General features: G+C 35.7%; 9 protein-coding genes and 1 long non-coding RNA gene across 11 annotated transcripts in view; 7 read left to right on the plus strand and 3 right to left on the minus strand.

Moving 5' to 3' along the window:
• LOC100254248 (probable serine/threonine-protein kinase At1g01540) overlaps window positions 1-1,631 on the plus strand; it is a 3,284-nt gene extending 1,653 nt beyond the window's left edge. Inside the window, exons 4-7 of one of the 2 annotated variants that reach the window (XM_059738686.1) lie at window positions 1-135; window positions 222-351; window positions 474-683; window positions 1,275-1,631. The exon at window positions 1-135 is cut by the window's left edge and continues 36 nt beyond it. In XM_059738686.1, the coding sequence (XP_059594669.1) occupies window positions 1-135; window positions 222-351; window positions 474-683; window positions 1,275-1,307 (508 nt within the window). In that variant the 3' untranslated portion in view covers window positions 1,308-1,631. Of the gene's footprint in view, window positions 136-221; window positions 352-473; window positions 684-1,266 lie in introns of both variants that reach the window. The other variant, XM_010654505.3, reaches the window with a different exon arrangement.
• Window positions 1,632-4,572: 2,941 nt separating this feature from the next.
• Window positions 4,573-7,846, minus strand: LOC100261036 (PI-PLC X domain-containing protein At5g67130). The gene is made up of 8 exons (XM_002277886.5): window positions 7,349-7,846; window positions 7,140-7,262; window positions 6,926-7,045; window positions 6,308-6,406; window positions 5,910-6,213; window positions 5,603-5,826; window positions 5,382-5,468; window positions 4,573-4,923 (listed from the first exon to the last, which is right to left on the minus strand). The coding sequence occupies exons 1-8, from the start codon at window positions 7,433-7,435 to the stop codon at window positions 4,735-4,737; spliced, it is 1,233 nt and encodes a 410-aa protein (XP_002277922.2). The 5' UTR covers window positions 7,436-7,846; the 3' UTR covers window positions 4,573-4,734.
• Window positions 7,847-11,770: 3,924 nt separating this feature from the next.
• Window positions 11,771-14,344, plus strand: LOC100266245 (subtilisin-like protease SBT1.9). Its single transcript, XM_002277863.5, has one exon. The coding sequence runs from the start codon at window positions 11,869-11,871 to the stop codon at window positions 14,176-14,178; it is 2,310 nt and encodes a 769-aa protein (XP_002277899.1). The 5' UTR covers window positions 11,771-11,868; the 3' UTR covers window positions 14,179-14,344.
• A 2,955-nt stretch (window positions 14,345-17,299) lies between these two features.
• LOC100249074 (uncharacterized) lies at window positions 17,300-18,716 on the plus strand. Its single transcript, XM_002277831.4, has 3 exons — window positions 17,300-17,879; window positions 17,979-18,164; window positions 18,267-18,716. Exons 1-3 carry the CDS (start codon window positions 17,430-17,432, stop codon window positions 18,558-18,560), a joined length of 930 nt encoding a protein of 309 aa, XP_002277867.1. The 5' UTR covers window positions 17,300-17,429; the 3' UTR covers window positions 18,561-18,716.
• Window positions 18,717-20,775: 2,059 nt separating this feature from the next.
• Window positions 20,776-22,128, minus strand: LOC100259363 (mitogen-activated protein kinase kinase kinase 20). Its single transcript, XM_002282650.5, has one exon. The coding sequence runs from the start codon at window positions 22,062-22,064 to the stop codon at window positions 21,003-21,005; it is 1,062 nt and encodes a 353-aa protein (XP_002282686.1). The 5' UTR covers window positions 22,065-22,128; the 3' UTR covers window positions 20,776-21,002.
• Window positions 22,129-29,901: 7,773 nt separating this feature from the next.
• Window positions 29,902-30,663, minus strand: LOC100264539 (protein RALF-like 34). The gene has a single exon (XM_002282632.3). It carries the CDS (start codon window positions 30,519-30,521, stop codon window positions 30,144-30,146), a length of 378 nt encoding a protein of 125 aa, XP_002282668.1. The 5' UTR covers window positions 30,522-30,663; the 3' UTR covers window positions 29,902-30,143.
• Window positions 30,664-35,895: 5,232 nt separating this feature from the next.
• Window positions 35,896-37,040, plus strand: LOC100254182 (transcription factor HEC2). Its single transcript, XM_002277814.4, has one exon. The coding sequence runs from the start codon at window positions 36,097-36,099 to the stop codon at window positions 36,853-36,855; it is 759 nt and encodes a 252-aa protein (XP_002277850.1). The 5' UTR covers window positions 35,896-36,096; the 3' UTR covers window positions 36,856-37,040.
• Window positions 37,041-43,809: 6,769 nt separating this feature from the next.
• On the plus strand, window positions 43,810-45,837 carry LOC100259298 (triacylglycerol lipase OBL1). The gene is made up of 4 exons (XM_002277787.4): window positions 43,810-44,122; window positions 44,497-44,690; window positions 44,853-44,886; window positions 44,972-45,837. The coding sequence occupies exons 1-4, from the start codon at window positions 43,810-43,812 to the stop codon at window positions 45,835-45,837; spliced, it is 1,407 nt and encodes a 468-aa protein (XP_002277823.3).
• Window positions 45,838-47,372: 1,535 nt separating this feature from the next.
• Window positions 47,373-49,209, plus strand: LOC132254105 (uncharacterized). Its single transcript, XR_009466256.1, has 3 exons — window positions 47,373-47,714; window positions 47,878-48,027; window positions 48,687-49,209. It is a non-coding gene; the product is annotated as an uncharacterized LOC132254105 (long non-coding RNA).
• A 128-nt stretch (window positions 49,210-49,337) lies between these two features.
• LOC132254104 (ubiquitin-like-specific protease ESD4) lies at window positions 49,338-53,012 on the plus strand. Its single transcript, XM_059738687.1, has 8 exons — window positions 49,338-49,599; window positions 49,695-49,934; window positions 50,996-51,115; window positions 51,217-51,734; window positions 51,823-51,907; window positions 52,004-52,099; window positions 52,203-52,597; window positions 52,683-53,012. Exons 2-8 carry the CDS (start codon window positions 49,785-49,787, stop codon window positions 52,825-52,827), a joined length of 1,509 nt encoding a protein of 502 aa, XP_059594670.1. The 5' UTR covers window positions 49,338-49,599; window positions 49,695-49,784; the 3' UTR covers window positions 52,828-53,012.
• Window positions 53,013-53,314: the final 302 nt, after the last annotated feature.

Here is a 53,314-nt window from a genome sequence, read left to right on the forward strand (position 1 = left end):
TGTTCACCGTGATATAAAATCGAGCAACATTTTACTTGATAAGCAGTGGAATCCCAAGGTTTCAGACTTTGGCCTTGCCAAGCTCCTTGGCTCAGAGCACAGCTATGTAACAACCCGAGTGATGGGAACATTTGGGTATGTATGATCTTTCTCCTTCCCTCTTCCCCTTCCCTTCTCTCCTGTGAAGAAGAGGTGGTGACTATTTGTTTCTGTTTTTGTAGCTATGTAGCTCCTGAATATGCAAGTACAGGCATGTTGAATGAAAGAAGTGATGTGTATAGTTTTGGGATTCTTATCATGGAAATAATTTCTGGGAGGAATCCAGTCGACTATAGCCGCCCTCCAGAAGAGGTATGCCCTAAACTACTTGGATCGTTTCTTGGTGATGATTTAGTTATGTAAAATGCTGAAGATTGTCCTTTTTTATGTTTGGTCTTCCCCATTGCTTTTACTCACAAATCAGGAATTTTCAGGTGAACTTAGTTGACTGGCTTAAGAGGATGGTTACCAGCAGGAATCCAGAGGGAGTTTTGGATCCAAAGATACCTGAGAAGCCGACTTCAAGGGCCTTGAAGCGGGCTCTTCTCGTAGCTCTGCGCTGTGTTGATCCAAACTCACAGAAGCGGCCAAAAATGGGTCATGTTATACATATGCTTGAAGCTGAAGAATCCCCCTTCAGAGATGTATGCATCCATTTCTACTTTAAATTTAAGTCAAATATGGCACTTAGGCACATGTGGACTACTAACAAATTACATTTAACCAACAAATGCTAACAAAATATTAGACAATAAGCTCCAGACAATTTGAGTTAGGAGTATGAAGATATGATTCATTGTTCTTTTTTTCAAAATGGGGAATGGGGTCCTAGTGCATTAACTTTGAACTTCCAATGGGAGAAAAAATTTCATAAAATTTGGAACTATTATTTTCTGAGAAAATTTCCAAAAGGTTATTGTTAGTTACATTACTACAAATCTACAACTAACCACTTTCCCGTTTTCCACTGGATGATGTTCATTTCTCCACAAAGTGAACTTGCTGGCATTACTCTCCTACTTGCTGCTTTGTTAATGAGCTTGGATAGGAAAATGTAGCAAGTTAGTGACTAGGTGCAAAGAACATCTCTCTCCATAATCAAGCCTTAGATGTGATCCACTGCATCCCTTCTGTTGCTAAAGAATACTAGAATTTTCCCCACATTACCCCTCTTTAATGCTATCGTTCTCTGTTTCATTAACTCGTGATGCTATGGTTTTATATTAGGATCGTAGAGCAGGGAGAGATTCAGTACGTGCACATCGTGACAGCCCAAGGAATGGATTGATGGAGAAGCGAGTCACAGAATCAGGGGATAGTAGTGGGTATGAAAGTGGGGCTCATGCCAATAGACAAAGGTGGAGACAAGAAGAAAGCCAAGCAGAAAAGCAGTGAAAATTTGCAGAGCTCGTTTACTAGGTGAATTGGATATCTTATATTGCTTGTCTCTCCATCTAGAAGCTGACTAAAGCAAGTACCATTTTAGTTTTACCGGTATATGTGGCTTTCACGAATGTTGATCTATATTATTTGTCGCTTCTGTATCTTGTAGTTCCACATTTTACATAATTTATCATAAATGATTTAGTTTACATCTCAAATGGTTTCCTCTCCAAGAGAGGTTTTGAGTATGAGGTTTACCTTGTATATTAAACAACTTATATTATTGCAAAACTCCAATATTGTTAAATGGAAGATCATCATATCTCTGTTGTAATCTACTTCTAGATATTGAGGTCTAAAAGGGCCCTTGGATGCTTCTTTTGGGGTCTAAAAGAGTCCTTGGATGCTTCTTTTTTGTTGTCTGAACATGCAAGCCTTTCCAATTACACTTTATTCACAACCAGATTCATGACTTCATGTTTGAAATGAGTGGTAAATCCAAACTGATCAATGGAAAAAAACAAAGCAAGTGGATGAGTAAGCCAACATATAAAACAAAGCTATAAAACAAAGCTAGTTAGCTTTTGGATGTTCTTCATTACAAACAATCTAGAGAACTACTCTATAAAATCATGAAAAGATAGGTAAAATTTTACCCCAATCTGATTGCATCCCACCTGAAACTCACATGTTTGAGTAGCCAAACTTAGAGAACAAACACCGTTTTATAAATAGGCAAAACTTGAAATTTTTTTCACTAATTAGGTGCAGTTGGATCATAAATGGGGGTCCCTCCAGTAACATGGGTCATTTGTCCATTCTCAATGGGAGTAGGGAGTCCCAATTGTTGACTCGAAAAGCTTGACAGCTGGGGATGTCTACTGGTTTGGAATCATCAAACCCTCCATTAATAAGTTAGTTGGGCCTTCCCTCGAGGGAAAGTCCGAAGCAGGTGTTTTTATCATCTGGGTTTTGGCTGTCCTCTTCTGAGGAGGAAAAGAGAAGGAAAGCTCACAACTGCCTTTATTGAAAGGCTTGGATTTTTTATGGATTTCAATTTGGCCTCTACCAAATACAACTAACCTTTTGTTTCAGCTGTTGACTGCATTCTTCCATTCAGGTCAGTTGGAGTTTAAGCAAACAACTCATCAATCAAATATAGCATTAAATCAGTGCTGCGCATATAGGGCATGATGGTGATGCTCACCTACATTTTTGGTAGAAATGGCTATCTGTTACTACTGTAGAAGGGTGAGTAATTTCTCTGATCCCAGTTCTTTTGGGGAAAGCTTCACATCAGTCCCATCATCCCTGAAGGCTAAGGTTTCGGCTGAATTTATCTTTACCTTCAACAAGGATCCATTGGTTCCTAAATTTGTAAAATGAGATGATATCAAAATTATATATATATAAAAAAAAAAAAAAGGAAAAGAAAAGGAAAGGGAAAAGAAAAGGAAGATGGGAAAGTAAAATAAACTTAAATATGAAACAAATAAATTTTCCTTTAATCTGGTATTCTCTTGTTCCATTTACCATGGAAAATTTAAAAGAAAGCAAAAATTATTAAAAAACTTCCTACATTTTTTAATTCTTCAAAAAATTAAATTAAAAGTTGATGAATCAAAAGTTTTCGGTGTAAAACTTTTTTATTTTTTTTCCTTCGTTTTTCTCTGCCATTCTCCTCAAACTTTTTATGATGTCATTAAAGCCTTAATCTTTCTCCATTTCCCGTATATTCAAAATGTGCAAAATATCCTAATGATTCTTCATTGTACTTTTTTCTCTCTCTTTTTTCCCTTGCTTCTACCATAGCTTAATTAAAAGAATTGATATTTCTTTCAAATGATTTTTTTTTTCCTCCATAATCATTGTCTTTTGTTATCCAAAACAGAGGCTATAACGCGGCTCTTCTTTTAAACTCCCGATTCTCTAAGGCGGCTAGACACCCCCCTCTTGAATTTGAGACAAATGATTGAATCCAAGCTCGAGAACAACCATTCATATTTTAGGTCAATAACCATCAAGATGAGACATTAGCTGGGAACCAAACTGCATCAATTATCATTTTTGGGCACATTTATGACAACCCACATGCATTTGAGAAAAGGAAAAGGGAATTGGCTCTAAGCAAAGGCACATGGAGATGAGCAATCGTTTTGATTGAGGTTGTTAGCCTACTTACATGGGGTCCCCTGCCTGCTCTGCCACCACAATAATGCACATGTCAGGACAGTTAGATTGGGTTTATCCTCTTTGCTTCCATTTCTGCAAGCACTTCACCCATCTCTTCTGCTGGTTTAGAGCCAAGCATCTGGGCATTGTGGAGCATGCCGTGTTGCTGATGATTGTGGAGTATTTGGCGAAAAAAAGCATCCTGGGTTTGTCATGGGAATATTTCTGCTATGATTGACATGGATAATAGGCATTCTATTCTTTCATCGCAAGTCATTGGGAAGGTGGGTCTTGGACTTGTGCCTAACTATGAAATACAGCTTACTGACAAAGATAGCTTCTTTATATGCAGATTTAATCCCTTTGTTATCTCTTTCTGCAGGCCGCAAGGCCCATTGTCGTTATTTTCAATTCATCAATGGAGTCCATTGTGCAATGGACACGGCAGCATAGAAATTTTTGTCTGTTTGCAGCACAGACATCAAGTTAAGTGTGCCGAAGGCAGTGGTTAAGTTCTAAATACAGCAGAATGAAAATCAGAGCTTAGATGCCTATGTGCAGCAGGGTGTCACACCCATATATGCAAATGTCTTGAACTTACATATATATATATAGCTCAGCATAAGGTTCTAGATCCTTGATGTTGTTTAAGTGTCACATTGGTGCATGGAAATTTATATGGTCAAAGACAAAATGGTGGCTTTTGGACCAAAATTACTTGAGAGCATAGCAACCAATTGAACTTGGGATGATGATAGCTTAAAAATATTGGCCAAGTTAGATAACTCCCTTATTGGGTATCTCCTTTCATTTGAACACTTTGAAAGTATTGGTTTCTTATGGGAAATGCAAAGTCCCAGCATTCCAATAGTATTTTTTTTTTCATTGAGAAGATTAGAAAAAGAAGCTAAAACTGGCATCTAATGGCCAAGAACAGACTGGAAATAAACCAAATCAAAATCCAATGAAATCAACAACTTTTGGCCGAATGTCAATCTATTTTTTATTATAACATTTCTCATCTTCTAAAATACAAGGCCCCAAAAAAACCAAATCCACATGAACAATCAATTTCACCTGAAGACATTTCCGTGTAGTTCAAAAATTGGAAGGAATGAAAACTAACCAAATTGGGAGCAATTATAACCACAGTAACAGAATTGCAGCCAGCATTGTCCCCAACATCCATCGGGCTTGGAGCAGATTGGCATCCAGATGAGAAGTGCTGGAATCGTTGGAGGTGTTGGGGACATCGGTACTAGGCGAAATCGATGCTGGGGGAGGTGGAGAAAGCACAGGAACATCACATGAACCAAATGTTGCATTTTCCTACACATAAGACATATGTTAGGTTAAAGCCTAACATCTTAATAATCTTTGAACTGCTCCTCATGTATCCTTTCAGATTAATCCACCCTTGTAATTGTAATGTTTAATAGCTAGAAAATGGTTTAGGTGTTACAATTTGTATTTCCTTTATGATAAAAGGTATAGGTGTTATGATTAAGCATTAGGTATTCTGCTGAGGTATGAACACTGCCTTAGTCAACTAACTGCCTCATGGTTTTTAATATTTAACTTGGCCCTGAATCCTTTTTGAAATGGTCAGTCAACAAACTACATCGTTTTTTAATTTGTCATTTGACCTACTCTCCAATCTAAAAATTGTACGCGTTCTTACCCATAGGAAACCAATATAGACTGATTCCAACCCCATTTAATCGATATATTGTTTGTTAATTGTCTATGGTAAAGTAAACATGGTAAAAAGAGTAACAGAGCCAGACCTTGCAGTAGGAAATGCTGGTACATCCACAAGTGAGCTGACCATTTGCTTCATCTACAGCTTCTGGGGCACCGCCGCCATCACTCCTCTGCAGCAACACATCAATGAATTAAGCAAATAATTTTTAGTTCTGTTTCTCGTCCCAAACCATATTATTATGTCTCCAGACTTATTGACTTTGTTGAGAGGCTGTAATTTGTAAAGATGCAGGTAAGTTCATACCTGGTAGAAATCAACAGCAATGAAGTTTGGCCATCGGTTGCCAGCTGCTTCATAGCAGGTCTTCATCATGCTGGTTAATGGAGCTGAATTATCCGCACAGGCTTCTGTTGAGTTGGGGTTATCAGGAAAGTAGTTCTGGATAATCAGTGACCTTGTTTTTGTGTTCATGGGAGATGATTCTGCCCGGTTTGGACATGAACCTGCTATCATCCCATCATCTCCATCTGCATTTTGCATCAAATTAAGTTGGAGGAAAATCTTCAAACACCGACAATTCAAGCCAACACAAGCACTTCCAAGGACTCACATTGGTTTTCCACCACGTAACTCCACTCATAAGCAATCCCCTCTGAAGCCTCCTTGGACTTTTTAGAGGTAAAGACCACTAAGCGCTGATTCTGCTGTGCCATATCATCCACGGTTGGCCAGTCATCACCATTATTGGGCATCCGAGACACTGGAAACCAGTACTTACTCAGCCCAGAAGCATTAAAAACCTTGGTTAAACCCTGAGAGGATGTCACATAATCCTCAATGAAAATGGTGACAATCTCTGATGGGTTTGCCTCCAAAAACGCTTGAATCTCTTTCAGCACATTGATAGCAGGTTGCTGATGGAAAAAAGAAAGTTGGCACACCATAAATCCAAACAGAAAATCACCCACAAACAAAAATGCAAGTCCGCGGAAAATTGAAGAGACTTACAAATGCAGTGAAGTTGTAACAGGTGCCACCAAAGGAATGACATAACCAGATGTCATCGTTGAAGTCATACATATCCAGCATTAGCCCTCGAACCCCATTCTACAGTACCACACATTGAAATAAGTTCTCTACTGTTTTTATTTTATTTTATTTTTGTTTCAACAGGAGAAATTTCAAATATATCAATCCTGAACTTTTAGGCTCTAATGTCAAACAAAAAGCAGTAAGAAATGTTCTTTGAATCAGTCAAAAGTTATATACATAAAGTGCTGATCATACCCTACAAAGGAGGAGGGAGAAAAAAAAGTGCAATGATCAATCGCAGCAAGTTGTGATTTAAAAAACAAAGGGGTTTTTAATTTAAATTTGTTTTACTTTAAGATTTTTTTCTCAGTATTGGGGGGCTTGGTATTTGAGGGTACTTTGGTCAAATCACACGGAACTTTACACGACAACCATGATGAAATCGCCTTTGCCCAACCGGGGCGCATGCGACGTGGCGGAATCAGAGAGTGTTTGGTTAGTGGGAAAAAGGAAATCGAAGGACAAAATAGTAAATCGCTTATTACATGCGAGTGTCCAGAACAGGAAACCGAAATATCGGAATCGAAAACTCACCTGAAGCTGGTTCGTGACGGAATCTTCCTGGTTGGCCGGACCAACAGATGACTCGCCTGTCCTTGCGAAGGAATTGTGGGTTGTCAACCATGCGTACTTGTTGAATGCCAGACCTTTAACCTAATCACAATTCACACAACCAAAAACATCATCCAAGTTCTGCGTCTGATTTTCTCGGCAACCAAACAGGAAACCCATGTAGGAGCAGGGGTACCTTCGACGTGGCATTCACTGGTTGAATCCGAGTGCATCTGGGTCGCGTGTTTCCGTTGGCGGAGCAGGTCTGGCACGTCAGACCGGCGTCACAAGTGGAGCCGCCATTGCAGGTCTCTCCGATCTGTAAAAGAAGCGAGAAAGGGGCAGTGAAAAAAGAACAAAAACAAAGATGACAGAAATTGATATAAAGAAGAAAAAGGCAAAAACCTCGAGACTTGAAGAAAAGCCCACAAAGAGACCAAAAATGATGAACAGACCCAAGATTGGGTAATGAAGATTGCATGTCTTCATCATCCTCTGAATTTGGAGCCTTGAGGACAGAGATGGGTATGTTGGTGGGTGCTGTTAAGGTGTGGCTTTAAACTGAGATGGTTTTGATTTGTCATATTGCATATGCGTATGGAGATTGGAGGTTGGGATTTGACGAAGACTTAGCCTTTTAGGTAGAATTTTGCGTCAGGTAGCGGTTGGATCTTGCCATCATAAGAATTTTCCAAACATGAATGCTCCCATTAAATCTTAAAAAATGATTCCCTTCAAATATATACGTCACATTATACCTGCAATACCAATGAAAATTAGCAGGGTCAACTAGGCTTCTAGAGGGTTAGTAAGGAGGGGGAGAAACTTCCAAACAGCGGCATATTTCCTTATTGGGCCATTCTCAGAAAGCGCCACCCAATCATACATGATCTGATGATCAAGTGTTCAAAATTTTTATTCTCAACTTATACACTTCCGCTTGTAGGTTGGGTAAGATAGGAAAAAAATGTATAGATTTATGTTTTATTTTTTATTATTTCTTTTGTGTGTACAAAGAAAACTTTTGAATCATGAGTCTTCGCCATGTGGGAAAAGTTTAAGGGACAAAAAGGGGCAAGGTTGCTTTAAGAATAAGCTGAACTTGACCTTGAGACTTCGTCTTATACAAGTAATTGAGAGAAGCCAAAAAAGAGTATTACCATGTATTTGCAGCTTTCTTTGACGGGGTTTTCTAAAGGGAGGTGCCCTACATTTCTTCCATTCTTTTGATACCGAAAGTTCAACCTTTTCTCCATGTACTCGAGCCCTGGGCGCACCCCTCATTTCCCTTCTCTCTCCTACTACCCACTCAATTTTAGACATGGGAAAAGTTTAAATTTATGGATTAAATTAATAGCTTAATTTGTTCTATCAAATGATCTATGCTTTTCGTATAACAGTTTAGCTTATTCCCTTCTTGTTGTATTCAGCCCACTTCAGCTCACATTACTTGGCCCAAATTCAAGCAATCAACTAGTGCATTGAGTGGGCTTAAGAGAGGGTTTATAGCCATTCATAATGGGCTCGATGAGTTGGGTCATGGTATCAGCATACCCAAAGGAACTTTCGAATAAAAACTTAGAGAGTCTTAAAAGCAAGAGAATGTTGACATTGAAGAAGTAAATCAGAAGTTCGAGGATGTAACACAAACAAGAAGTGTTCTTTATTATGCTGACATGATCTTATTATAAAATTTTAAAAATGCCTAAAAATATAAAACCTGATAAATATTGTGCAAGAAAAAGTTATGAAATCACTTGTTACACTAGAGGAAACTTTCAATTAATGTAATAACATTAAGACAAAAAATAAGTTATCATTAAAACACATATGAGCTTTTAATATGTTTTGACAAATGATGCCCTACAGCCATGGGTGAAGGCAATTTAGTCCGCTATATCATAAAGAATATTACATATGATAAAAAAAGACCATATGTATTTATAGATTAAGCTTGAAAGTTGAAACATTTCGAGTTAACTTGTATCCATACCCTAAATCATAAACTTTTACTTGTATCTCGTATTATCTCTATCTTATAACTTTTTCCCGTTGATCACGATCTAGAATATATAAAGAAATATCCTAATAACTTTCTTATTTAACATGGATATTTAGAGTTTATAATTAAATATCAATATATAAAATACTATATACAATATGCTTTATATAAAGAAACTTGTGTCAAATGGAAATTTGATGTACTTTCAAACAATATTTGTCTCAAATCAACTCAATCTTCCATTTCTCGTTGATACGTGTCTCCTATTGTATACCTAACTTTTCTACACATGATTTCATCCATCTACATGACTTCAACATCCCAATCAAGACACTTACTTAATTTAACCTATCCAGAAACTTATTTCTTCCCATTTCATGGATGTTAATGATTTAATAAGCATTAAGAGTAACACCACATGAGCGGGTGATTGAATACTTATATGGGGATAGATATGTCAAATATAGTATCTTGGGATAAGTATGCAAGTTTAGAGGAAACAACTTTTCACATTTAAGTCTTTGTTCCATCATTTTCCCCATTTGATCTTTGCACGATACAACCAATTTTTTTTAAAAAAGAGATTTTGTAATTTTCGTCAACTAATTGGCTAATAGAGATAAGGTTACTGGTACAACATGCAGACATAAACAACATTATATCTATTAGCCAATTAGTTGACGAAAATTACAAAATCTCTTTTTTTTTTAAAATTGGTTGTATGTGTATTGTATGTTCGCCACAAAACTCAGCGAGAGAAGCTTTACAACATAAATTCATAAAGAAAATAGTACATTCCTCATTAAAAAAGAATTATTTACTTTACAATACTCCACTATAAGAGATGTTTATTGTATGTGTGCCACAAAACTCAAGTGGGAGAAGCTTTATTCAAATAAAAGATTATAGATTATAATAAAATTGAAGAATATGATAGTAATTTCATAGGTTCAAAGAATCCAATAATGAGACATTTGGACCATGATCTACTATTTTATTTGGACAACTTTCATTATTTTCTTTTGTTCTATTTTATTCATTGGGGGTTAATTTTTGACTTCTCTTGAAATGATTTAGTTTCACTAAAGAAAAATAAAAAATTAAGCTATGTTTGGTTTTCAAAATGTATTAAGAAAAGAAAAAAAAATGTTAAGAAAAAAAAATGTTAAGAAAAATGATTTTATCATGTTTAGTTTTAATGTGAAAATAAAAACAAATATAATTAAAATTTTATATATTTTAAAATTATTTAATTTTTATATAAAAAAAAGGAAAAATAAATGAAATGGATTTAAAGTAGTATATAAAATAATTTATTGATTTTAAATTTATTTTTTATTTTTTTATTTTTTTCACTTTTCTTCTCTATTTTTTTTTTCTCTATTAATTTTTTAGAATCAAACATAATCTTAAAATATAATAACATTGTTTTTTGTTGTATATGAAAAAAATGAAATAAAGAAAATTAAGATGGCCAAGGAATACATTTTTCTCAAATTTCCTTCACTTTTATCCAAGAAACGTCGGGAGAAAATCTTTTAATATTTCTTCCCATCTTTCATTAATAATTTTTTCTTACGTTTTTTCATCATATTCAAATATTGTCCTATAGCCCACGTTCATTCCCAAGAATCCCAACCATAGGATTATTACTATTTTTGTTAAAATTAATACTAATTAATAATATTTTATTTAAAATAAAATAAATCAAGTTTTTCGGGGCATCTACACATTCTATTCAAGTACATACAAAGTATTTTGGACAAATTTTAATTTGTTTTTAATTAATTAGGTCAATTTTTTAAATCCCAAATTAGTTTTAAAATTTAATAGATTTATTAAAGAATGTAATGTTTGTTTAAGAAAATTAGAAAAAAATATAATCAAGTGTAAAAGGAAAATAGTAGTCATGACACATTTTGTACTACATTTTTTTTTTGTATTTATTGAGTTTATTTGTAAATTGAATGCTACGTTTAAAAATATTAGATTCATTAATAAATTTAACGTATTAAATTTCATTTGATTCAAAGTTTATTTGTCTAACGAGAGTATTTATAAAAATATAATTATATGCAAAGGAAGAACAATACAGTGACTTTAAACTCATTTAAATCTATGAATTTTTTATTGTAATCAGATTGTTTTTTAGTTTAAAATTATTTTTAAAAATTATTAATTTAAGATAATTAATTTTATTTGAATTAAAGTTTATTGGCATAATTAAAAAATTGAGGATGGCTTTTGATATTAATTGGATTGATTTTTAAATTTTAAATTATTTTTAAAAGTTATCATTTGATTTAAAATTTATTTATCTAATGAAAAAGAAAAATTAAAGAAAATTAGAAAAAAAAAAGTTTGTAATTCATAATATGTCATATTTGAATATATTTAGGATCGGTTGATGGAGAGAAAATGAAAGAAAAATGAGATCGTATTATACTTAATTTTTTTATTTTATGGTATTCTAAATTATTATTTTTATTTTCATATATTTTCCTTTGGTTTTAAAAAGAGGTAAAAATAACTTATTCTATCTATTTCATGGATGGATTGTCTTGTATTTTTTATTTTTTTTATCTTTTTGCATTGAAAACACATAGGAATATGTAGCCGCAAATATGGACTGGCTGTCATGATGTCATCACTGATCTCATCAGTCATATCTGACCAATTCCACTGGCCTTTTGCGCCATGGTGAAAGATGACTGTGAAGCGCGTGGATGAAAGCCAACCGACAAAACTTACTCTTCAATTCTATGAATTTTTTACATCCCATTTGGATATCGCCAGAAAGAGGGTTTGGACCGTCTGGAATTATTTATTAGGATAATGCCTCCAAATCGTTAATTGATTTGAAGGGGAAAGTTTCAAATAAACAGGAGATTCCCAATTCCATAGCATTAATTCTTCTTCACTCATGGCTGCTGCTCTGAGTTTGAGTTTGAAGCTTGTATGTTTCCATGCATTCACAATTTCTCTCCTTGCCTCCAATCATTTGGGACAGTCTGCAGACACATATATAGTTCACATGGACTCTTCAGCCATGCCCAAACCCTTTTCCGGCCACCATGGCTGGTATTCCTCCATGCTTTCTTCCGTATCAGATGCTTCTACACCCACCGGCGCCGCCGTCACCCCGTCCACTACTGCCAAGCTTATCTATACTTACAGTAATTCCATAAATGGCTTCAGTGCAAGTCTCACTCTTTCTGAGCTTGAGGCTCTCAAAAAGTCCCCCGGCTACCTCTCTTCTACTCCAGATCAGTTTGTCCAACCTCACACTACCCGCAGTCACGAGTTCCTTGGCCTAAGGCGAGGTTCCGGAGCATGGACTGCCTCGAATTACGGGAATGGCGTCATAATTGGCCTGGTTGACTCCGGAATTTGGCCTGAAAGTGCTAGCTTTAAGGACGAGGGTATGGGAAAACCTCCCCCTAGGTGGAAAGGTGCATGTGTGGCGGACGCCAACTTTACTTCTTCCATGTGCAACAACAAAATCATTGGAGCTCGGTATTACAATCGAGGTTTTCTAGCTAAATATCCAGACGAAACCATTTCGATGAACTCTTCTCGAGATTCAGAAGGACATGGAACCCACACTTCATCGACGGCTGCAGGCGCCTTTGTGGAGGGTGTATCCTATTTTGGGTATGCCAATGGTACTGCTGCAGGCATGGCACCACGGGCCTGGATAGCCGTGTATAAAGCGATCTGGAGTGGAAGAATTGCGCAATCGGATGCTCTAGCCGCAATTGATCAGGCAATTGAGGACGGTGTCGATATACTGTCCTTGTCCTTCTCCTTTGGAAACAACAGCTTGAACCTGAACCCCATTTCAATAGCTTGTTTCACAGCTATGGAGAAGGGCATATTCGTGGCTGCGTCGGCAGGAAACGACGGGAACGCCTTCGGAACCTTAAGCAATGGAGAACCATGGGTGACAACAGTTGGTGCTGGTACCATGGACAGAGATTTGTATGGCATCTTAACTTTGGGAAATGGAGTTCAAATCCCCTTTCCTTCGTGGTATCCTGGGAATCCTTCTCCACAGAACACGCCATTGGCTCTCAGTGAATGTCATAGCAGCGAAGAATACCTAAAAATTCGAGGCTACATTGTTGTATGCATAGCTTCTGAATTCGTCATGGAAACCCAAGCATACTATGCCAGGCAAGCAAACGCAACAGCTGCTGTCTTCATTTCTGAGAAAGCTCTGTTTCTGGATGACACCCGAACTGAATACCCATCTGCGTTCCTCCTTATCAAGGACGGCCAAACTGTCATAGACTACATAAACAAGAGCAGTGATCCAAGAGCGAGTATGGCATTTCAGAAGACAGAAATGGGTACCAAGCCCGCTCCAATGGTGGATATATATAGCTCAAGAGGGCCATTTATACAATGCCCCAATGTCTTAAAGCCTGATATTCTAGCTCCTGGCACATCAGTTCTGGCAGCATGGCCTTCAAATACTCCAGTTTCTGATAATTTTTATCACCAATGGTATTCTGACTTCAATGTCTTGTCTGGGACATCCATGGCCACTGCTCACGTTGCGGGCGTGGCTGCTCTAGTAAAGGCAGTGCACCCAAATTGGAGCCCGGCTGCCATTCGATCTGCACTGATGACCACAGCTAATACATTGGACAATACTCAAAACCCCGTCAAAGAGGTTTCTAATGATACAGTCACCGCACTAGATATGGGAGCCGGCCAGGTGAACCCCAATAAGGCACTTGATCCAGGGCTCATCTACAATGCAACTGCAGAAGATTATGTGCAGCTTCTTTGTGCCATGGGCTTCACAGCAAAGGAGATTCAAAAGATTACAAGATCCTCCTATGAATGTTTGAACCCGTCTTTGGATCTTAATTACCCATCTTTCATTGCTTACTTCAATGATGAGAGTTCAGCCCCAGATGAACTTGTACAAGTATTTCACAGGACTGTTACTAATGTTGGGGAAGGGCAGTCCAATTATACTGCAGAACTCACACCCCTGAAAGGATTAAAGGTGAAGGTCGACCCAGAGAAATTGGTATTCAATTGCAAGCATGAGACGCTGAGCTACAATCTTACTTTAGAGGGCCCAAAATCCATGACAGAGTATCTGGTATATGGCCATCTCAGTTGGGTCTCGGATGGTGGGAAATATGTTGTGAGAAGTCCAATTGTGGCAACAAGGATGGACCCCGGAATGGCTCCTGACTTCTTCGGTGGTTTCTGAAGCTACCATTACTATTTTGAAGTATCCTTTCCGCCTATGGCATGGATATGTGTCATGCGTGCTCTGTGGTTTTGCATCACAATGTTGAAGTAAATAAATGTGGCTTCGCATCTGTGGTCTACCATCACTGTATGCGCGTAAATAAAAGTAAAGATCATTTACTTCATTTGTCCTGTTTTCTAGCTCTTCTGCCCAAAAAGCGAAGCTCTGCATACAGCCATTATGCCTAAAGTTTTCCCAGACCATCACATCTTGTACTCTGCCATCTTTGCTTCCATATAATATGCCACCAAACCAGGGATTTCCAACTTTGTCTACATTCACAGCAATGAGGTCCATGGTTTTTGTGCAAGTCTCACTACCTCTGAGCTCCATACCCTCAAAAATTACCATGGCTAGTCTGAATTTGACCTCGGTGCAAGGCCAGCAACAACCCTTGGAGAAGACGTCACAATTGGGTTGGTGGACACCGAAATAGTGGAGAGTGCAAGCTTTAATGACGCTGGAATATTTGAAATTCCAACCAAATGGAAAGGAGAATGTGTGAAGGGATTGGGGTTTAGTTCTTCCATGTGTAACAAGAAGCTGATTGGAGCTCGGTTTTAGAATGAGTGTTTGCTTGATGTCGTGATACTGAAGGGCATTGAACTCATACTTTATCAACTGCAGCTGGAAATTATGTTGAGGGAGCATCTTTCTTTAACTATTATGCCCAGGGGACTGGGAGAAGAATGACCCCAAGAGCTCATGTAGCACTGTATAAGGTGCTATGGTATGCTGGGGGCTATGCATCAGATGTTCTTGCTACCATATCGTTGTCTTTGGGCATAGGTGGACTTCCATTATATAAGGAACCTGTCCCTATGGCAACATTTGCAGGTATGGAGAAGGGTGGTATTTTTGTTGCATCATCAGCTGGAAATCAAGGTCCATGGCCTGGGACTCTGCACGATGGAGTACCATGGCTATTAGATGTAGCTCTTGGAAATGGAGTTTCAATCATTGGGGCATCACTCTACCATGGAAACTGATCTATTGCCGAAGCCTGACCGTATGGCTCAAACCAGTCCGGTTTCAGAGTACGGTTAAAAGCACCTGTTTAGTAAATTCAACATCATTTCCAGAACATCCATGGCATGTCCTCATGCGGCTGGACTCAAGGCCCTTTTGATGGTGGCACACCCCAGATGGAGCCCTGCTGTTGTTTAATCCGCCCTGATGACCACAGCCGACACGAGTGACAGTACACTAAACTACATCAAGTATATTGGAGATCAGAGTAAGTATGCGCTAGTCCTCTAGCCATGGGATCCGGCTGGCAATGGACCCTTGGACTCATATATGACATAACTTCAGACGACTATGTGAGGCTCCTCTGTGGTTTAACTTTTAAGTTATTCCATCAAGCAAATTCAGATCATTACATGCATCTTCAGACACAAAAATTGTGAAAATTTTTCATAGAAAGGTGGCTAACAAGGGAGATGGAAGGTCACCTAATAGTGCAATTGGCTCCATTGACTGGTTTTCAGGCGCTTCCAAGCACTTCAGTTTTCAGTCACAAGTATGAGCAGAAAGGTGCAAACTAAGTATAGAGGGACCAAGACTCAAAGACAGAAGTGCCGGTTCATGGTTCGCTTAGTTGTGTGGAAACTGAAGGCACACATGCGGTCATCGGAAGTCCTATAGTGGCTAGCAGCCTCAGTTCACAACCTTATTAATCCTCAACAAAGCAACCCACACTTAAGCTGATTTAATGCATATTTTTTATATGAGCATGATTTAATTATCATAAAGTAAGGTATTGATGTCATAGGAATGAGGACCAAACAAGTTTTGAAGTCATTGTGTAATGTTGTGGGGTCGAAGTAAATATGATGAGCAATGCCCAATTTTAGAGTAACTCCCCCATAAAGGAAAAGAAAATTTACACAGATTGCATGTGACTTTCTGTGCAGTTTCATATTGAAATTGTGATTGAAGAATTTGGACTCTAGCCCCATCACACTCTATTAAAATCATGGAGAGGATGGTCTTCCATGTTGTAGCCCTTGGATAAATAAACCATTATTCAAACTCAATTTATCCTTTTGAGTATGAAAGTGGTTGTTAAAAGTGAATATATTATTTTTAAAAAGCTTCTTTTTTTTAATATATATATATATATATATATATATATATATATATATATATTCTTACAAAACTTTACTATTCAACTATTTTTTTCACCTAATTATTACTAAAAATTTGACGAATAAAAGAATATTAATGAAAAAAAATAAAAAAGTCACACCCAAAGTAGAATTGGAGTATAGGACAAGAATCTCATACCCATACCCATGTCATGTTGTGTCAACATAAATGTATTTGGCACAATTGAAGGATCCAGTATTATAAATTAATGTCTAATCAGCCTCAAATATGTGGTTTTGCAAACTCTATTCTGGTGTCATGAACATGAGAGTATGCTGCTGTGGTCGTGCCAACACAATCTTGGCGTTATGCATGTGAGAAGTTTGTCTTCACCATGTTTCACAGGCTTAATGCCAGCATACTTCATACCATCGTCCTGCTTTATACGTAATAAAGCTAACAGATGGGACCAAAGAAGGAAACGCTACCACAATTTATAGCTGGGCCCAAGGTTAGATCTCAGCATGAAAGAAATAAAATGTGCCTTATAGTGATGTATTGCCAATTGATACTTCTTTTATAAGAGTCATAAGACAACCTCGCTCTAGCCATTCGTAATTTATAAGAGTCGAAACTGTTTGGTTGGCACCGACAAATATGGCACTGAACTTAGCGGGATCCAGCAAATTTTGGGACCTCATGGTCTCATCCTTACAATTGTTTGTACTTTCAAGGCCACATTGAGGTGAAATTTATAAGTAGATCGTTCATTAGATTCCAGTGAATCCTTGAAATTAAGTTGATCAAGAAATAAGAAAATGTTCGATTTGGTAAATATTTGGAGAATATAAAATTCTTAATCTAAAACAACTCTCAAACAAAAAGTACTATTTTTGAATCATACAATTTCTCAAGTTATAATCAGCTTATTGGGTAAGACAGAGAGATTGATTAGACTGAAGTTTCCTCGCAGCCCACATAAGAGTTAAAAATAATGATAAAAGGAAAAGGAAGCTTAACCTCCTTCAATATTTTGAAGTGGGGGAAATCTAGTATTGATTTTCATAGATTGTTGCTGCTGCTCTTAATCTGAGTGAGACCTGTAAGAGATCACAACAATGTCAACGCAGGGAAAGACGGATTCCGACGACACGAGCTTTGCTGCGTCGTCACCTCGCCGGCCGCTGTACTTCGTTCAAAGCCCATCAGGAGACTCCCACGATGGCGAAAAAACTAGCATGTCGCTCCACTCCACTCCGGCGCTCAGCCCCATGGGCTCGCCACCTCACTCCAACTCCTCCCTCGGCCGCCACTCCTCCTCCACCCGCTTCTCCGGCTCCGGTAAGACGTCCACCAACGGCGGCCACCACCGGAAGGGTGAGAAGCCATGGAAGGAGTTTGACAAGATTGAAGAGGAGGGCCTTCTGGAATTTGATGGAGCACGACGCCGTCCCTCTCCTCGCTGCTATATCATCGCTTTTGTCGTCGGTTTCTTCCTCCTTTTCTCTCTTTTCTCATTGATTCTATTGTGTGTGAGTAAATCCCACAAACCCACCATCACTATGCAGGTGAAGTACTCTATTCTCAGAAAACCCATCTCCGGATTCATTTTTGTTCATCACCTTTCCTCACATTTAGGTTTTCCTTTTCCCTGATCATGAAAACAGAGCATTAGGTTTCAGCAATTCTCCATTCAAGCTGGTGTAGATTCCTCAGGTGTACCCACAGATATGGTCTCGGTGAACACCATTGTGAAGTTCAAGTTCCGCAACACCGCCACATTCTTCGGACTCCACGTCACATCGACACCTCTACACCTCTCCTTCTCCCAACTCAATGTCGCCACCGGAATGGTAAGGCACCCCACCCCCACATCCCATGACCTAAAAGGAAAAAAATTCAAATCCCATTTCCATTTTCATCTGATCATTTTCTACACGTTGATATCTGTGCAGATGCAGAAGTTTTATCAACCAAGAAACAGCCATAAAACGATCAAAGTGATAGTGAGGGGAAGCAACATTCCTCTGTACGGCGGAGGGGCCAGCCTGAACATTTCAAATGGCACAGTGAGTGGAGCAGTGCCATTGACACTGAGCTTCACGGTTCGGTCGAGAGGATACGTGCTGGGGAGACTGGTGAGACCCAAGTTCTACCTGAGGATGAAGTGCCCAGTGGCCATGGACTTCGGTAACCCCAAAAAGAAGGTTTCCATTCCACTAAAGGATTCCTGTACATACCGCCGTTGAAATGAGAGAGCGTGAGCGAGTGACATGCAGCCTGCTATTACTTCTGAATCTCAAATGACTGGTGTTTTTAGTTTTATTTTTATTTTAACTTTTATTTAGGTTTCCATGGAATTGGAGATTTTAAGAAAAATTATTAAATATGTTTTTTACTTGGAAGCTTCCTGTTGGCTCCAATCTTTGTCGCTTGCTACAGATTCTGTTTGCTTATTGTAAAATTTTGTTGCCTAAAAATTTCTTTTCATGAGAGAAAGTATCGTAAGCTAGAAAAAAGAAAATTACTACCAATGTGTTTTGCAAGTGTTTCCAATAATAGTTTTTTATTTTTCATAATAAAAAAATAAGAAACTATTATTTTTTGTTTTCAAAAGTATTTTCAAAAAATATATTTTAGTTATTTTATATTATTTTTTAAAAATAATTATAGAACATGTAAAATAATTAAAAATAAAATTATGGATATAAAAATTATTTTTAAAATATATTTTAAAATATTAAAAATATTTTAAATCTTTAATAAAATTTTGTTTTATAAAATATTATAGAACAATTTTCAAAAATTGTTATCAATAATTATTTTTTAAAATAGTTTTCAAACAGAACTAAAAATGTCAAATTTTCTTAGTTCATTCAATAACAAGAATAAAAATAAAATATAACAAATCTTATCCAAAAATTATTTCTTTTTTTAAATTTTCATTCTGTTTGAGAAGTATGCCACCAAACAAAATTTGTTAGAAACTATTTATAATTAAAATGTTTTAAAATTATTTATTATTTGTGTAAAAGTGGAAAGAAAAAAATAATAATTTAAATCGAAAAAATATTTTTTATTCTTAATTTTGTTACTTTTCTCTTTATTTTCATTTTTCCAACTTTTGAAATATGAATACAGGCAACAAGGAGAAATGGAATTGATTCAAAATAGAAGAAACAAATTTATTTTCTATAAGGAATTTTTTAAACATTTCTAAGAATAATGAATGGCGGTTCAAAAAAAAAAAAAAAACCACAACAATCAATATAGAAATAATCGTAATTAAATATACTCATAAAATGGTATTTTTAGAAATATTTTTATTGTTATATATAAAGTGATAAATAAATTTGTTTGGAATTATTTTGAATTGTTAAAATGATTATTAAAAGAAAATAATACTTTTAACATTTTTAAATGACCTCTTTTCAAAAATTGCTTTTGAAAGCAATACACATGCTTTTGACATCAAATTTATTTTTCTTCCTTGAAAAACAAGTATATTCATATATTTTAAAATGTCTTTTAGAATATATAACCCACCAACGTGAGGTGGGCTCAGATCACAGGCCTACGGTCCGGTGAGCCCAAAGGGCCTTGAGATGAGGTCCATAACCGTGGGCCCTTCCCCAAATCCGTGAATCTTTGATCCCAATGAAATAATAATAAATTATTTAAAGGGCAGTTGGGAACTTGGAGTCTTCGTCGCACCTAAACAAAACGGAGACTATCTTTCACCAAAAATTCCACTCTCAAAAGTCTTGGAGGAGGGTGAAGATTTCACATTGCATGTAATAAATTAATAATCCTAATGTTTAATCAGGTTAGGTCCACCCATTCATATTTTTTATATTTGACCATTCTTCTCATAGGAAAATTAAATTATTTTTATTTGTTCATCAGGGTTCACATTTAGGTTAGTTTCTTAGTTTTAGACATTTAAATCAAAATAATAATTTCAAATGGATTAATTTAGGTATTAGTCAAATCTAATCCAACATAACCATAAAAATAAAGAATTTATTGAAATCAATAAATTATTTTTAGTTAAATAATAAAAAATTAAATAATTTGACTTTTTTCTATTAAGTAAAAAAACTTACGGTCGGTTGGTGGGGCGGAAGTTTAACTTTCTTTTTTTTTTTGCATGCAAAATAGCATATATAAAAAATAATTTGTAGATGAGTGCACACTAATTATTGATTGAATGAGCATGATTTTTTTAATTATATTATGATATTAATAGATATGAAATAAGATCTTTACAGATATGGGATCTGGATTGGTGAGCCTACTGCGAGGCCCCAATCCAAGATACATTATTACATTATAGATTTGGGTATAAATAAATAATGATATTAGATTGTATTATTTTTATTTCATCAATTATGATTAGTGATTACTAAGGAGGGTAAATAATTATTAGTATCGATGAATAAATGATGAGAAAAAATATAATGATGAATGAAATATGATCGTAATAAATTCTATTCCTTTCGGGGAAAAATCTTCTGTACACTCAGGCCGCTTTGTCTGGCCAATCACAAGCGTTCAAACTACTTGAGGCCATTGGTATGTATTCTAGTTATGTACAAAATAATGAATCCAATAAGTGAAGATCAGGACCGTTGGATTTGATGAAAAAAATCTTCCAAAATCTCTGAACCTTCTCGTCGGTTCGCCGATGATCACCTGACGGCGAACCAACTCTCCGAAACGGACCAATTGGGCGTCTGATCGGTCACCAGTTGCCGGATTCGGTCCGCGGGAGATGTCCAGGAGTGAGATGATGAATTGAGCCATGAATTGAGGTCTCTGTCGAAGCAGGCCTCAGAATCCGGCGTCGGTGAAGGGGTGTGATCGGAGGCCCATTCCGGAAAATCGAAAGGACTTCTTGGGGAAGTGGAGGCTTCGTCGGACTGTTTCAATGGAACAGTCACGTCGGTACCGGCGACGAACGGATGATCAAGAAGCATCTCCGCCGTCCATCTCTTTCTCGGATCACGCAAGAAACACTTTTCAAGAAAATCTTTTCCCTCCTCAGACAACTCCGATGGAGTCTCCGGCGACGCTTTCCCGCCCCAAATCCTAAACAACAACGCATTCGCGTCAGTCCCCGGCTGGCACTGCCACGCTGGCTTCCCACTCGCCATCTCCACCACCGCACATCCTAGAGCCCAAATATCGGCCGCAGCGCTATGCTCCTCCCCGGACAGACACTCCGGCGCCATGTACATAGGCGTACCCCTGAACCCCTTCTTCTCTGCAACTTTCTCAGCCTTCTTCGCGAGCCCAAAATCTCCAATCTTGGCGCAGAAAACAGAGTCATTCGAAGAACAGAGGAGTAGGTTTTGAAGCTTGACATCGCAGTGAACAAACCCAACTCCATGAATGTAATCAAGCCCTCTAAGAATCGACCTTGTATATCTCTTAACATCGGATTCAACCAAAGCACCAAAATCCCTGACATAATCGGCCAAACTCCCACCAGCAGCGTACTCCAACAACACGTTGTACAACTCTCTACCGCCCTCACAGCTATACTCATCGCCATAACATCGGAGAACCTCCTGGCAATCCCCAAGTCGACTCAACACTTGTGTCTCGTTCCTAAGTGTAGCAGAGTCCTCAACCCCACAAGACTTCACAGCCATCAATGGAGGAAACCGATCTTCCCCGGCCCTCGAAACGGCCAAACTGACGGTGGCGAAACTCCCACGGCCGATGGTGCCGCCGCGAACCCACGTCATGGTCGGTGAATTTGGAGATGATTGAATTCTTGGAAGTTGAGAATGGGGTAGTTGCGGACTGCTGGAGAGGTGTATATATACTCACAAATTAAAGGTTAAATAAATTTGAAATTTCCAATTAAAACACGTGATTGGCAAGGATATTTTGTCTGCGGCTTGCTTCTCAATTTCGTTGAAATACCTCTGGTCCTGTTTGGAAACGTGAATCTTATATCTGATTTTTTTTTTTTTCATTTTTTAAAACAATTTCCTTTTACTCGGAACACGCGGCCTTATGAGGGGTCAAATTACCAAACTGCCACCCTCTGATGTCATGCCATTGGTCACGGACACACCTTCTCTGTATCGTCAACTTTCTTAAAATTTGTTACTGTGAAATTATTTCTAATTATTTCATACTTCTATTTTTTAGAATTTTTATTATGTTCTTGAATATCTGAAACCTATCGTTTGAAGATTTTGTCTACAATAATTTGAACCTGCCAAGGATTCACTAGTGTTTGTGATTTTGTTTCCTTTTAAATCAATGATATTATCAAGAATAATGTGTCATTACAAATTTACCCTCCACCCCCATTTTCTATATTTCACTCGTAATTATTTAAATTTTACTAAGAAATTATCAATATTTAAAAATAATAATTAAACTTGATTTGAAAATATTAAAAACATAGATTAGTATTCATGAGTTAAAAAAAAACTATTAATTTTTATTTTTAAAATTACAATCTTAAAAAAAACATTTAAAAATATTTTAAGTACTAAATTTTTAAAAAACTATTTTAGAATAAAAAAATTAACAACAATAATACATCCACATGCTATTCTTCTTATTTTTCAAACCAATAACACCAACTTCAAACTTATAATCATTGAAAAATCATCTACAAATCATATGTTTTTTTCCTTGATAATATCGCACATATTTTTGTTATGATAAATGAAAAAATATTTCGTATTTTTCACTCTTAGAAAATAAAATAAAATATTTTTTATGAGTACTCAAAAATAAATAAATAAATAAAGGAAAGGGACCAAATCCCATATGTTGATGGCAAAATTCCCCTGCTACAATAATCGTCACCAGCAACGGAATCTCGATCAACGCGTTACAGTGAATCTTCCTTCCTCCTACAAAAAAGATGTCCAGATAGGTTGTTCGGACACACCCTTCGATGATTAAGTTAGTATTTTGGAAGCTGTTGGAAAATAGGGTTTTCCTTTGGGAGTGTCGCTCCATGATTTTTGTCAAAAATGTTTATTCCTTAGCAGGATGTTTATCCCTTGTTGCTTATCTCTTACCTTACTGAGAATCTCTTTAGAGTTTATATACGAGTCAGAAAGTATGGTCTCGCTGTGCTAGCGGGTCTCATCGTCATGATTGCGGCTCATAAGGTAGTGAAGTAATCATGACGTTTCTGGTGCGAGGTGACAGTTGTCAAGAAGGTATTCAGGCGGTGGATGTCGCCTCAATTTATGACTTTAAATATCGGGAATGTGTCAGGAGACCTGAGAAGACTTGAGAATGTCTTGTCGAATGTATCTTGCATTAAAGATGAGTGACAGCTCAGGAGACTTGGTCGTTAGTATTGTCGGTGCTTTTTGATTGTGGGCGGAAATTGATCCGGCAAATCGCGAGCGTCTGACGAGCCAAGCTGTTCGGGTAAGCGTCACCAGAGGATCCGAACATGTCTGTTCGGGGAAGTTGAATCGTTTTCCTCTCTCACTCGGCGATAGGCGCCGACTGCGAAATATCTGGAGAAGATGGAACGTCGGTCGGACAGAATTCCGGATGTGAGATATCCGGGTGGAATGTCGGTGGAGAAGAATTCCGGATGTGATATACCCGGGTGGAATGTCGACGGAGAAGAATTCCGGATGTGATATACCCGGAGAAAGTGAGATGTCGGTCGGACATAATTGCGGTTGTGAGACATCCGGATAAGATAGAACGCTGGCCGGACAGAATTCCGCATGTGAGACATCCGGGTGGAATGAATGAGAATTTTCGTCCGGATGGAATGAGCGATGCCATGTGTCGCAAGGGAAAGGGAGTTACGCGGCACTTTTTAGGGAAGATCCCACACCATAGGGAGGATAGGATAGCATAATTAAAGCATAAAGTGAAATGCAACCCTATTGATCACTGTGGAAACTGGCACCAGTACCCCCAATCCATGGACTCATCTCTTTGTTTCTTCAAGGAAAAGAAAAGTAACCAAAGGGTCATATTCCCTAATCATCAGGCAGGTGGGGCAATGAGTATTTACCAGCCTCGTGTGTATAATCAAATAGAATAGGGTTTCCTCCTAGACACAAAATCTTCGAGCCGTGTCTCATGTGCCTCTTCCCACACTCACCCATCACTTTTTATATTCTCTTTCTCCTCAACCATTTTGGCAAGGAAAATAAACATGATCATCACATATCTTATCTTTGCTTCATCAATTTCCTACTCTAAAATAATAAGCTCCGGTTTGAAAGGGAAGTAAAATAGGCAACTCCCTGAAAGTGACCCTTCACGTCTCGTGGGTATTTTTTTTTTCTTGCTTGCTTACACTGTCAGCCATCATTCCCTCTCAAAATATTGTGTTGTTCGGTGGGTTTTATTAGGGTGGTTGTCAAATTGTTGACTCTCTCTCCCATACTGTAGTTAATTTTATATTTTGTAGAATTATTCGGGTTACATGGTTCCTTGAAAAAAGGGAGGCTGGTGGATAAAAAAAAGGAAGGAGGGTTCAGGTCTCACAGAGGGTAACGTAACCAAATTGGGAAAACATTGAATTGTGACGAGGTTCCAGACCCCTGACGGAGGGAGGGAGGGAGAGAGGGAGAGAGGATCACGTTTTTGGGCTGCGAAGCCGTAGCAATCACATGTAGGCACGTTGCTCACGAGACTAGAAAAAAGAAATACAAAGAAAGAGAGAGAAGGACCAGCAGGTAGGATTAGAGCTGCGCGGTTGCAGGGTTGGGTCCCAGTTGGGGGATCGTTGCTTACCGCACAAGACTTTTCGTTTGGGTTTGGTGCGAGGCACAGACACAAACTCACAAGGGTAGACTGGCAGTGACATGAGACGTTTTAGTAGTTAAATTCGAAGCACCAGAGCTGAAGATGGGTCACGTGCTCAGTACCTACTATTTTTAGGTGAGATGAGGGTAGTAGCTCTGGCTGATGATAATCTCTGAGCCTGGAAAGTAGTAGCAGTTTCACCCTTTCCTTTCCCCCCCTCACGCCCATCAGGCCATCACCATCCACACCAATATTTTAATACAATCAATCATCTACTCTAATTTCTTACGAGGAACATAGAATTAACGTGTCATTATTAAGTGATGAAACGGCACCTTATCTCATCCTCACTAATTAATTGTCTAAAGATGGTTTCAATAATAATTAAATGATATTAAATGCCATGTCATTTTACAATTTATAATAATTTTTTAAGCAGATGCTAGTACTAATTAATTGAAGTGCATGATGGGGGGATTGTTGAAGTTGCTTGCGCTGCTGCGCCCATTGAAAATTTCCTTCGGAAATGCAATTCCTGGTCCTGAGAAAGGGGGTTCCTGCTGATGCTTGCCTGTGAACCTTTTGGAATACGTTCCTTAGACTTGGAGGATGCAAGGATGGTCCCCCGTCAGTGGCCTGCCCCACAGCCCACGGCTGCCATCATCGTTTTCCAAAGATGGGCTTGTGTGCTGCTCCAATGTTTTCATGCTTCACCCTTCTCGGTAACATGCATAGGGATGACAACACGATCAGGTTATCATATTCTTATTCTCATATTCTTCTTCTGATCCGATTCCATTTATTTATATATTTTCAAACATTTTCAACTGTTTTTATTTTTAAAACTTTTGAATTTTATTAAAAATAAATATAATTTATCAATAAATAAATATTATAAATACCTATAATCTAATGTTATGAAAATAAATATTATCTATATATATATATTAATAAAGTTGAAAAATGAAAAAATTTAATTAAAAATTTTTTATATTTAATACTGTATAAAATTAAGACGGTATTGCGAGACAAACTTATACCCGAATTCATATTAATCCCATTCATTTTAATTCAAAATTCATCTTGTTAGGGGTATGAAAGAATAATGTATACCTTATAAAAGTATAAAAGAATTGAGATTCAGATACGAAAAGATATTTATAACCAACTTTTAATTAGTTGTCAATTTATTTTACTATGACAAAAAAAAGGGGACCATTTTTTATCATAGAAAAATCTTTTGTATTACAACTCTATTTATAGATGAATGATATTATGAAGAGCGGACACTGAAATAAAAACAAAAATTGAAAAAAAATAAAAATCAGACGAAAAGATGGTGGCCTGATGAAAACGAAAGATAAAGACTGGCAGCATTGTTCCTTCTACAAATTGATTTAGTATGATGCGTGTGTTACGAAAGAAAATGTCAGTCTCAGGGACATGACCTTCTCTATACAGAAGAGTCGCTGCTGATGGCAGAGAACCAATTGGGAAAAGATCTATTTCTACCCCTCCATCAAAAATCGTCATATTCTCCCCTTCGTATTCATGGGAAAAGAAAGAAAATTCTCAGATTCGTCCGTCCACGCCTGAAACCCTAAGCCCCACGTGAGTCCAGATACGGCGAACTGTTGGTGGGAGATTTGTGACCATTCTCCATCAGCCGACGGTGATATCACCCTACACGCACATATATTTTAAATAATTAACCGACGGTCCAAAAATCCCTTTAATATGAAGAAGTGGGCAGCCGAGACCCAAGACCATGTGGTGCGTCAAATGCGGTGAGTGGTGGCGTGAGGCTGTGAGCATCAGCCAAAATTTCATGTAATTTATCTGCGGTGGGTGGGACATGGTCTGCAGCCTCGATCTCACATGAGCCCCTAACATTCAAGTGGTGGCGCCACTTGCCAGCCATGTTTGATTTGACCCCTCAACATGGCATGGCTTCCTCCCCCCGTATTGTAATCTGGACCATCCGTTTGAAACACCCTTTCGGTTCAATCATCATCATCACGGGTGGACCGATGAGCCGATTTTGTTATTGGCCTTCACAGAAGATTGTGATTGGCCCACAAGCACATTGATGGTTGTTTTTTTGTTTTTTCTTCATTTAATTGTTGGTCTATATAGGAATGAAAATGATACAGTTTGGGATCCTTTGTTTATAAAGATTAATTAATTTAAATGAGGTAAATATGCATAAATATATCTTATAAATAAATAAATATTTGAAAAGTAACTCTTTTTTTATTTTTTTTATTTTATATAAGTTAAAAATAAAAAAATAAAAATTTTAATTTATTTATTTTTTGCCAAATTAGGTCAATTGGCGTCTCAAAAGGCATTGGGTTGACTTGATGGGTGAGTAAGGCTTTGTTCTTGGTCATTTTTGGATGGGTCGTGCATTAAAACTTTCCCAAGGAGTAGAGAGATGAAAGGAATATGCCAAGTTTATACTAGTCAAGTTGAAAGAATAGAAGAATAGATTCATTAAGCAAGTTCAAGTGATGAAGTGTGTGGGTTGAGTTTCTTGGAAGCAGCCTTGGGGCTGCCTCTAGCATGGTTCATTGAATACGTAGAAGGCATTATTGAAAGAGATTGGTGAAAGGTCCCATGGGCCATATGATGGGCTAGGTTCCGTTCATAGTGGTTGGGACGAGAAACGCCACTCGGAAAATTCTAAACACATGGGCAAGAGGTCACGTTGACTTCTGTTTCCAACAAAGTTGTTGGCAGGGATTTAAAGAGGGGCTATTTATTTGACTATATTTTTCAAAAAAAATAAAATATCTCCATTTTTAGAGTTAGAGATGCCGTGTTTCCCTGATTCTTACAATTCTTTATAAAAATACATGAAGATGTTTTAAATATTATTTTGTAAAATTTATCATATTTCCAGTTGACTCCAGAGAATTGGAACGTTGACGGTAGGTGCCAAGACTTGGATTTGGTGGTTGTAGCTAATTTAGAGACGTGAACTTGGCTGAACATGTTTAACACGAGGATAATAGGGCTACCTGCTTCCGTTTTTGCCCATTGACTGAGAGCCCATGTCCCAGTGCCAAGAACCCAATCATATTTTTCAAAAAACAAACCCATTTCAGTTTATCTGTTCCTCCAAATTTGACTAGATAAAACCGTAATTTTAATTTCCTTAATTTCCAGTGTTATGGGGGTGATGTTCTACTTTGACAGCAGGTTGACTTAGTCGATCCGCAGCCATTCATGGATGTGGATTAGACTTCTCACAGGGGAGAGGTTTTTATATACCAGTCAAGTCGAAACAAAGGCTTTTCGTTTGGCAAAGTTCAAGTGGTGGAATGTGGGTCAATGCCCAACCATTGTGACCTTTTCTTATTGCGGATGCATCTGTTTATCCATATTGACTAAGTTCAGAGGAAATAGAGATTAAGAAGACTAAAAGGAGATAATGATGAATATTCTCATTCTCCAGATGACTCAGAAATAGGTTCTTGGCCTTGAGTTTTGCCCATTCAGTGAGCCCAATGATCATTTCAATTCCAAGTTCCAACAGTAAACCCATTAAGTGATGTCGAACCGCTATCACAACTGCTGCATTGGAACCTCTAATTACCACAAGTATTGCTGTGTCCTCCCATATCAAATCTTTACAAACTCATCCCTATCTTATCACTTTTTCCACTTAGAATATTTATAAATATACTTAAAAACATTCATCATTTTATAATGAAATCTAATATTACAACTACCTATCAATATAATAATTATTCTCTATAAAAAGGGATATATATACGGATTAGAAATTTGAGACATTTTTCAATAAAAATTAAACAACATATGGGTATCTAACTCTTCATGATTTGCTCATCTCCTAAATTATGCCTACAACTTGAGCATAGTTTTTGCATAAGACTCCCCTGAAGGCCCAAAAAGAACATGACACTTTCGGCCTCTTTTAAGTTTGGGATGAGCCATCTCCACAATCAAATCTTGTGAACAAAGCATTAGGCAGGACCAGGTTGTCTTTTTTTTGGTAGGATATCTAGAACTTGGCCATTTTACGGGCCTCTTTCAAAGACTATGCCCATGTTGTGGGGTTACCCACCAACAAAAGTTTAGCATACGAAAACCCAACTTTTCAGCGCTAGCAGGAGTTGTTTCATCTCAGAAGTTTTCATTCTCGTAGGTAAAGGGAGATATTTCATCCCACTGGTTGACATAGTCTTCACATATTGAAATCTGCTGGTTGTCATTGTCTTTCATTTCATCAATCACTATTCACTATTGTATTTAGGGCATGGGCCATTGTTACAAAATCTGGTTGGAGCTCGCTCATCTTACTTCATCAATAACATGAACAATCACTCCACCAATAGCTCATCCAAAAGGAATTCAATTCCCAAATTTTATACAACAAAATCACACCACCTCGCCTTCTGACATACATCTGTCCAGGGATGATGACAATGCTTTAAATATGGTGTTGTAAACTGAAAGACCTAAATGTTGGATGCCTTGGAGCAAGTCACAGTACTCTGTTACCGTCCACAGTATCATTACCCAAGGCAGCACAGCCTGCTCATTCAGATTTGTGGTCAATAGAGCTATTGAGGATAATCAACAATGGTCATTTCCTTCAGATATTCCTTAGGAGATTGTTAGGTGTATTCAGGAAGGGATGGACCATACCAACTTATCACTCTCAATACCATTAACATTTAACCCTATACCAATCCATAGAATAGAATCTCCAAAATGCAGGTAAATGAAATAATGCAGGGAATTGGGTTATTGAAATTTGATTCAATATCAAATGCCGGCATTGTGCACACTTCAAAATAAATTAATTTCCTAATATATATATAAATAATAAGTCTGTAAACACATTGTTTAAAGCTTACACATGAAAATAAATACCAAACCACAAACTCCTCGTACAACATCAAGATGATGCAACCAGATCTGCAACTCAACCAACCATAATCAGATCCGCAAGCCTAAAAAACAAACACCCCATCAACACAAACCCCATACCCATCTCAGAAACACAGCAGCAGAGTGGAAATAAACGAAGACTAGGCTTATCTTCGGCAACGAGTGATGGTGGAACAGCCTCTGGTGTAAGGGCGAACGGGGCCTCTAGCTTGGAAGCAGTTGTGGGTGTAGTAGGACCTGCCTGAGCGAGGTGGGCATGGGATTCTATTTGCAGAGAGAGCTCCGTAGGAGATATAGTACCGCATTCTGTGCCAGAACATGGACCTGCGGTCGATTACCCCATCTGGGTCTTCCCCATCCTCGTCCCCAAACTCGTTGTAGAGAGACATTGTTGAAGGCCATTCCAGTGAATCTGTGATGAGCTTCAAGCTCGACTCATCCACCTGGGCAACAACAACAACATTAGAAATGTATACGAAAAAGGCGCAGAGAACGAGAAGCTTGGGAAGCGATGAACACGCCATTGATGGATGGGATACAGAAGAGAGAGGGGCAGTGGTTCAAAATGAGGAGTACAGAGTGTTGAGAAGAAGAGGACGGAGACAAAAAGAGGGAGTCACATGGGAGGGGTAGAGGGAAAGGGGGTGTTTGGTGATTGGGTTACAGCTGTGACTCATTAATGCTGCAATTCAGGCTTTTTTGTTCTTTCGAATTTTCATTGGGTTTTTTTTTTTTTTCATCATTTAATTCAAATTTAACGTCGGCCAAATTAACAAATTCACATGTTGTAAGCCCCTAACCAATTATTTTATCTTTTAAAGGTTTTTATTTATTTTCAAATTAATTGTTAAAATTATGGTATTTTATTTTATTAAATGATTTTGGGTTAGAAAATATAAGAGTTAAATAATGAGGGAAAGTGTGTTTTTTACTTTTTTTTCCCCGATGGGCCTTGCCGTAGGACGCAGGTAGTTGGTTGGGCACAGATTTGAGGCTTTGTGGGGGATGATCCCTAGTTCTGTGTCTGGCCCATTTAGATGTCGTCCTTGCATATCTACTTTAATACATTGGTCCTTTCTAAAATATCTCCCAATCTTCCTTCACATTTTTAGATTTATTTTTACCACTTCTCCGTACATTCTCTGTGTCATTTTTTCTATTTTCATAATGCATTGGCTTTTGACGAATTAAAATCACATTCTATTTTCAAAATGCAACAAAGTGAAAGACACAGACTCTTTTCGTTTAAACCATCTGAATGACGAAGTGATCAAAATCTAGGCTGCACAAGCCCAAAGGACAAACAAAGCCCTCCAAGCGGCACCCTTAAATCCTAACACCGCCCAATATTGTTTGGGCCGGGCTGCTCTCTTGTTCCAAAGCCATATCCCAAACAATCACCCAACTTTGTTCTTTTTCTGGTGACTCTTTCTCACGACCATGTCCATGACAAGTTTGATAATTAGAAAATATAAAATAATTTTCTGTTATTAAAGAAAAAAAAAAGTGTTTTCAAAGATTATTTTAAGTTTTTTCCCTTATTTTTTTAGGATTATTTAAAAAAATAATTATTTAGATATGAAAAATGATTAAAAAAAGGGATTAGGAATATTTTAAGTTATCAACTTTTATTTTATAAAACATTAAAAATTATTTTTTAAAACTCATTTTGAAAATACATGCCAAACAAAACCTAACCTTATTTCGTGAAGACAAAGCTAAATATACCATCGGATATAATAAGAGAGAATTATCATATTACTTATCCTATTTCGTGTTCAATCAAATATTGGATAAGATGAATGATGTATATTATTTTTTCTCTTTTTTATATTCTTTTTATATGAGAAATGTTAATCTTCTATTAAGATGTGAGATATGCATATCTCATGTATTATTATTGTTTTTTATCAATTTTTTATTTTATTTTTTTACATACTCTTTTTGAATAATATTATTTTTATTATGAATTAAATTTATGATTAAAAAATAAAAATATTATAAAATAATATTAATATAAATTTATATATAAATTATTTTTATATATTGAATGACATCATATAATTTTTTTATTTATAAAATTTAAATATTTTATTCATGAATATTGTTAAACATAATAGAAATTTCATTTTTTAAATAAAAAAAATTAGAATATAATATAATTTTTATTTTAAGCATAAAAAAACTACTATATATTGCATATTGTTTTTTATAATACAATACATCTTATTGGATATGCTACTTTAAGATATCATATTCTATTGAAAATTATATCTTAAGATATGTATTTAATGAACATATCTTATTTTATCTTGTCAAACACACATAAACTAATGTTACGCTTGGTTGGTGGGATAAGATATAATAGGATATGTATATCTTATGATATTATATATCCCATTAGAAATGAAATGCATATCTAATTAAGATATGATTTTTAATAGAATATGATTATTTTATTATGTCAAACAAATATAGAGTAAGTCTATGTTTGGTTGGAATGATAAGATATAATAGAATATGTATATCTTAGATATTATTTTCAATAGATTATGATATCATTAGATTTGCATATCCTATGAATATGATATTTTAAGATAGATATATTATGTTATATTATATTTATATTTAATTTGTAAAATGAATAACAAAAATGATATGAAATATAGATTATTTTCATTGTTTAAAATAAAAATTAAATCTCATTCCAATATTTTCTATTTAAAAATTTGAAATTTCCTTTATATTTACCAATATTCATATATAAATAATTTATAATTATATATTAATGTTAGTTTATAAATTTTTTAGTTTTTAATTTTTAATCATAAATTTAATTTATAATAAATAAAAAATTGTTTTGTAAAATAAGTATATAAAAAACATATAAAACATTGATAAAAAATAAATTTATGATATACAAGATATACTTATATAAAAAGAATAAATAAATAAAAGGTGGAAGATATATCCAACCACTTACTTTATTCTATACTTAGTTAAACACAGATATGAGAACTCATCATATTCCATCCTAAACCAAATATCAACCAAACATGGGTTAAGGCTGTAAGAGCAGACAAAAAGATCATCCCCATCATGACAACTGGTGCGACAGAGTAGTCTCAAGATCAACACTAGATCGCCGGGGTCCCTTTTATTATTTGTGGAGTTCTCCCTCTGCAAATATGGCAGGAACGTGAGGCCGGTGCAGACTGCATGGTGGTTTTATTGCTATCTATGATCCCACATTGATGACTGATGAGGCAGCCAACCCAACCCAATCCGAAAACTCACTCCTCCAAAACAGTTGGGCAGAACAGAGTTGGATTTTATGAACATTCAACATATGTGTGAAAGGAAGGCGTGATCTCTTTTATTTTTTTTGTTTTGTTTTTATGAACCCTTATCATTAAAGTTGACTATGTACGTCGGTCGAGATTCCATTCATCTACCACTTCCTTTTTTATGGCTCTTCTTAGACTTTTGAATTTTTCAGATTTTAAAAACCTACACGACAGGGTAATGGGTCTAATGACTATAGCCGTTAAGCTTTATATATATAAAAAAAGAGCTTTTGTGTTGTTTTCAACTGGGGAAGTACTCATATGGCCGACTTTTTATGCCTACTCTTCTTCTCTATCAACCTCTCCAAAATAAAATTATACAATGTTGGTAAGGGTGTGAAAAATGTAAGTTTAAAATTATGGTTAAAATATATTTTATAAAGGCGTTTAGGATGCAAATGACATAAATTGAGATTCTTAAATTAGATTTTAACCATTTTTTCTATTTAATTTGTAAAACAAAACCTTTTATAACGTATTCGATATCATTCTTAAATGCGGTGATGATCTAAGAAACAAAATTTCGATTTTTTAAAACCATGTAAAAAATTGATAGTAAGTAAAAGGTTATTATATTTAATGAAAAAACTTATTTTTCGAAGTCATATAAATAAAGATGGTCAATCATAAAGCTTTTCGCACTTTTGGTATGGAGTTATCAATAATCTAGATTTAAAGATTCATGTCATCTACCCAAATTTTGACTTCAACCTATTTGGTAGCGTAACATTTTTCGACTTCCAAACCTTTCAATACACATTTTAAGTTCATTAATGTTGAAGATTAAAGAAGTGAACCAACTTTTCACGGTTTCTTTTTTTTTTTTTTTTGGCCCTTTTTTCTTTTTCTCTGAAAGGAAATTGGAGAAAAAGCTCAATCAATGTGCTTTCATTTTGCAGAGGTATGGAAAAGCTACATGCAGACATAATGGAAAATATGAAATCCAGAGCCAGACAACATCAAAAGAAGCACCTCTCCACCCGCTGTTTGTCTGTGAATTTGCAAGTATATATGAAGAAAGAAAAAAAAAAAAAAAATCAACCCATTGAGATGAAAAATAGTATGTGGGTCCACTCTATGAAGCTCTACTTCCCATATTTTCAAGTAATCTTGGAAAAATGTTTCATTTAAATTATATCTAAGTTTAAATGTGGTCAGCAGTCAGAGCATGGGAGTCACAAGTCTCTATCCCTTTCCCTATTCCACTTGACCTTTTCTCAGTTCTTCCGAAGGGAACATGTCTCTTTACTTGTGTCTTCTTGATAGATTTGTTTATTATTAATAGCTTCTGTTTTTGTGGTGATGGGGATTTATTTATTAGTCCCCCGTGACCAAATCATAACTTTAAAACAAAGATAATTGGGTCAACTCCCATGGTTCTCTAACTTATTATATGATTTATGTTGATATCTATGTGGATTCTACTACGTCACATCCCATATGCATGAGATTAAATTTAATTAAGTTACCAACCAACTGATTAACATTAATTCTATATGGTTTAATTAGTAATATTATTATTAAAAGTGGGGCTGATTTAAATATTTAGATGTTGCGTAGGAGTGTCCACCACGATATCTCTGGGGTCTGATGATTCCAACGCTGAATTCGAGAACTGTACAAGTTCAAAAAACGACACCGTTTCATTGGATCCCAATCTCAGAAGTCTTTCTACCTTGAAGCTCAGTCGTTTGTTCACATTTCACAAATGTATGCAGGAGTTCACCACTGTAAAGTTAGTTAGCAAACTCTGGAAATTCACCAGCATATTGCAGTGGAGGTCAAATCATCACCAGCTCCTGATCCGTCTAGGGAAGCGTGCCAGATCAGAGGGTCTACACCTTACAGCTCTGCACCAGGATCTAGAGAATTACTACTGTAGGTCCCCACCCCCACCCCCACCCCCACACCGGGATCTCACGGCGGCCGGCCGGTGGTGGTGACATTTCTGAATTAGGGGGTTGGGTTTCTGACAAATGTCATGTGACTGTGGGGTTGCCACATTTCTTTATAAAAAACATGTAAATCTCAAGGAGAATCAAGGGGAAAGTCAAGAACTTTTACCCAAAGGAAGATGGGCTTTAGAGATAATGGTTCATGCACCTTCATTCAAAGAGAAATCTGCATTAATCCGGTCCATTCTCATCTGTGGTCCCAGTTAGACTACAAGTCTAAAACCCCATGATCTTATGACCATTGATTTTGGATAATTTGAAGCATTTTTAGGGTTTTATGGGAGATCAATGATGGGGTTCCATTGATGATGATCCCTCCTAGAGGTTGCCCCATTGAGTGGGTGCTCTAATTCTAGATCGGAGGTCTTCAATTCATCATAAATGATTCTGAAACTTTTGGGTCTGCACCAATGAAAAGAGGGGAGAACCTTTCCAAAAACAGAAAGAAAAAGAAAAAGAAAATAATTTTCAAAAATGATAAAATATTGGGTGTTTTCTTTTCATGTATAAACAATTGTGAAAATATTGGTCACAGCTTGCTATATATAGGCTTTCTGTGAGCCTGCTGGATTGTTAGTCAGTTGCCCATTGTCCTATACTTTCTATAGCTGTTTTATTCTTTTTCTTTTCCCTTTTTTTAATCAAACTTTTCGTCATCTCCTTGCTCTGCATATTTCTGATTCATAAAACCCTACTTTCTCTAGGCCGTCTTCTCTGTCTTCCCCAACCCTTGCTGTTCCCAGTCTTCAGTTTCTCTCTTATTTCGTTATTGAATCTAGGGGAAAGCGTGAGGATCCATGGATATTGATGTGCTAAAATCGACAGTACAAGATCAGATGGACATGATGTCAATGATGATGCAAATGGACAAGCTTCCTGAACTCTTTGGACCCTACCAGGAGCCTTCCGAATTGCCGGAGATGGAATTCTCCGGCGGTGCAACTGCCACCACCATAGGAACTGCACCGCCCATGTTCCATAGCCCTCTCATAAATCCATCTTCCTCCATATCGTTTATGAGCACCCCAGTCCAAGAACCCATGACACCACCTCTTCTTCCCCATGTGGGCTCTGGGAGATTGAAAAGTGCCGGTGAATTATGCGGTGTAAATCCATTTTCACCTCCCTCAGAGAAGAAAAACTCCATGGCAGCAATGAGAGAGATGATATTCTCAATTGCCGTGATGCAGCCCATTCACATAGACCCCGAGTCTGTCAAGCCACCCAAGAGGAGGAACGTGAAGATATCCAAGGATCCGCAGAGCGTGGCGGCGAGGCACAGGAGGGAAAGGATCAGCGAGAGGATAAGGATTCTGCAGAGACTAGTACCAGGAGGAACCAAAATGGATACAGCCTCAATGTTGGATGAGGCTATTCATTATGTGAAGTTTCTGAAGAACCAGGTACAATCACTGGAAAGGGCAGGAGCCCATAGGCCAATGGGTGTTGTTGGGTTCCCAGCAACCACAACCTCAATGGCCAATCCCAATTACTCATCTTTGGCCAAAGCTTTCCAGACTTCTCCGATGGTGGGCTCTATGCAGATGTTTAGGTGAGAGAGAGAGCAAGAGAGAAATTGTGAGTTACAATTAATTGTTTTGGACATATGTATTGAGCAGACTGCAGAGGGCATAGAGAGTTTTTACCTCATCCTAGTGTAATTCTCTAACCGTTTCTAAATCCCTGTGCTTGTTGTATCAATGCCTCTCTCCATGCAGAAAATGATAGACTCAGGTGTCTTATATCTAAAAGTTACATTCTATCATGGTGTTATCACATCCTGTATTATGTATAATATATGTATAAGATATATATAGGATCTCATGAATCAGTTCATCCAGTAATGTCTTCATATACTTAGAACTATGATAAAGGAGCTGCATGCTCCACCGCAGTGAGAAAATTAAGTTAATTTCTTATGTAACTTGCATCCCAGCCTTCTTGTCATAAAGATATTTACAATGAAATCCAGACAATGTTGGTGTACTATTGTACTAGCAGCAAGCTGTATTTCTTCAAATCTGATAAACTCCCTAATGATCCTGATTCATGGAAATATTCAGCTTCTGAGGCCATTTTTCAGTAGTAGACCCACACTAGAGTGTAGTACACAGGCACATCACCCTAGTCATCAAGCTAGCTTCGGTACTAAAACACAGCATGAGTAGCATGATTCAAACTATAACAGCTATAGAATCATTTCCAAATGAAAAAGACACAAGGTTTGATCCGGGTCATCTTACTCGGGCGTTTTGTGGTTAGTCATATATTTTTAGGACATGTCAAGGTTGGAATTTTTTTCTATAATCAGCGTCCTCACCGGTCTAATCAATAGTTCTATTCATGGGTCAACAAAAATGCACCAGGAATCCACGTGAAACACTGACTTTCCGATGATTTGATAGGTAGGCGTGACGGTGACATTGGTTATCCTCTGCCCCCACCTCTACCTGTGATGGGTTGTGACCTTAATATTTCTACATGCTCATAATGTTATGGTCCGTTTGGAGTTTTGGCAGTTCATTCCAGAGGCTTCATATATTGTTTTCATTGAAGAAAATAAGTCAGGACAAACTTAATGCCATGATTTGAGTACATGTATAGGATTCAACTGTGTTACAGGCACTGTCTAGTCTCTACTCCTTTATACATAGTAATTGCATTCTGACCCTTGAAAAGGGATGAAGATATAAAGGAGCTGCAGTAATCACATTATGCTGCTGGCTACTATTACTGGAGCCCCAGCACAGGAAAGAGACTTTTCTCCAAGATTATAAAGTTTACACCGAATGCCCAAAAATGTGGAATCCAACCCAATTAAATCAATAGCATGGGCAGGTGTTTTTCTTCTTCTCTTTTCCATGTGGGATTGCATGGCAGTAAATACTCCCATAAAGGGTTTATGGAGCTCCCCAATCCCACTGCTTGGGAGAGAGGTATAAGGAATGCAACTTGAGTTTGTGGACCCTTGCACTGCCACACTGCAACTGTCTATTTAGTAAAGTAATTATAGATAACAACATTAAAATTAACAAATGTTTTCTGAAAAAAAAATTGGCCAACTTTGATCTACAAGTATGTGTCACTTAAAGTGTTTCAAACATGGATACAAGATCCATTTTAGTGAGGCAATTAACCATGCACACAAAAGAGGGTTCAGATGAGTGAACGATTTCAATTTAAAAGTTAAAACTAATAGAGGCATTAAAAAAAAGGAAGCCAAAAGGAAGGGTAGGTTGCCTCCTGAGGCAGGGTCGAATGATAGGAGTGTTCATGTCTCAAGGATCATGCCTCACCAAAAGCCATTAATTCATTCATGTCATTCATATCAATTTCAAGGATCATAAACAAATATCAAAATGAGAAGGGGAGAAAATATTTAAAGAAATGGTCAAACCACATCTAGCAAAAAAGACCCATGTGAGACAGACCACTAAGGCTCCAACATCCCCATAGACCCATATACAGGCTTTTATTATTACAGTAGAGAGGGGGACTCCCCTTTTCATGGGATTAGGGCACTGCCTCTTCCACCCCACAAGTGCAATGTATCAAAGTCTGACATTTTTCTTTTCTTTTCTTTTCTTTTCTTTTCTATCTGCTCATTCATTTGTTCTCTGTGATGGGATAAGTTCTCATGTTCTTTGTGACACGGAATAAATGGTTTAAACCCAAGACTTCTAGCCATTTGATATTCCATTGCCAGAGTAAAAAGGTGAAATAACTACACTCCAACAGCCAAAAATTACTGACAGAACTAACCCACATGTATATATATACATGATTGGGTAGAGGTACAGATAAAACATGTCCTTGCTAGAGAAGCTTGACTGTGTGTTTAAGTGGTTGTTCTCCTCCTTTTGTTGGAGAAACCGCTAGAAACGGTGAAAGAACAGTGAGGGAGGTGCACTTAAAGTTAGGGGTGGTGCGACCATAAAGGAGGATATGGTGAAATGGGCCCTAAAATGTTTGAGTTTTAATAGATATATAATATGAAAAGACACAATGGGATGAGTTGGTTGGTGGGTTGGATTAGATTTTGGCAGAAGACTCCCACTTTTAAAGGGGCAGGTGGAAGGCAAGTCCATATATCTAACACCCAAAATTCTTCCTTCATTTGTCCCTTATGCTAGGTGGGATGAATTTGAATGTAACTGGATCTCAGTGAAATACACTGAAAGAATCATGGAATGGGCTTGTTGGTTTCCCAAATAACTTAAAATAGTCCCCTTTTATTTATTTATTTATTGCTTTTAAAAGAAAAAAAAATGGCAGTTCCAAATCTTTATGGGAAAGCAAGTTAAAGACATGGGAGAAGTAACAAAAACTTGTCAAATCACTTCTGAAGCCCAGTATAAGAACACTTCATATGCCCAACTCAAAAAAAATAAAATAAAATTGCTGATAAAGTTTTGGTCTTAAATCAATCCATTCTATGCAAGGCTAAATTCACTCTCAATGTTGGGTTAGATGGGCTGGTTCTTGATCCACCGAGCTCAGTTTTAACTCCAAGCTGGATAACGGCTTGAAGCTTCAGGCCCAGCCAGAAACAGAGTATCTTTGGTAACCATGAGCACAGCCCAGTCCCATTCCAGCCTGTTTAGGTCGTAAGGCTAGCAACTGAATAAGGTAATCAAATTTCTTTATAATTTTCCCAGAATTACTTTTTGAACAAATATAGTATTTAATTTTAAATATTATTAAAACAATAATATTCATTATTATCATTAATAATATAGTAATTAATTTTTTTATAATATTATTAAAACAATACTAATGAATATTATTATTTTTTATGATGTCACATGACAAGTTATCACATTTTAAAGATGAATTATTTTTGTGTGCTAAAATGTCAAAATTTCTTAGAGATTTTTGTGATTGCATAGGCATAGATCTGAAAACTTATTCAATAAATCCTCTCTTAATCAACGTTTTATCAACAACTTAAAAATGTGTGAGAACATATCGAATTGCAAGAATGACCAAAGTTACCTTCTCTTAGACAAAAGGATAATTAAGAATGAGTATGATAGACAAAATTATTACCAGTATTTTGATTTTTAGCTTGAGCATTGGAACTTTTAGCAATGGTGAGACTTCTTTCCTGTAAATCGAAATTTCCACTACCCCCTAACCATTTCAATCATACCCCATGTTAAAAAAAAAACCACTTGTGCATGTTCTAGGAATACTTTCGTTTTTTTTTTTTGACTATAAGTGATTATTTATATCCTTCAAGAACTGATATGAATTAATTAAAAGAAGATTAAGACTATTTAGTAAGTATAGTAAATTTAAAATTTTCATACCTTTGTCCTAAGTTATGATTGATTCGGAAAACTTTGTCTTAGTTTAAAATTGATTTTTTTTTTTTTGGATTATTTCATTGTAATGGGGAGTAATTGCTATGCAAGAGAAGTTTCATATCTTATATACCACTACAATACCAAAGATTATATTTAAAACATCTTCTTTCACGGTTCTTAGAAGTCACAAGTAGAAGCCGATTGTTGATCCATAGCTAACATTATGAGATAACTTTTGCTTCTCTTACAATCCTTCCTTTCTTTAGTAGATTTTTCTTCACTTCAAATAAAATAAATAAATAAAAATAAGAGTGCTCTTACAATTTAGAGAAGAAAAAGAGTCTTCATCATTGTAATTATTCTTTCTTATTTGATTAATGAATTTTTTTAGTTTTGGTACATTCTATGAACATAGGGTTCATAATGATTATTAAACCACATTAGAAATATCTTGACCATGTATGATAACTGTTTTCGAAAATAGTTATGTAAAACAGTTTTTTAAAAACTATTCTCTAATGTTTTTTAGAACAAATCTGTTTGAGAACTTAAAACATTTTTAAATATGTTTTAAAAATAATTTTTATATCTAGTATTATATTTTTAATCGTTCTACATGTTTATATAATTATTTTTTAAAAAAAATAAGTGAAAACAATTGAAGATAACTAAAAATTGTTATTTGAAAATACTATATTTTCTATTTTTAAGAATAGAAAACTGAAAATATATTTTTGGCTATCAAATTTATTTTCTTATATTTTTTATTTTATTTTAAAGAACAAAAAATTGTTATTAAAAACACTTGTTAAATAGGTCTCTTATATTTTCTTTATTAATCTAGCCAAAAATGTATTTCCATATACTTATATAATAAAAAAATAGTAGGAACTCAAGTTTATAAAATATAAATTTTAAGCAAATATCTATAAATAATTAGCATTTCATGTGTTTTTTGTGCTTTTGATCAATCAAATACTATTTTTTAATAATATAAATACTATTTTTAACTACCTTAAATATTATATTTACTTGATAAATATATTAAATTTAAATTATTTTTATATGGGTGTGTGAAAAACACTTTTTCCATTGTACTAAATACTTGCATGCATCATTTGAACACGTCATATGTTTAGTGATGAAAAATATGACCATAACTATAACAAAGATAATTACAAGCACGAATAATGCCATCAATATATTAAAAACGTGGCATACGTACATATGCACCTCCGGTCAAAAGCTTCTCTTTTCCCTTTTCTTTTTTCAAATTTTTTGTAGAATGCATTTAGTGTGCACAATGAAAAAATACATTAAAAACGAGAGATTTCAAAACAATTCTCAAAAAAACTATTTTTTGAAATAAACTTTTAGTTGTTTTTGGAAATAAAATTCTGTTTGAGGACTCTATGAAAGGTAATTTTTTTTATATATATAATAGAAAAGTTTTCAAATATTCTTAAAAAAATACTTAAAAAACAATATTAGACTGTTTTAAAAAATAATCTATTTTGAAAAAAAATTCTCAAAAAATTATTTTCAACAAAAATTTATCAAATATGTTTTCAATTTTTAAAATTATTTTTCATATATTATATCCTAAATTGGACTTTTTTCTTAAAATTTAAATAGAAGGTAACATAAGTGTCATTAAAACATCAAAAATTAAGTAAAAATATTTTAAAATTTTGTTAAGCTAAAACTAAATATACAAAAAAAATAAATAAAACTTAAATTCAAAAACAAAACTTCATATAAGAAAATAAATTGGGATATTCATTATTTTTATGCAGCAATGGCTATGCATCTTAGGTATATTATAACACATCCTTATCAATCATATTTTTACTAGTGCAAGTCATATTAGGTGGCCCGTATAACCAAAGAATTCAAAGATGCTATTTAAATCAAGATTACATAAAAACGATCTTGAATTTTTTAATGACCTAACGATGAAGCTGAAGTGAAAATGATAAATTTTTCTTAAGATACTTCAATCATTATTTTCTAAATTTATCTCCTTCTTTAAAAATATGTTGTGAAAGATCCAAAGAGGCTTTAGAAATGGTTCGAGAGTGATTTTACTTGAAGTATTTTTGGTAAGAGAATCTCCTACAAGACCATGTAACATTTCTCTAAAAAAAGTTATTAATAATTTTTCAAAATTTTAAAAATATTTCTTAAATTTTATCCAACACTCCTACAATAAATGAACTCTTAAATTGTGTTAGCACATTGGACTTTAATATTGGATGACTTATCTTTCGTTTTGGTCGGAAGAAGGTGTTTATGGTGTTTTATTCATGGGTTTTCTTGGGAAGTTTCTTATCAGGTGTCTTTCCTTTCTACAGGGTCTACATGTGTTTTTCATTTTTACAGATTTCATCAGCATCTTTCCTTTTTCTGTAGGGTTGACAGCTTAACATGTCCTGAAATCATGATTTTTACCTTTTTTTTTTTTTTTTGTTTGCAACAGTTTTATGCAAACATTTTCGAATGCGGGGTTTTCTTCTAATTACTTGTCGGTGGTTTGGTTTGGAGGTACTTCTTTTTTATGGAGGTGAATCAAACTTATAGCCCCTTGAGGAAGAATGTGGATGGAAGATTTATGGCACAGAAACCGGCATTAATTAAAATCCATCCAAGTTGAAAGAAGGAATGCATGCTTCACGAATTCATTCATCATTGCTGAGAGACTGAATTCGAAGCAGCTTCTCACCAAGCAAGCCAATTGTGAATTTCTTCATTGTCTAAAGCAAAAGTTGTGCTGGAAAGGAGCAAGGAAAATGCTACTTTTTAGTTTTTCCCGAATTTCTGAAGACTATCCTGATGACAATAGTCAAAATACATTTCGAGTGGTGAAACCCTGAAAAGTTTAAAGCAGTCTCAAAGGAAGAGCTCTTCGTAAAAGGAAATTAAGAGGGTCTCTTTCTGACTGAGAAGCCAACTCAAAAAAGAAAGAACAATTATGTATTACAAATAATGCATGGTTAGAGTATGGAAAGTAGACTTACTTAATTTAGGATTTGGAAACACGCGTGAGACCTGCTTAATCGTGAAACCGCCAATGTTACTATTTTCTTTTGAGTGAATGCCGGGCTCATGTTTATAAATATGGCTTCTAAAGGTTACGTTGAGGCAAGAAAAAAATTATCTCATCATCCCACTTTCTTCTTTCCTTTCTGCAACAACCTTGCCATGACTACTAAGAAATGCAACAAGGAGTTCTCCAGCGACTACACGTTGTTGATACCAGAGAAACTGAGTTTCTATGAACTCATTCGCATCTTGTTCCCGGGTGGCATAGAAAAGAGAGCATTTGTAGACTGCCAGGAGGGTGCTGATTCGAATTTCGAGCGTAGATGGATCATATTCATCTCCATCTTGGCACAAAAGCTTCTGCAGTTTGTGGCAAAGCCATTGTCATGGTTCGGATCAGCGTTTGAGATGGGGTTGAACCTTTGCTCCACTAATGGCGGCTTTGGCATGCTCTTGCTCAATTATTTAAGAGGTCAGTGATTTCATTGTTGATCTCCATGATCTGGTTTGATTTTCTTTTTCTTCAAATTCTCTGATAATGTGTAGACATATCTACCATCTCACCCTGTATATTAGACATGTAGTTAGGTATGCAATTCTATGGAGTTTTTGTGTGTTATTATCCATGATAAGCCATATCAACTTGGCCTTTCTGAACCCCTTACTCGTCTTTACAGCTCGGACTTTCTGGTTTTTCCTCAAGAATTGCTTTCCTATTCTATACTGCACAAGTAGTTTAATTTTGACACTAAATGAGGCTTTTAATTAAAGGGGTTCTCACAGCAAAATGGATCAATTTTGTTTGTCTATTCAAAGACTAAATGTGGATAGAATAATGTTGTATAGGGAAAATCCAATGGCCGGACAAAACATCTCCGACTTTCTCATCGAGCTGTGGACATCTAGACAAGCGAGTGGAGTTAGACAAGAGCATCGAACCAGGAGATAGCAAATACCATGCAGCACTTTCTATGATGTGTGCTAAGATAGCTTATGAGAATAAAGCCTATATCAAAACTACAGTGGAAGATCAATGGAAGGTATAATGATTTCCATTTTTTGCCTTTATTTTACCTTTTCACGTTCCTTTCAAATCTGTATAGGCCATCCAAGGTTCTACTTGTATAACTCATACGAGGCCTTTTGGGGGAGATTTTGTTGAGTGATCTAGAATTTGATATAAAATTTATGATGATTTGCAGATGGAATTTTTGGGATCTTTTGATTTTTGGAATGGTAAGAAAATCCAATTCTTATCTATATATATATTTCCATTAATTGCCATGGTTTCATTCTCATACACGAATCAATTGTTTCTCAGATTATCAAGATAAAGCAACAACACAAGCATTCATACTTCATGATAAAAATGTTGACAGCGATACAATAGTTGTGACCTTTAGAGGTACTGAAGCATTCGATGCAGATGCATGGTGTACTGACTTTGATATCTCCTGGTATGAAATCCCGGGTGTGGGAAAGATTCATGGGGGATTTATGAAAGCTCTAGGCCTACAAAATAACCTAGGTTGGCCTAAGGATATTAAACAGGATGATAGTCACCCGCCGGTGGCTTACTACGCCATTCGGAAAATGCTGAGGGAACGCTTGCAGGCAAACGGTGAAACAAAATTTTTAGTGACTGGTCACAGCTTAGGTGCGGCTCTGGCAATCCTCTTTCCGGCAGTTTTGGCATTGCACGAGGAGACGTGGATGTTGAAGAGGCTCCGGGGTGTATATTCCTTTGGACAACCCCGGGTTGGAGATCAGAAATTTGGGGAGTTCACGACAAAGAAGCTGAAAGAGCACAATATTCCATATTTCAGGTTCGTTTACTGTAATGATTTGGTGCCCAGGTTGCCCTACGATGACAAGGCGCTTATGTTCAAGCACTTTGGCACATGCGTCTACTATAACAGCATCTATGAAGGAAAGGTAAGCTTCTTTCTCCTAGACACATTTTATTCAAACTTCTCTACATTCAATATTTCACCATCATATGAACTGTTCGTGGAATTCAATGGGCTCCATATCAGACATGGCCAAGCTGATCACTCAAAAAGATCCAACCATAGTGCCATGCATGCAGCACCATGGTTGAAACAGACTCCACCATCTCTCCTGTGTTTCTATTTCCAGGAAAAATATGAATTAATTAAACTCCTACCAATAGGCCATGAGCTGTAAATTAATAAACCCTTTGATTCTTTGAAGCCGAGTGTTTAATCCAAGGTGCAACAGCAATCCAAGTTGTTGTTGGGTCACCCGTAGTTCATTGTTATTTGATGCCTTATTTTCCATTAATAATCGAGCTTTATCTGTAATAATTCAAAAATTATTGTAAGTTGCATAATGAAGCAAAGACTAACTCATAGAAGCGATTACCGTTGTCCTTTGTTTACAGATTGTTGCAGAAGAACCGAACAAGAACTACTTCTCTCCATTGATGGCCATACCTAAAACTTTGAATGCCGTGTGGGAGTTGATAAGAAGCTTCATTATTGCCCATTTAAAGGGAAAGGAGTATACAGAAGGGTGGCTCCTCAGAGTCTTTAGGGTGTTGGGACTTATAGTCCCAGGTGTATCAGCTCATGGCCCCCAAGATTATGTCAATTCTACTCGCTTGGGATCCTCAGCTTCATTGCTTCCACACCAAATCCCAGCACAGTAACAATGTCCCTGAGTCTCTACTCGGCTCAGAAAATTAAGTTCATTAGTGTAGTTAATGAAGAACAATTTCTATTGATATTAATGAAGAATGATATTATTATTCAAGTTGAGTTCAGTTGGGGGTTTTGTACTAGCATGCATGAATAGTTGATGGAGCACCTATTTATGGAAAAATCTACAAACGTTCAAGTCTGTTGAAATTAAAGTGTATCAAATTCCTATCCCAATATATATATATATATATATATATATATATATATATATATATATATATATATTAAAGGAATATTATATAGAATATTTGTTAAATTTATATGTAATTATAATTAATTTTTTTAGATAAAATAAAATAAAACGAATTAATAAAAAAGGGCTCATTAAGGTGTAAATGTGAGGAAGAATGAAAAATATCTAATAGAGCGAAGGGATTAATAATTCAAGGTAAAGATAAAAAATGAAAAAAGTGGAATGTTTTGAAATATAATAATTATATTTCTTTATATTTTTTATAACATTTTCTATCATATATCAAAATTTTCTCTTTCATCCATTGAGATAGATTTGATTGGTTGAACCATATTAAAATTCATGTACCTTTATATGTAGTTTATTTTATTTTTTGTGTTTTTCCATAAATATCAATAAAGGTGTTTTGATAGTCATGAAAGGGGAAAAGATAAAAAATTTAGGGATAACCGATTAAAAGGGACAAAAATCCCTCAATATTGCAAAACTAACCCTTTACTTATTTAGGTCTCAAAAATGACCCAATTCGGACAAAAATACCCCCTCACCCCCTCAGTTATCTTTTTCAGCCCTTTTTCCCTCCAACTCCAATTTTCTCTTGTATTGTGTCTCTTCGTTACCCTGCAAACCCATTAAAAAGGAGGTGAATGGAGGGAAATAAAATTAGAATGGGAGGGAAAAAGGAGTTGATGTAGCTGAGGGGTATTTTTGTCCAGATCGGACCATTTTAGAGGCTATTAAAAGTGGAGGGTTAGTTTTACAATATTGAGGGATTTTTGTCCCTTCTGATCAGTTTTCCCAAAAAAATGGGATAACCGATTAAAAGGGACAAAAATCCCTCAATATTGCAAAACTAACCCTTTACTTATTTAGGTCTCAAAAATGACCCAATTCGGACAAAAATACCCCCTCACCCCCTCAGTTATCTTTTTCAGCCCTTTTTCCCTCCAACTCCAATTTTCTCTTGTATTGTGTCTCTTCGTTACCCTTTTTCCCTCCAACTCCAATTTTCTCTTGTATTGTGTCTCTTCGTTACCCTGCAAACCCATTTGTTCCATCTGTTAACATGCGAGAAAGAAATCACGAAGGATTTTTCCGTTTATTGCAAGAGAACAAAAAGGCAACACAATACAAAGAAAAAACAGAAAGTAAGTTTCACTGTTTCATTCTTTGATTTTGGTTTTTCGAACTGTATATATGAATCTTCATCCATGAAATGAGAAGAAACCCTAAGTGTCTTATTTTGGTTCTTATTTTTTTCTTTTAATCAAACCCGATTTTTCATCTTTCTGATATTGTGTGTTGATTTAGTTCATGAAAATGGAGGAAGAAAAAAATTCTGTGATGAAAAATACGAAACAGAAGAGGTATAAAATTTTGGGAAAAAAGAGAAGTGAAAGAAAGCCAGGTTTTGAAACCTCTTCATCGTCATCAGAAAATGAGAAGAAATCAACTGATTCAGTAAGCATTAATTGTCTACTTGAAATTTTGATTTTTAATTTTTTTTTTAATTTTATCATTTTTAATAGATTTTTTTTTGTGAATTTATTTTTCATGAATTGATAATCTAATTGTTGGAAATTTTCTCAGTGAGGTTATAGTCCAAGGTTTAAAGCAATATTTGAATTATTAGAAAAAACTAAACTTAACTACTATCAAGTTTACCATCAAAAGGTTTTGAAATTTTGTGTAATGAAGTTATTTGTTATGAATTTATAACGTATTTGAATATAATTTTTGTGAAATTATTTTATCCAAATATTTAGAATTTTGATTTAAATATATATGTTAAGAAGAAACTGAACTTAACTGCTATCAAGTTCATTGTCAGGTTGCAATTTCAAAATGGTTTTGTTTTGTTTCAAATTTCAATAAACACTAGAATAATGTCTCCAATTTTTTGTAGCTGCAACTTACTAAAATATAATAGCTTCAATTGCATTAGTAAAATAATATCTTTAGAATATTAGCATTTGACATGACATCCTTAAATAATAGGAAAATAAAGTCTATGTTAAGAAGTAATACAAAATGATGGATTTAACATAGTTGGATAAGTTTGGTAATATAATTTTGCTCAATTTATATTGATATTTTTACAATTTGTTATTATTTTGCAGATTGACATTCCTCCTCCTCTCCTATCTTTTATATCTAAAATATCTAAAGAGGAGTACTTTCCTGGAAAAATTGCATGTTTGTCTCACTTGGTAGCCATTGAAAATATTAAGAAGAAATTGACTGAACCACAATTGGAGATGTTTAGAAAATCATGTTTTGGTCATTTTTTACTCCTTCCCGAACTTAGATTTTCAGCCCAAATTGTTCATCAATTGTTGTTACGTCAATATGAAACCAAAAAAGACAATGAAATATGGATTTTATTAAAGTCAAAGGGCTTAAGATTTAGTAAAGAAGAGTTTGCATTGATTACGGGCTTGAGTTTTGGTCCTATTACAAAATGTGATAAAAAATCATTACGAATAAGGGACACATACTTTAAAGGAGAAAACAAGCTGCGTAATGATGAGTTGGAGAAAGTTTTTCTTTCTTTAGGAGAGGAAAAGAAAAAGAAAAAGAATAAGAAAAATAAAAAAAAAGGATTTGAAGATGAAGAGGTGATAAAGTTGGCACTTTTGTATTTTTTAGAGCATGTTTTATTTGGGAAAGAAGGAAAAAATTTGATAGATATGGAATGGGTTGCTTTGGTTGATAATTTGGAGGCTTTTAACAAGTATCCATGGGGGGGGGGGGATTTGTTATGAGAGGACACTATTTGGTTTGCAAAGAGCTTTGGAGAACCGGGTATCCAAATACCAAGATAAAAAGAAAACAAAGGGAGAAGCTGCAGTTGAAGCATATAGTCTTGTTGGATTTCCATATGCATTCCAGGTTTGGGCATACGAGGCTATTCCACTTATTGGATTGAAATATGTCACTCGTGTATCTGAGAGGTATCCTCGAATATTAAATTGGAGTGCAACAAGTGCTCCAAGGTCTACTGAGGTTGAAAATGTATTTCTAGAGCCTCATGTAAGTAATTCTTTACCTTTACATTTTAAGAATGCAATTATAAATATTATTGTATTGTTGTTTATTAATAATTATATTTGATTTGGACTTTGTAGTTAACTTTTCATTCGCTTCTAACACCCACTTTAGAGGAGCAACAACAAGACTATTACAAGCATGTAGATAAACAAGGAGCTTCAGCAAAAATGTTGTACCAATCAAATGCCTCACAAGATGCCAAGAATGATGACTTAAGGCATGAAAAAAGCTCATCTGACACTGCTTCATATGTTGCTGCTGCTACTGCTGCAATGGCAGAAGAAACAACAAATGATGCAATCACCCCATCAATAGAGGTAACTTAAACTAAACTTAGCCATCATAAATAATGCATGCATGTTTTTTTTTTTTTGGTACTTTATTTAATATAAGATGTTCATTCCATAATTAACATGTGGAACCTGACCTTAACTATAAATAAACAAGAGCTATTACAAAAGCAACCTATTCATTGGTTGATTACAAGGGTAAAATAGGTATTTACAAAGCTAAAAATCAAGCAAAATATCTTGGAGAACCGGTAGTGGAATAACATCAACAATGTCTCAAAACAGGGGATTCAAAGGAATTTCGCAATGTGCCTAATCCTCCTTGCGAAATTTTCGCAATGTGTTTCTTCATAGTGCGAAATGGCAAAATTTCGCACCATGAAGAAAATCCCCTTGCGAAATTTTCGCAATGTGGCTCTTCATGGTGCGAAATGGCAAAATTTCGCACCATGAAGAAAATCCCATTGCGAAATTTTCGCAATGTGAAATTCACCTTGCGAAATTTTCGCAATGTGAAATTCACCTTGCGAAATTGGCCATTTGACATGATGCAGTTGTCTTCCGAATGCCATATCTTCCTCATTTCAGCTCCAAATCATACACGGTTTGAAGCGTTGGATTCTTGACTTCCTAAGCTTTCAAATGGTATATAACATGAAAAAATTGGACTTCGGGAAGTGCCTCAAAAGTGCGAAAGAAGACTGCAGCTGTTTTCTTCACTCTGTTTTCCTCTTCTCCATTGCTTGTGCTCGTGTTTCCACTTGAAATTCAAGCCTATAAACGTACAAAATCCTTGCTTAACTCGCCCAAGTAGCTCCTCCAACAATTGGCATGCTTGAATTGGTTCATAAGCTGATAAAAACATGTAAACTTGCCACAAAATGGTTAAAACCAATTACTAAGGACCTTAATGAATTAATTGGGTTAAATGAATATGATTACTACTCAAAGGTGCTTAAAACCATTATAATTAGGTCTACAAAATAGCACTTTTTGGTAGTAATCACAAAGTGAACAAACTTGTCATAATATATATATAAATATTGTAAGTGTTAAATTTTTATTTCATTTATGTGCAATATGTGCAGAAATTATGGATGGAGTTTGTGAAATTCAGACAAAGCTCAGAGTTAAATTTCAATCATCTAAAGAAAGAAATTGAAGGACTCAACTTGAAGATGGATGAATTGAAACAACTTTTATTAGAAGTTAGTGACATGTTTACTTGTTTAAATTTTCTAATACTTCAATGTTTTGACATTTGTGTTTTCTCATATTTATTATTATTGGGTGGTGTATGCAATTTTAGGTTAAGAGTTCGAATGAGGAACACGGTATGCATGACACTAGATTCAGAAAATCTAGTACAAAAGAAAATGATAACAATATGGGCTTTGATTTCCAGACTGGAATTTTTGAGGATGTTACAGATGATGAAGTGGAGAGAAATGACATTCCCATGGATGTGAACATTGATATGGAAGCTTCTAGAAACCTTCAGCTTGCAGAAAAACACATGACTAAAGAGTTGAAAGATGACTACTCTATTGATGATCCAGTTATTGATATTGCCAAGTTGTTTGGTACCCCAACTATGTCGGGCGAGTTTTCAGTTTATGTCATACCTCACCATCTATCTCCTGCCATTTTTAAGCGAAGGCGTGAGATTAAAAAGTCTCATATCTTACAGCACCCTTTTACAGATCCCACCAAGAGAAAGAAACTAAGAAAAGAGATTGAGAAACCATTAACTTCATTTGATCCTTTGCATCCAATCTCTGAAGAAGCATTAGAGTCCTTTCAAAAGTGGATGAGTGATGACCAAGGGTAAGTTGTATACATCCATACTTGTAAATTTGTGTTCTTCACAAGTTATAAAATTACTAATGTTTTTATTTTTTTTTATATGTCAAAGGTCCACAATTGACATTGACTACATGCATATAGATAAAAAATGGTTTCAATCACTGTCTAATCATGGTTCATGGCTTGCTGACACGGTTTGTAAATGATGCATTTTGTTTTTATTTTTATTTATTATTATGTTCAGCTTACAACCAAATAATATAACTAATTTACTTTATTGTAATTGTTAGCACATTGATGTTGCCTTCTTCTTTTTCCGGAAGCGGCGAATAGAAAATCCTCATCTTTTTTCCCAAAAGTTTACCACAGTGGATACTATGTTTTGGGTATGTGTAGTTTGAATTTTAGTTAACATTTTTAATTTTTTTGTAATAATGAATCTTATGATCTTGGTTATTTATTTATGTATATTAACTTTATTCTATGTAGCAAAATGCTCAAGCAAGATGGATTAAGCATGGCAAGAAGTGGAACCAATTCAAATTACTAGAGAATGACATCCTTATTGATTATGCCAATGGTTTGCAGCCTCTTTATTCTGTCAAATGGCCTGATGTTGACATTGTGTATGTCCCTATCAATGTTCGGGCTAGTCACTGGGTATTAGGAGTTGTCCACCTTCATCGAAGGATTATATACGTATATGACTCATTGATGGGCATCAATAATAATGCAAGATTGCAAGTTGCCATTAAACCATTAGCCAAATTGTTGCCGCATATATTGAATGCAATAGCATATTATGGTTTTCATGGTGACACAAAAGTTAACTACCAAGAATGGGAAATTGAACGGCTGCAAGATATTCCTCAACAGGAAAATGAGTAAGTGATCTTAAATTTACTTTCATAACTTATACACTTAATCTTTAATAATAGCCCTAACATTGATTATTTGTGTACCATGCAGTGGTGATTGTGGCATGTTTGTTATCAAATATGCTGAATACTTAATGCACAACCATCCATTGAAGTCATTAACAAGTGCACGAATGGACTGGTTTCGGGAAAAGATGGCAGCAGAGTTATTTTATATGAAATACTTGCCTATGTAATGAATTCATGTTGATATTTCACATTTTGATAATGTAGTTGGATGGTTTGTTATATGTAATTGGATAGCTTCATATATGTAGTTAGGCATTTTGATAAATGTAGTTGGACAGGTTGATATATCTACTTGGATATTTTGATGAATGTTGTTCGATAGTTATGTATACAATTGACCTTTTAAACTAAACTTCAATGTTGTCAAGTTGTTATGGGTACAAACTTGAAGGTAATTAAGTCCACAGTCTTAATAGAACACATGAACTTAACTACTATCAAGTTAACTGTGAACAAACTTGACAGATATTAAGTCGAAATCTATTCCAGAATAACATATTTAATCTGGACTTAACAGGTATCAAGTTGATCTTCTATAGACTCATAAGAAGTTGTGTCTACAATTGTCATTTTTACCTGAACTTAACTATTGTTAAGTTATTTTATGAACAAACTTGAAGGTAGTTAAGTTCACAGTCTTCAGACAAAAACTGA

Source organism: Vitis vinifera, chromosome 7 (assembly GCF_030704535.1).
Source record: "Vitis vinifera cultivar Pinot Noir 40024 chromosome 7, ASM3070453v1".
In the NCBI taxonomy this organism is placed as follows: Eukaryota; Viridiplantae; Streptophyta; class Magnoliopsida; order Vitales; family Vitaceae; genus Vitis; species Vitis vinifera.

Coding starts and splice junctions, on each gene's coding strand:
- LOC100261036 (XM_002277886.5), bottom strand. CDS start 7,435: ATGATGAAGACATGCAATCTTCATTACCCAATCTTGGGTCTGTTCATC. Junction 7,263..7,348: donor GCTTTTCTTCAAGTCTCGAG/GTTTTTGCCTTT, acceptor CTTCTTTTACAG/ATCGGAGAGACCTGCAATGG. Junction 6,214..6,307: donor GTTACAACTTCACTGCATTT/GTAAGTCTCTTC, acceptor TTTTTCCATCAG/CAACCTGCTATCAATGTGCT.
- LOC100249074 (XM_002277831.4), top strand. CDS start 17,430: ATGTCAACGCAGGGAAAGACGGATTCCGACGACACGAGCTTTGCTGCG. Junction 17,880..17,978: donor AACCCACCATCACTATGCAG/GTGAAGTACTCT, acceptor TCATGAAAACAG/AGCATTAGGTTTCAGCAATT. Junction 18,165..18,266: donor TCAATGTCGCCACCGGAATG/GTAAGGCACCCC, acceptor ATATCTGTGCAG/ATGCAGAAGTTTTATCAACC.
- LOC100266245 (XM_002277863.5), top strand. CDS start 11,869: ATGGCTGCTGCTCTGAGTTTGAGTTTGAAGCTTGTATGTTTCCATGCA.
- LOC100254182 (XM_002277814.4), top strand. CDS start 36,097: ATGGATATTGATGTGCTAAAATCGACAGTACAAGATCAGATGGACATG.
- LOC132254104 (XM_059738687.1), top strand. CDS start 49,785: ATGTTGTACCAATCAAATGCCTCACAAGATGCCAAGAATGATGACTTA. Junction 49,935..50,995: donor CAATCACCCCATCAATAGAG/GTAACTTAAACT, acceptor CAATATGTGCAG/AAATTATGGATGGAGTTTGT. Junction 51,116..51,216: donor TGAAACAACTTTTATTAGAA/GTTAGTGACATG, acceptor ATGCAATTTTAG/GTTAAGAGTTCGAATGAGGA.
- LOC100264539 (XM_002282632.3), bottom strand. CDS start 30,521: ATGGCGTGTTCATCGCTTCCCAAGCTTCTCGTTCTCTGCGCCTTTTTC.
- LOC100259363 (XM_002282650.5), bottom strand. CDS start 22,064: ATGACGTGGGTTCGCGGCGGCACCATCGGCCGTGGGAGTTTCGCCACC.
- LOC100259298 (XM_002277787.4), top strand. CDS start 43,810: ATGACTACTAAGAAATGCAACAAGGAGTTCTCCAGCGACTACACGTTG. Junction 44,123..44,496: donor CTTGCTCAATTATTTAAGAG/GTCAGTGATTTC, acceptor AATGTTGTATAG/GGAAAATCCAATGGCCGGAC. Junction 44,691..44,852: donor CAGTGGAAGATCAATGGAAG/GTATAATGATTT, acceptor GATGATTTGCAG/ATGGAATTTTTGGGATCTTT.